Source organism: Oryza sativa, chromosome 6 (genome assembly GCF_034140825.1).
Source record: "Oryza sativa Japonica Group chromosome 6, ASM3414082v1".
NCBI classification, from domain to species: domain Eukaryota; kingdom Viridiplantae; phylum Streptophyta; class Magnoliopsida; order Poales; family Poaceae; genus Oryza; species Oryza sativa.
Window position 1 is genome coordinate 10155266 of NC_089040.1, and position 72089 is coordinate 10227354.

Here is a 72089-nt window from a genome sequence, read left to right on the forward strand (position 1 = left end):
TAGATTAGCTATAAGGTTGGCTACAATTTTCTTCTCCTCTCTCTATCTCTCACTTGGACATTATCTTGGAGTTTGTGTTAAGTTAGCTCTTGTATGAGAGCCAACACCCTTGACTTTTGATTACCTCTCTGCTCCACATAAGATTATAGTAGACTTATGACTCACTGTTATACTACCTCCGTATTTTAATGTATGACGCCGTTGACTTTTTGATAAACGTTTGACATTTCGTCTTATTAAAAAAATTATGTAATTATCATTTATTTTATTGTGACTTCATGTATCATCAAATATTCTTTAAGCATGACATAAGTATTTTTATATTTGCATAAAAAAATTGAATAAGACGAATGGTCAAACGTTGGTTAAAAATTTAATGGCGTTATACATTAAAATATGGAGGGAGTACTTGCTCTAACCCCAGCTACACAGTAAGCATCAACGCCTATAACGCAACGTGAGAACTGAGAATGCGATGGAGAGAGCAGGGGCCCGGACAGTGGACAAAGTGGCCGGATAAAGAAGATGGTGTTGTGCAATAAACTAATAAAGTAGTCAAATCGATGTGCACAACACAATGTAAGCAATTAGTGCAACATCGATGATGCTAGTACGTAGAACTGTTTTGCTCCAACTATTTTTAGTTCTGTCGACTAAAAATAGTTTATTTGGGTGATTCTTTTTTATGCAATGATGTGATTGGTATTTGGAGTTTGGTTAGGTTAGGCTAATATTGTTCTTTGTTGACAAATTCGCAGAGCTGCAAGACAGGTTCGAAATCTGTACTTCTCTTAGGCGTACAATTCTATTTATTAATTAGTTAAAATTGCTTTTAGTAGATGATCGGCATATGCATGTTTTATTTATTTTATAAATAATGGGAATATTTCACCAGTAAATAAAATTACACACAATAAATAAAATGATACACACAACCTAAAAAGAGAAAAAAAAGTTAAAATGTACAGTAAGAACAAATCGAGCTGCTTTGCAGAAGCTCATTGTAGTACAACAGGATAAGAAAAACACTACTACAAAAATCGTTTTTCTGTACGAGGGGGTCGGTAGGTTCCATGCGGGCCGCTTGTGGCGGCGCCTGCAAAAACCGCCCCCCCCCCCGGGGCGGGTTGATTAGCCGCATGCGAAGATCCATTATCGCATGCGGCTGGTTAAGACAGCCGCATGCGATAATAGGTCTATTTTCGCATGCGGCCGTCTTAAGGGGCCGCATGTATTAGGGCATGCGGCTCCTTAAGACGGCCGCATGCGAAAATAGGCCCATTATCGCATGCGGCTGTCCTAAGCAGCCGCATGCGATAATGGATCTTCGCATGCGGCTGGCTTAAGGGACCGCATGCGATGATCCGCCATATATGCTCCTCCAGGCCCGAGCTTGACCATTTGAAAACGAAGCTTTCTCTCTCCTAAAGCAAGCACCAATTAGGGGGGGAGGTTTTCAACTCGAAATTTTTACTTGAACTCTATACGAAAGGTGAAGAACTCTCTATCTTGCTTCATTTGGCTCCATTTTTGTTATATTTCGTTGGTGGAAAGTGGAGTTTTTTTAATATTTTGACAAGGTTTGTTCCAACTATTTTTTGCAAAATCTAGCTTCAAAATATATGTTTTGATGGGCAAATTTTGCATGTAATCAATTGTACATACTAGTTACATGTATTGTTGTATTTTTTTTGGGAGACAAATGCATTTAAACTTTTGTATGAAATACCTGCGGTCTATTTTTTTATCTGTAACTTTTTTGCCTTTATATAATTAGATGGATCGGTCGTCATGGATGTATGAGATGCGGAGAACGCAGCCGATATTTATTAAGGAAGCATCTAAATTTATTGATCAGGCTAAGGAGCATGCTTTGAGGGAGAATATGACAAAGATCTTTTGTCCGTGCCGTCATTGCAAGAATCAGAAATTGTTGGTAGATCCTGGTGAAATATTGGGTCACATAATGGAGTACGGATTCACCGCCAACTACAAGGTTTGGACCTATCACGGGGAATTCGCCAATCCGGAAGATGACGATGAAGAGTTAAGTTTCGAGATGAATGAGGCAGAGAATTTTATAATCGAAGACATGTCGCGTGAAAGAATGATTGTCGATGTTTCCACCGATAGTGATGATTTCGATGGTGGTTTTGATTTAGAGGATATGCTACGCCATGTTGAACCAGAGGTGCTAGCGGGCAGGTCACGAGGATTGGAGAATTGGCAAGCATTAGAGAAGGCATCGAAGGATCTTCTTTACGATGAAACGAAGGGATGTGATAAGGATTTCACAGTCTTGCGTTCAGTGCTTGAACTTCTGAGATTGAAGGCTAAACATGGATGGTCGGACACAAGTTTTAATGATCTGATGAGTTTGTTGCGTGTGTTGCTTCCTAAGCCTAACTTTGTACCATCGAACACGTATCAAGCGAAGAAACTCATATGTCCTTTATCTCTTGGTGTAGAAAAGATTCATGCTTGTAAGAATCACTGCATATTATACCGTAAAGAATATGCGGAATTGGAATGTTGCCCAACGTGTGGCACAAGTCGGTATAAAACGGGGAATGGGCCCGTAGATTCAGAGTGTACCGATCCAGATTCTGATAAGGGTAAGCGCGGGAAGATTCCTTCAATGGTGATGTGGTACCTACCAATTAAGGACCGCCTGAAGCGTCTGTACTCAAACCCGACTGATGCTGAGTTGATGAGATGGCATCAAGAGAGCCGGAAAATAGATGGTATGATTCGACATCCCGCCGACGCTCGCCAGTGGAAGACATTTGATGCAAAACACCCAGAATTTGCTAAGGATCTTAGGAATGTAAGGTTTGCGTTGAGCACTGATGGAATGAACCCGTTTGGTGACTTAAGCAGCTCGCACAGCACATGGCCAGTCCTTCTCACAATGTATAATCTTCCAACATGGATATGTCAGAAACGAAAGTACATTCTACTCACTATCCTCATACAAGGTCCAAACCAACCTGGAATCGACATAGATGTTTTCCTTGAGCCTTTGATGGAGGACATGGAGGAGCTTTGGAAAGAGGGGTTACGACTATGGGATGAGTTTAAGCGGGAGCACTTCAATCTACGTGCAATCATATTCGTTACCATCAATGACCTACCTGCAAACTTTTCATTATCTGGGCAGATTAAAGGGAAGACTGGATGTCTGATATGTCTGGAGAAAACTTCATACAAATACCTGACGTCGTCTTTGAAGACAGTGTACATGCGACATCGACGGTTCCTACCACAAAGACATAGGTACCGTAAGATGGCTAGATTGTTCGATAATACAGTGGAGAATGACACTGCCCCAGTAGCAAGAGGTGGTACATACGTGTATGAGATAACAAAGAAGATTAAGGTTGTATATGGAAAGGGAAAGAAGAAGACAGTAAAGAGGAAGAAAGCTGATGGTGACAACGGTACTGCGTCGCCTTTCAAGAAGCACTCAATTTTCTTTAAATACTTAGATTACTGGAAGGACCTAGAGATTCGACATGCAATTGATGTTATGCACCTCGAGAAGAACGTGTTTGATAGCACCGTTGGCACATTGCTGGACATCCCGAGTAAAACGAAGGATGGATTGAAGTCACGTAACGACCTTGTAGATTTGTCCATACGGCATGACCTTCACCCAGTACTGCTGCCAAATGGGAAGACCGAGATTCCTCCTGCTTGTTACTCGTTGACACTTGATGAGAAAAAAGCCTTCTGTAAATGTTTACAAGGGGTTAGAGTGCCTACTGGTTTCGCATCGAACATCAGGAAGCTAGTATCAATAAAGGATTTGTCCATTTCGGGATACAATGCGCATGACTGTCATAGGTTGCTAACAGTGTTCCTACCAATTGCTATAAGGGCAGTCAAACCAGTCCATACAAAGGTGGTTATAACAAAGTTGTGCTACTTTTTCAATCGAATTTCGCAAAAAGTATTTGATCCTTTGGAATTAGGTCCGCTTCAGACATTTGCCGTCGAGACTGTATGCCAGCTTGAGATGTATTTCCCACCATCATTTTTAGATATGATGGAGCATTTGATCGTTCACATCGTCCCTCAGATTATTGAACTTGGTCCATTATACTTACATCAGATGTGGGCCTATGAGCGTTACATGTCGATCCTCAAAGGCTATGTACGCAATCGCGCTCACCCGGAAGGATCAATGATAGAGGGATACACAACTGAAGAGGCAGTCGAGTGTTGTATGGACTACATAAAGGATGCTAATGCCATTGGCATTCCTGTTCATCGACATGAAGGTAGATTGTCTGGAAGGGGTACTGTTGGTAGGAAGCAGTTCTTCGATAATGATTACAAAAAGGTGTCCGCGGCACACAACAGCGTTCTTCAACAGCTCGCTATCGTTGAGCCATTCATTGAGCGACACCTAGAAGAAATCAAAGCCTGCTTCCCAGGGCGGTCCAATGATTGGATATCAAGAGAGCACAAGCGTCGCTTTCCTCTGTGGTTGAAAGATCTAAACCTGCCAGTTGGTGATTCTGTGGAGGAACTTACTTTACAAAGATTGGCATGTGGGCCTTCAAGTATTGTCAATTCATGGCAAGGTTACGACATCAATGGATTTACCTTGAGTACGACTACGAAGGACATGAAAAGCACATCACAAAACAGTGGGATCCGTGTCGAAGCGATTGACACGAGTGGAGAAAAGAGGTCGTATTATGGGACCATTCAAGAAATATGGGAACTGGACTATGGCCTAAACATCCAGATCCCTGTGCTCCGTTGTGAATGGGTTAAAGACACAATAGGGGTTTCCGTTGATGACTACGGGCTAACGATAGTCGATCACAGTAAAACAGGCCACAAGGATGATCCATGGGTTTTAGCAGAGCGTGTGGCTCAGGTGTTTTATGTGAAGGACCCTTCAGATGAAAGAAAAACTATTGTCATATCCGGAAAGCAACAGATCGTCGGCATCGACAACATCGAAGACCCCAATGATTACAACCAGTTCGACGATGTACCATTGTTTACTGATCTTCCTATGCGAATTAAGAAGGTTGAGAGAACAATCGATGAAGCAAATATGTCGTACGTTCGAGCAGATGGTGTTGCCAAGGTTATTAAGTCATAGTTATTTCGTAACCTTTAGTTCTCATTGTATTCCAAATGTACGTGCATGAATTTAGGTCCCCCTTATGTTGTAATCATTAGCAAATGTACGTGCATGAATTTAGGTCCCCCTTATGTTGTAATCATTAGCATGTAACATTTGATTACGAGTTTTGAGCAATTTTCATGAGTTTTCTTAGTGCCAAAAACATTTGGAATGTATAATTGTGGCGAAATATTGGGAAAAAAATATATATGGACAGTTTACTTATAGAGAAAAAAAAATATGAGTTTTTTTGGTAAAAAGATCTTTCTATGCGGCTGGCTTAACAGCCCGCATGGAAAGATCTTTTTCGCATGCGGCCGGCTTAACAGCCCGCATGGAAAGATCTTTTTCGCATGCGGCCGGCTTAACAGCCCGCATGGAAAGATCTTTTTCGCATGCGGCCGGCTTATGTCGACCGCATGGAAAGATATTTTTCCATGCGGTCCCTTAAGCCGCCCGCATGCGATGATCTGCGCCTATATATAGGGAGCGCGGGGAGCCAAAATTTTCTAAGTCCCGGCTCCCGCGAAACCCTAGCCGCCAGGCTGCCAAAATTTCCCAAGTCGCCATCGCCGTCGTCCCCGCCACCGCCGGCTCCTCCCCAAAGTCGCCCCGCCCCACGCCGCCGCCGCCGCCGCCGTCAGGACCTCTCCCCCCTCGCCGTTGCCGTCGCCGCCGCCAGGACCTCTCCCCCCTCGCCGTCGCCGTCGCTGCCGCCAGGACCTCTCCCCCCTCGCCGTCGCCGTCGCCGCCGGCAGGTCGCCGTCGCCACCGCACGGAACTCTCCCCCCTCGCCGTTGCCATCGCCGCCGCCAGGTCGTCCCCGCCGCCAAGTCGTCCCCGCTACCGCCGGCTCCTCCCCGAAGTCGCCCCGCCCCTCGCCGTCGCCGACGCCACTGCCAGGACCTCTCCCCCCTCGCCGTCGCCGTCGCCGCCGCCAGGTCGCCGTCGCCGCCGCACGGACCTCTCCCCCCTCGCCGTTGCCATCGCCGCCGCCAGGTCGTCGCCGCCGCCAGGTCGTCCCCGCCGTCGCTCGGTAACATTTACTTTTAAAAAAAGAAATGTGAAATGTGCAATTGTGGATTGTGGATTGTTTAATTGTGCATCGTGGATTGTGATATGTGCAATTGTGGATTGTATAATTTTGAGAATGTTTAATTGTGGATTGTTAAATGGAGATTTATGTTTAAATTGGGACTTATGTTTAAATTGGGACTTATGTTAAATTGGGATTTATGTATAATTGGGACTTTGTTAAATTGAGATTTATGTATAATTTGGACTTTTGTTAAATTGGCAGCTATGTTAAAATGTGACTTATGTTTAAGTTGAGACTTATGTTATATTGGGATTTATGTATAATTGTGATTTTTGTTAAACTGATATTTATGTATAATTGTGACTTATGTTAAATTGGCACCTATGTCAAATGGAGATTTCTGTTTAATTGTGACTTATGCTAAAATGGGACCTATGTTAATTTGAGATTTATGTATAATTGGGACTTATGTTAAATTGAGATTTATGTATAATTCGGACTTATGTTAAATTGGGACTTATGTCAAATTGAGACTTATGTGAAATTGCGTTAAATTGGGACTTACGTAAAATTGGGACTTATGTCAAATTTTTTTACGTCAAGTTGGAAGATGTCGAACGAAAAGGTTCCATCGAACGCACCAATAGCGCCTCAAGAAGGTAACGCTCCTCAAAATTCCGGTAGCAATAAGCATCCAGGCGCTTCTAGTGAAGAAACGTGGCGCACACCAAGTGACCCGTTTCCAATGGAAATAACACAAGTCGCCCCCCGCGATGATGATCCGGACTACATACCTATCGAACAGGCCGTAAGTGATGAAAATCGTTAGCCATGTATTATTCCCTAACTATGATGTGACATGAACCTAATGGTGTATAGAGTTACCTATTCTGTGCAGATGGTAGTCCGACGCCGCTCGAAACGTAAAGCCGGGAGGAACAGGACAGAGCAAGAAGTTGAGATGGACACCGCTACGTCTGCACCTGAACGTACGGAGACATCTACAAGTGCAGGCGGGAGTGGGAAAAAAAGACGTGGTGAGAGAAGCAAGAATAAATTACCCAAGGAAACTTACAACGTGATTGCTCTCGATCAGGATGGGAAGCCCATCGAGCCACCGATAGTGCGGTCCAAGTTCAGCAACGCCTGTGGCACTCTAGTCAGGACGCGTTGTCCCATTAATGTCAAGTTGTGGGAAACAGTGGACGACAACATCAAGACACTTCTCTGGAATGAGTTGCAGAAGTATTTTGTGTTCCCTCCTGGATCAGAGGTTAGGGGGAGAGATTACGCACTTAAAAAGATGGGAGATCGATGGCGACAGTGGAAGTCCGATCTAAATCGGGATTATGTTCAGAAGAATCTCCCACCGTTTACGGATTATGGACATATATCGCAGGCTGACTGGGACACGTTTGTTGCGGATCGTACAACAGCTGAAGCATTGGCTTTGAGGAAAAAAATGTCCGAGCTCGCGAAGAAGAACAAATATCCCCATAGATTGGGGTCGAGCGGATACGCTGGTCACGTCGATCAATGGCGGGAGATCGAGCAAAGATTTGCCGCGGCCGGTAAGCCCCTGCTGGTAGACCCCATGGTTGAACGTAGCAAGAACTGGGTTTGGGCGCGCAGCACAGGTCAAGTCTCGGATGAGGGAGACATACTATTCGAGACTCCAGACATAGAAGAAGTGACTACTAATTTGCAGCAGATAGTCGAGAAAGAAAGATCAGGACAGTTCGTCCCACGGAGGGAGAGAGATCAGCTTACTGCGGCGTTGGGGACGGCTGAACACTCTGGACGTGTAAGGGGTTTGTCCTCAAAGACAAGTTGGAAGGTCGGGTTTCCACAAGACGCACCAAGTTATAAGAAGAGAGACAAATACAAAGAACAACTATCGGACAAGATCTATGCGCAAGTGAAGGAACACTTCTACTCGTTGGCAGCTGAAAACCCGACAGCATTTCCAAGGTTATTCCCTGATAGCCAGCAACCCACACAATCCGCACAGCAAACAACTAATGTACCCAGCAGTGTAGGCTCAGTGCAGACAAGTACCTTCCCTGTGGATAGTATAACTGGACCAACTCCGTGCAGTCTCGTCGTACCAATCGGCCGCGCTGGAAAGACTAAGGAGGTTGCAACGGGTTTAGCGATACCCGGACGTCAATTCCACAACACGGCAATCCCTGAGGATTACGCAAGGGTACAGGTCGCCAAGGTCCATAGCGACCACGTTTCCTTGGAACTAGACATACCTGCACCTGAGGGGATTGAACTTCTCGGTGATGCAGTGAATCAGTTTATCTTGTGGCACCGCAGAGACATAATCCTGAGCGCGGCCGTTCTTGCAGCAGGATCTTCAACCCCATCCTCATCGCAGGCAATGACTGCTGCCGCTCCTGCACCACCGTCGCCTCCTGAACCACCGTCACCTCGACATCCGCCGTCACCACCACCGCTTAGGTCACCGCCTCGCCAACCTACACCACCACCCTCCCCTTCTCAACAACCGCCTCTCCCGACCCCGCAACCAGTTCAAGCCTCTCCCACCTCCCCAACTAAACAGCATGCTCCCCCGGCTCCGCCCCCAGTTCAAACCTCTCCACCTACACCCCAATCTGCTCTGGTAGAAGAAGTGCACATACCAGATGGTACTACATCCGAACCAAAGTCTAATACTTTGGAACCTCGTCGTATAATTCCAAAGTTGATATCGACATACGACCCAAAGGAGATTGACAAGGATAAGGAGAAGTTCATGTTTTCAGCTTTCAGGAATTCTGAGAAGAGAAAAGAACTTGCTCACGTCTTGTCAGACTCCCAGAAGTCAGTACTAGCGGCCCAAGATGAAGTGCAATCCTGGTTATCTGCCGATGTGCCTGAAACTTATGAGTATGGCAAGCCATTCTTGCCAACTTATCTTATGAACAAGCTACCATGGGAAATGAGGGTAATGCACGAATGGTATATGAAGGCATCTAGGAAAGGTCTCGGTTTCATAAGCGTCGCCGTCCCGGAAGGCGCTTTCATGAGTGGTCCTAATGGGATATTTTTTATCTCTTTCCAAGACCTTTACGCCCTCTACAAGCTAGATAAAATGGACGTTAATCTCGTTGCGGCTTTCTGTCTGTAAGTCTAAACTCTTTATTACATGTTGCACGTTTCATTCGAAACAACTAAACCAAATCTCATTTCTTCTTTATTCATTGTACAGTATGCAATTCCACGAAGCTGATAGAACTGGAGCAAAGGTTGGATACGTCGATCCAACAAGAATATGCAAAACACAACACACCATAGAGCTGAGACAGGACTGCGAGCAATTGGTTGGCAAGACCCCGGAAGAAAAGGAAGAATATGTGAAGACATTGCACAAGAGGAAGAAGCTAGAAGTAGCAACATACTTGGCAATAGCAATGTTGGCGCACGCCGACAAAGATGTCTTAATGGTCCCCTACCAGTTCACGTAAGCTCTCTCTTCTTTTTGTTTAATTAATTTATCTTCTTCGGAATTTTCTGTCTCCAATAAGCCTATCTTATATGTAGAGACCACTACATATTATTCCTTGTATATCCGAAAGACCAATTGATCATATCATTGGACCCCGCACACTATGACAAGGAGACATTTATGGAATTCCTCACTATTTTGAATTTGTAAGTGATAAACATTTCATTACTATAAATTGTTTAGGTCGATCACCAGTCTTCTAACTACTAATAAAACAATTGTTTCCTTCAAACAGAGCACACAGGTACTACCGCAAAAGAGGTGGACCAGTACATATTCCATCCCAGAAGAAGTTATCCGTCAGGACTGGCTGGCCGGTACTATCAAATTTATACCAATACAACTAATTATCGAATAGTACATATATACTAAATATATCTACTGAGATCGGTCCCCATAATTATATCGCAGTGCTACAAACAACCACCAGGAACCAACTTGTGTGGTTATTACGTGTGCGAGATGCTCAGAGTAAATGGGAGGTACAAAACAACCAGTAACCGAGTAGGTCATCGAACTCTTCTCTACAAAGAAACCCATCTCGCACACACTTCTCACTGAGTACCGTTTTATTTTCCTTTCTGTGTGCAGATCCCCGAAATCCCATATATTGCACAACGATTCAACCACACTACTATCTTGAACGTGGCCGCTGACCTCTGCCGATTCATCCGTCGCGATGTCTGCAACGCAAGAGGTCTCTTCTACGACAACCAGAGTGAACTCGCAATGGACGACAAATTTAAACCTCTCAGAGAGTGGGAGAAAGAACATATGCAATAACATGTACACTACTTATACATATGATGAAAAAACTGTGCCACTTGTATTATATATTTGTATGTAAATTACAATTGAATTAATGGTTATGTATTACATGTTTGTTACTGCGGCACTAGTCTTATCTTATATGCTTACTACTCCGAAATACGATAATAAATCCCTCAATAATTTAATATTAATTACGAATCACCAAAATGCTAGAATAAATATTATTTTAGCTATTCGGAAATTGAATTTCGCATGCGGTCTACTTAAGACGCCCGCATGCGAAAATAGATCTTCGCATGCGGTCTTCTTAGGTCGACCGCATGGGAAAATATATCTTCGCATGCGGCTTCTTATATGGACCGCATGCGAAGATCTATTTTCGCATGCGGCCGTCTTAAGTGACCGCATGCGAAGATCAATCTTCGCATGCGGCTGCGACGGCCGCATGCGCAAATGGTGATCTTTGCAGACCATTTCGCGCATGCGGGCCGGCCAACCGCATGTGAAGATCGATTCCGCCCGTATGCAAAAACGCTTTCTGTAGTAGTGAAAAGTCCACAACTAATCCAAAACAACATGTGTGCCATGTCTAAATTTTTATCCAAAACCTAAAACAACACCTTCAACAAAGAAAGACAAACAAACACCACTTTATCAAATCCAAATTATCCAGATTAGTAGTCCTATCATATGTCGCATTCCTCCAAAATCCCTAATATTATGGGAGGGAGGGAGTAGCATGTTTGAAGTGTTTGAGGTATTGTATGGTTGATATTCCATCCAAATGTAATTTTTTAAGCAAAACCTACAATACATTCCCACGTGAATACGAGGGCATACCCACGTGAATACGATTTCTATTCATTTATTAAAATTATTTACTATGTACTTTATTGAATATTAGATTTTTGTTTGTTAATCTGCTTATAAAACTCATATTGTAATTTTAAATCATTCAACATTTTCTTTCTACATGCAGGGCTAGATAGAGAAGATACTGCTATCTACTATTGATTGATTTGAGTCATATTCAATAAAGTACCAATCATATTCAGTTTTATGCTATATACTACCTCCGTCCCAAAATAAGTGCAGTCGTGGGAATCTGTGTCCAAAGTTTGACCGTCCGTCTTATTTGAAAAATTTATGAGAAAATTAAAAAAAGTTAGTCACACATAAAGTACTATTCATATTTTATCATCTAGTAACAATAAAAATATTAATCGTAAAAAAATTTCAAATAAGACGAACGGTCAAACGTTAAACATAAATAGTGTAAAACTACACTTATTTTGGGACGGAGGGAGTATTTGATACTTTTTTACTCGTTTTTGCAGACTGAAGGGTGGTGCTCGACCCTGAACGAGGAATGGATGCCCTGCTCAATGAGTACTGCTGTGATGTAGTTTTCGTTTCAGTTTTGGTGAGTTCGGTACTGCTATTTTTATGAGAGACTTTCCATTGTTTGTGATCAGTAAACATCATGTAGTAATCAGTTGGTGCTGTTTTTGCCTGTAGTTGGTGGCACTGAGCATGACTCTTTCTTTTTAGATCAGATATGGTGTTTTCTGCATGATCCAGAACATTGTCAACTTGTCATTGTGGCTAATCTTCAACTGTTAGATCTGTCTGTAGGACTATACATACACATCATTTGTTTGGCAATAGCTAACAGAATGAGCTCTGGCAAGAGATCATTATACTATAATTGTTCATTTCGGTCATGGAACTATATATTTCACCTTGAATTTCGCAGTAGTACTCATGATTATCATTTTTATTTGGCACTCATGCTGATCCAGATTTGGTACTTATCATTTTCATGTGGTACTCATGCTTCAGTAATTCTTGCTTGGATGAATTGTTTCTGATCCACAATTTTACATGATTTATGCACCCGAGTCTGTAGTAGATAGTTCAGCTCATTCAAACTGAATCAGTAGCTGCTTAAAATTAGAACCAAACGCATTCTCCATGGGATGACTGAAATGACTTATTGGTACAGGAACTAGGATTAAGTTACGGTCAAAATCAGTAATATTGTTAAGAGACGATGATTTCTGCATACTTTAATTAAGGCCACTATCACAGTTTGAACCATATAAAGCAAATAGGAAGCCATTTACTCTGAATTGTCATGTCTTATAAGCATGTATTGCTCTGAAAAAAGAATTCTTCAACCTTTCGGCACAATATATTTTTACTGAATAATTTACACCTTCATTATTTATGTCCTATAGGATCATGAAATTCAGTTTGTTTCTGTTCATTTATGAATATTCCAATTATTTTGCCAGATGAAAAGCAGCCTAAGCTTTTGAATCCACGCAAGTTTGTTTTTAAAGTTCTGATGGTACATATTATTTGAGGTACCTAATATTGTCTTGTTGTTCAGTAGTCCTTCCATTTGGTCAATAACCCTCTTAAAAGATTTATTTAAGATACCATGCCTATATAAAACTTTGCGTGCACCTTGGGCATGAGAACAACTAAATGGATTTGTTTGCATTATTTTATCAGTGTTTGGTCATTTTATCGTGATTGAGACAATAATGTGTCGGGCTACCATTGACCAGAAAGATAGACTGATATAGCAATTATTATTTTTTATAGCTTGTAATTAGAATTATCTGATTGTTGAACTCGAATTTCCTTGATGAAAATTATATTTGTTCAGAGATGCTCATTCTAGCTCTTTATGCAGATTTGGTGATTGAAGAAATGCATGATAATATTTTGGCATGGTTTGAAATTGTAACGAATCTGATTCATTTTGCCAAATTAATAATCAGATTCGTTGGCATAGATTGTAGGTTTAAAATGATGCATATTTTTTCCGTTGCAAGCGCACTGGCACCCCCAACTAGTTTATTAAAAAAAAAGAACAACCTGCGCCTACTCAGCTACCTACCTCGCCGGCTCGCTTCCGAGCTCGCGAAGCTCCCGCGCGAGCTCGTCCACCTCCACCCACGAGCTGCCACCTTCCCGCGTCGCCGCCGCCGCCTCCTCGGCCAGCTCCTTGACCCGCGCGGCCACATGGCTCCACTCGCCGCCGGCCTCTCCGCCATCGGCCGCCACGGTCGCCTCGAGCACGCGCGCCACCTCGTCAGCGCTCGGCGGCGTCGGGACGCCGCCCCAGCAGAGCGGCACGGCGGCGCGGAGCTCGTCGACGAGCAGGCGCGCGTTCACGAACTGCTCGCCCACCATCGGCCACGCCAGCATGGTCACCCCGGCGGCCAGCGCCTCCAGCGTGGAGTTCCACCCGCAGTGCGTGACGAACCACCCCACCGCCCGGTGCCGCAGCGCCGCCACCTGCGGCGCCCACCCGCGGATCACCGTGCCCCTGCCACCCGCCGCGCGCTCCTCGAACCCCTCCGGGAGCGGCGTGTGCGACCCGGCGGCCCAGACGAACGCCACGCGCGTCCGCTCCAGCGCGGCCGCCAGCGCCGCCGCGTGAGGCGGCTGCAGCTGCGCCATGCTCCCGAAGCTCACGTACACGACGGAGCGGTCGGCGAACTGGTCCAGCCACGCGCAGAGCTCCGTCGCGGCCACGGCGGTCTCGCCGCCGCGGTTGCCCGATGCGTCGTGCTGCGGCGCCAGCGGCCCAATCGCTCGCACGCGGCGGAAGCCCATGTCGGCGAGAGGCCGCTCGAGGTACCGCCGCTCGAGCTGCCCGAACGTGTTCGACACGAACGACGAGCTCTGGAGGTTCAAGAGGAAGTTGCTCATGACGGCGTCCGACACCTCGTCGCCTTCCTTGTACGCGCGGTACATCCGAGACATCTGCCGCCACGGGAATGCCGGGGATCCCGGGATGTCGGGGAAGCCGACCGGGCTCTCGTCGTCGTTCTCGTCCTCGCGCCTGGGCATCACGCGGAACAGGGAGTGCATCACGGCGGCGCCGTACACGCCGGACGGCGAGAACACGACGCGCGGGACGCCGAGCTCCGCCGCGAGGAGCTGCATCCACCCGCAGAAGAAGTCGGAGAGCACGGCGACGACGCGGTCGGGCGTGTCCGCCCGGGCGCGCGCCCACGACGCGAGCGGGGCGCGCAGCCCCGCGAACGCGACGACGAGCTTGCCGCAGAGCGAGGGAGGGAACCCCTTGGCGCTATCGACGCCGGCGGGGATGGCGGGGTGGGAAGGGAACGGCAGGATGAGCGCGGAGATGGCGCCGCCGCCGCCGCCGCCCGGGTGTACGGCGGCGGCGGTGGCGAGGATGAGCGGGGCCATGGCCGGCGTCGTGACGACGGTGAGGCGGAGGCCGCCACGGGACGCGAGGAGGCGGACAAGGTCGAGCATCGGGATGAGGTGGCCCTGCGCCGGGAACGGGATGACGAGGACGTGCGCGGCGGCGCTGCCACTGGTCGCCGGCGCCATTGCGGTAGATGGCTGCGGTGGTGCAGGTGCGATTAGCTCAAATGACACTTGTTTTAAGGATAGATCCAATAGCCCGTTTTTAATGCCACACGCTTTCCGCGAGAGCATCGATATCGCTGTCAAATGAAGCGTTAGTTCGACGCTCCGCCCCCACCCACGTTAAAAAACACTCCCTCCGTTTCATATTACAAATTGTTTGGTATTTTTTATAATCAAACTTCTACAAATTTAACTAAATTTGGAAAAAAAAAAGATATACTAACATTTTCAATGCAAAACAAACATATTCAATGTTAAATTTACTAAAACTAATTTGGTTTTGTAAACTTTGCTAGTTTTTTCTATAAACTTACTCAAATCTAAACAACTTTGACTAATAAACGCGGGGAGTAGCACAACACCACCCTAACTAACACCAAAACCAGTTAATTAACTACTCTTTCCATTTCCGAATATATGATACCATTGACTTTTCCTATAATATTTGGCCATTCGTTTTATCCAAAAATTTATTATAAATATGTAAAAGTATAAGTTAATGTTATATTTTATTTGATAATAAAACACATCACAACAAAATAAATGATATTTATGCAAACTTTTTTAAATAAAAACGAGCGGTCAAATATTGTGCAAAAAGTCAATAACGTTATACATTTTGAAACAGAGAGATTAGATGGTATCGTGCATGTTGCTGCGGAAATTCTAATTTGCTACGCGCGCCAGTTGGCGCACTGACCAAGTTGCTCGTACATATTATTTAGGTAATATTTGAAACGTAAAGTTTAAATGATTTTATTTAAATTTTATATACTACTTAGATTTATCATAAACTTAAAATGCCTCTTGACACGATAATTGAATTTAGGATTTAAATTCAAAATTATTTTGTATACAAAAATGAGTATTTTAATAGTATTGCACATGCCCTTTAAATCAACGCATGTCTAGCTCTACCATGCTATAGCTTCCTGCCTTCCTCGCTGCAATTCACTGACTTTCCGGAAAGGCTTGATGGTGAATTTTCATCTCTTTTTTTTGTATGTTTGCAATCTACCGGTATTGGTCCATATGGATATGCACTGATTCTAGGTAGTATATTTTTCGGTTTCTGATTTTTTTTTCTTCTTCAATACATTCTTAACTATGGCCTTTTTTTTTAATCTTGTAACCATTAATATTTTGCCACGTGCGGGAGCCAACTAAGTGGATGAGTAGGGGAGCCAATCGTGGATGCTTGGTTGCATGGCCCAGGCCCACAGCTTGGTCAAGGTCCTTTTTTTTTAACGTTTGATAAATCCATATTTATCTCAAACATTAGCCTGCCACATGGACGAATAGGAACTAGGAAGCCAGCAAAACTGCTGGGTTGAGAAGGATGGAATATATGATACATGTTGCTTGGTGAGATATGGTTTTGCAAGAATGAATAATGATATAGATATGTGATGAAATGGGGTTAATAAACTGTTGAATTTCAATCTTAGTATAATACAAAGGCGCCATAACACAATATAATATAAAAAGAAAATCAACTGACAGTATCATAGGCAAGACGCGCGTAAGTATTATATAGAACAATAAACGCAGACAATTGCAACTTAATGGTGGAAAAATATAGATGGAGACCCTCCAAAATCGTTACATAGATTTGGGTTTTCAGTGATGTTCTATCGAGTTATGCAGTGCAAACCGTATTTATAGTGCAAACATGAGAAATACTATATGATGAAAATGAAGGTCCGAGATTTGTCCACTTCACCCCGATTAAAACCTTTACTCCCAGTAAAACTTTTACTCTTCGTTAGACCCTGTAGTAATTAGTAAAATATTTACTTAGGGTGATGTAGACAAATCTCATACGTCTATTTTTACATCATACGGTAGTTTCCAATTTTGCACTAATTTACCACTCAGGGTTGTTATTTTAATTTCCGAGAACAAGCAGAGGAATAGGCAGGTGAAAATTCTGCTCCCAATGTTCCCAATGCTTACGATGAACCTCATGGTCATTAAAAAAACTCAGTTTCTATCTTCTAATTTATTTTTTGAATTATGTAATTTCAACTTCTCAGAATCTGGATAAAATGCTGGACTACTTGAGGTAGCTTTTATTATAAGAGAAATTACAACTATTAGAAGCTCCATAAAACAGGTCCTGGTGTCTTTCTTTCCTATATTCAATGAGGAGGAGAAGCCTTAAGATTGTTGTTACATTTTGATCCACAAGTATGAAATATATAGACAATATAGGCTTTATATGCTTAAGAAGGATTTTTCCTTGTTTTATATTCTTATCTTAAGGCCATGTTTAGTTCCCAAAACAAAAATTTTCACGCTGTCAAATAGAATGTTTAGACACATGCATGGAGTACTAAATGTAAGAAAAAAAAATCAATTACACAGATTGCGTGTAAATTGCGAGACGAATGTTTTAAGACTAAATTGCGATATGATTTGACAATTGCGCTATCATAAAGGACAACCATATAAATTCCCCCTGTAAAGCCTAAACCCTAAAGGAGGAATTTGTAATAGGGCCATGTAACATGGGGATCTGAAAAACTTTTAGTAAGCAAAACAATTGTCTTTTACTTCCAACCATTGTTGAAAGAAGCATGTTTTTTCGACATGACGCACTTGTCGAATCGACAACATTAGACATATAAAAGTAAATTCAATAAAGCCTAAAAGTAATTTGCATATATTATAGAAGTAACTTAAAACAAAAAGAAAGTAACTTGTCATGACATTACAAGTAAATCCATTGTGGGGGTAAAAACATGAGTCTATCTAGAAATTAAATTTAGTCAGCACAAATTATGGAATTGACTAAAACCAATAATAAAAATAAATAACTCAGATGTATAGGAAGTAATTTAACCAAATCTAAAGTAATATATATATATATATATATATGATAAAGTAACTTACATATATTATAAAAGTAATTTATAACATAGATATTTTTTATTAAAATATAATCATGTAAGATCTTGTTCTAAAAATTTAATTACAACGAACGCAATGGTATAATCGAATTATAGATCGAATAAGAATTTAAGAGAAAATTCTATAAGAAGAAACAGAATACGTGTACTCTTGGGTGTACTAGTAGCAACCAAAGTAAAGTCGCTGGATATGACTAACCAGCGACGATCTTGTCGTACTAACATCCTTTAAATAAATTTAATTAACGGTTTATAATATTGGACCAACCGATTTAAGTGAAATTTTACTTTTTCTCAGATTTTCTATGATTATCTCTACATAGTAGCTTGAGAGTGTTTTCAAGAAGTTTACTGATTTTTTTGGTATATAATAGTATGTCATCAAAATTATAGTTTCTTTGATAATAAGATATGTCATAACAAAATAAATGATATTTATATAAATTTTTAATAAGGTGAATAATCAAATGCCATATTATAAATTATATAACAGCGTCGTACATTTAAAAAATGTAGGCGATAATAATTTTAACTGATTACGAAAGTACTTTTCAACACAGATTTACTCGCAACATTTTTTATTTTCCAACCGAGAGGACCGTATTTTTCGACCAGAGCGGGAGACTGGTTATCGAACACGTCAGCTTCGACTTCCAAGATCCCACAGCTCGCGCACCATCCCGTCGAGGTCACGCCGCGAGCTGCCGTCCCCTCGCGCCGCCTCCGCCATCCTCGCGGCGAGCTCCTTGGCGCGCGCCCTCAGCTCGCCTCCCGCCTCGCCGACGACCTCACGCAGGACGCCGGCGAGCTCGCCCGCGTCGGGGACATGGCCGAAGCCGCCGAGGCTCACCGGCGCGCCCACGCGGGCCTCGTCCACGACGAGACGCGCGTTGAAGAACTGGTCGGCGGCCATCGGCCACGCCAGCATGGGCACCCCGGCCGCCGCGGCCTCCACCACCGAGTTCCACCCGCAGTGCGTCACGAAGCACCCCACCGCGCGGTGGCGCAGCACGGCCGTCTGCGGCGCCCACCCGCGGATCACCAGCCCCGCTGCCGACGCCGACGCCGACGCCGCCGCCGCGCGCTCCTCGAACCCCTCCGGGAGCGTCGCCGTGGACGCGGCCCAGACGAACGGCGTCTTGCTCCTCTCCAGCGCGGCGGCGAGGGACGCCGCGTGTGGCGGCGGGAGCGCCATCATGCTCCCGAAGCTCACGTACGCCACCGACGCGTCCGGGAACGCGTCCAGCCACCTGATGACCTCGCCGGCGGACTCGTCGGCGGTGAACTCCGGCGCCACCGGCCATACAGCCCAGACGCGTTTCCCCGCCAGGTCCTCGAGCGGCTGCGCGTCGAGGTAGCGCCCCTCGAGCGCGCGGCTGGTGTTGCACACTAACGCCGAGCTCTCGAGGTTCCAGAGGAAGTTGTTCTTGATCGCCTCGGCGTGCTCGCCGCCGTGCCCCTCGACGTAGCTCCTGTACATCCGCGAGAGCTGCCGCCACGGGAACGCCGGCGCGCCAGGCAGCCCCGGGAACTCGACGGCGTACTCGCGCCCCGCCGCGGCGGGCGGCGGCCTCGGCATGCGGCGGAAGAGGGAGTGCGTGGCGGCGGTGGCGAGAACACCTGACGGCACGAACACCAGCCGCGGGACGCCCGCCTCGGCGGCGAGCGGCTGCGTCCACCCGCAGAAGAAATCCGACAGCACTGCCACCACCCTGCCGCCTTCGCCGCCGGAGCGCGCCCGCGCCCGCACCCACTCGCCGAGCGGCTCGCGGAGCGCGGCGAGCGCGTGGAGGTCGACGCCGACGGAGGTCGGGCCAGAGGTATCGTGCTCGAAGGACGGGAAGGTGAGGGGGCTCACCGACGACGGGTGCTCGGCGAGGAGCGGCGAGAGGAGGTGGAGGGTGGAGGTCGTGGCGACGACGGTGAGGCGGAGGCCAGCGGCGGCGAGGCGGGAGGCGAGGTGGAGCAGCGGCTGCATGTGGCCTCGCGCTGGGTACGGGACGAGCAGGACGTGCGGCGCCGGCGCCGGCGCGGCGGCTGGGTCGGAGGTGGTGGTGGTGGTGGCCATGGCGCGCAATCGAAGCGAAGTTCTCGGGCTCTCGGCCAATCGGGCGATGGTCAGCTAGCTTGCTCTTACTTAGCTAGGAGAGATGGGATTAAATAGGTGATTAGTGATTAAACAGAAGCTTGATGGGAGATAAAGACTACACTGGATTACTGGAAGCACCCACGAGAGCTCTAATATAAAAGTTTTACCACCTAGTATTAAATGCTAAATTGGTACTCCCTCCGTTTTATAATATAAGACTTTCTATCATTGTCTATATTCGTATAGATGTGTCTAGATTCATTAACATCTATACGAATGTGGGCAATACTTGAAAATCTTACATTATGAAACATTATGAAAGATGAAATAGTAATGAAATTTGTCACATCTAATACTAAAATTAAGATGGTATTAGTATTTTTTTAATATATGATGTCGTTAATTTTTTCTCCCTACTTTTTACCATTGGTCTTATATTCATAATGTACTTATCATTTTTATTTTAATACGACTCGATTTCTTCCTTAAGCATGACTTAATATTTATTAGTTTGTACAAAAATATAATACGAATGATAGTACTAGCTAAGCAATGTTTACTACGGAGTAGTAGTACTACTAACCTATAGGAGCGTGGCAACAAAAAATCATGTAACTGCTCCGAAGCAGCCTGCACAATGATGACGTGGTAGTTGGACTATAACATGCAGGGTGGAGTACTCCCTCCGTCAATAATAATAATAATAATAAATCCTTAGTTTCCGTGTCCAATATTTGACCATCTATCTTATTTAAAAAAATATGAAAATAATTAAAAAGACAAGTCACACATAAAGTATTAATTAATCGTGTTTTATCATATAACAACAATGAAAATACTAATTATAAAAAAATTCATATAAGACGAACAGTCAAACGTTAGACACGGAAACCTAGGGTTTGCCTATTTTTAGGACGAGGGAGTAGGGGTTAGACTTGTGGGTCATCTTAATTTACAACTTACTCCGTTTCATATTATAAGACTTTCTAGCATTGTTCACATTTATATATATATTAATGAATGGACAATGCTAGAAAGTCTTATAACCCGAAACAGAGGTAGTATTTTCTTTATCCTATGATCGATCAGATTCCTGGTTGGTTCAATAGGTTGTCTCTCTTCACACCATAGTACAAAAAAAACCAGACCAGGGATCCACCCGCTCTAGCCGTTAGTTTAGCCGTTAGTTCACCGGTCGTTCGTCGGGTCACCAGTCGAATCGTCGGTTTTTTATTTATTAATATTATATTTAATTTGTATTATTTTAAATATAGAACCATCACAAATTGATAAAAATATGCATAAATAAATCATTATATCTATTATTATATAGCCACGGCATAAAAAATTTGTAGTGTGGTAACATAATACATTCATAATGCCATACTGCCCTAAACAAATTAAAAACCGGTTCGATTCTTAAAAAACTGCCACCGGTTCACTAGTTCCTATAAAAACCGTCCGGTTCATAGTTTTTTACCGGTTCGATTGTAAGGATGGTCTTTTTACTGAACCAAGCTACTAAGGTCGTTTGTTCCTTTTTTCCGGTTCAACCGGGGTCGGTTCGGTTTTTTTAAGTATGCTTCACACTAGGACTGAGGACCAACGGCAGCTATAGCTTATAATAATACTAAGGTCCTGTTTTTTTATTCAAACTTCACATTTCTCGTTTTCCATTACATATATTTTAAATTGTTAAATATTGTGTTTTCTAATCTATAAAAAGTTGTTTAAAACAATGTAAACAAATCTAATTTTCAAGTTGTAGTTGTTAATATATAATTGATCATGTGCTAATGAGACGGAAGTAGGATAACAGTTAAGTTTGCAAGGTATAAGTAATAGATTGATTCTGTCATTGAATTGGATGCCTCAATCGATGATGACCCCTTATACATGTAAAATATTAAGGCTCCTTTTAAAACGTAGGAATTCAAAAATATAGAAATAGGAAAAACATAGAAATCGAGATGGCATATCTGGTTAATCCTTAGGAATGATAAAATGCAAAAAAACGTGTGAATCTTGTTCGTAGTTTGCGGCATAGCTCCAATTGTAAGTAAAACCAATAACATTTATAACATGAATAAGTTACTCACATTAATTATGCTCTTTGATAAATTAAGAGTAAATTATAGTTTGGGCTAGTTTCTTATCAACCAAAGTTTTACTTTGAACTATCCGTAACTTAAAGTTTTCATTAAGTCTACCTCATTTGCACTTTGGACCACCTTCTCTATCTCTTTCTTCTCCACCTCCGGCTCCCACCACCACCACCACCATTATTTTTGCCACTACCTGGAGCTTGATTGATAAGGCACTGGCAAGCTCCTCTTCTCCCATACCGGAGGGGAGAACTTCTCCCCAGTCCCATTTCTTCCCCGCCTGCCCTAGTGCCTCAGCCACAAATGCCGCCAGATCATAATAAAGCAGGGCCATCAAGGTGGTGACGAGCTTCGCCGCCAGGTCAGAATGAAGCAAGGAGCAGTCCATTGGATTCAGATGAAGGTGGTGATGGTGGTGGGAGCTGGAGGTGGAAAAGAGAGAGACGAAGAAAGCGTTATACTCCTTCCGTCCCTAAATATTTGACAACGTTAATATTTTTTAAACATGTTTGACCGCTCGTCTTATTCAAAAATTTTGTGAAATATGTAAAACTATATGTATACATAAAAGTATATTTAACAATGAATCAAATGTATAGGAAAAAAATTAATAATTACTTAAATTTTTGAATAAGACAAACGGTCAAATATGTTTTAAAAAATCAACGGCGTCAAATTTTTAGAGATGGAGGGAGTATATCCACAGTGCAAAAGAAGTAAACATATACCAGCAGACGACGAAGGTGGCCACCTACAATAACGAGCCGCTCATGGGCGTTCTCGCTGGTGGAGTTTGTCAGTTACTTCATATGACAACATCTTACTCTGCCATAAGTTCCCTTAATTTGCTTTGCATGCAGAAATCACCATCTGATTTATGCACCGAACTTGTTTCAGATAATCTCTGAATTTCTTTTACATCCTCATTCACTACAATAGATAGTGAAACTCCCTCTACTAGCTACTTCACCAATACTTTTTGTGCGTCTAGAAGCAGGTCCCCGGCCGGTAAGACGGTGAAGGAGCTCCACATCGGCATCGGCAAGCCACACGGCCCGGTGTTGGGGCTCCAGAGGGCGAGGCACGGCTACGTGCTCGGCAAGAGCGCCGCCTTCGCCTACGTCGTCCGCGCCGCGCCGCCGGCCGACATGCATCTAGCTAGGTCATTGGCTACAAGCTCGTTTCAAATATGCTTGTCCGCGGCTCCACCCACCCAATCGTCGTCCACTGCCACCGCAGCAACAATCCTCACCATCCACGAATTCTAATTGGCGCGTACGCGCCGGCCCACACGGCCCAATAAACGGCAAGACACGGTTAGTTTTTTTTTCCGAATTTTTTTCTATATATGTGTAAACTTTTAACTCATATTTGAAAACTTTCAACTCCGATTTGAAAACTTTCAACTTCGACTTGAAAACTTTCAACTCATATTTGAAATCTTTCAACTCAGATTTAAAAATTTTCTACTCGAGATTCAAAAACATTCAATTCAGATTCGAAAACTTTCAACTCGAGATTCGAAAACTTTCGACTCGAGATTTGAAAACTTTCAACTTGAGATTTGAATACTTTCAAATCAGATTTAAAAATTTTCAAGTTAAGATTTAAAAACTTTCAACTCAAAACATTTTTTAAAAAATAAGTGTGCTAAAGATTAAAAAAAGTAATCAGAAAAAAACGAAAAAAAAACCGAAAAAAATCGCAAAAGAAAAGGAAAAAACAAATCGCAAAAAAAGACTGATGGGCCTTGGGTCGGGAGCAGCCAACTAGCAACCCTCCTCATCATCACCGGCATCCTGCTCGGCTAGGCCAGCCCCATCTAGTAGCTCAGACGCAACAAGTTGTAGTAGCAAGGACAAGGCCGCGGCGAGCGTGATCATGCCAGTAGCACCGACCACCGATTGGTAGAACAATGTGTCGTGGGCCCCACATGTTTTTTTTCTTATCACACAAAACCAGCCCTCCATAGTCCATACTGCCATGGGACCTGATTTAGATGGTTCTCTCAAGATCAGGGGTGAAGATTTCTGGTATTACGGTTTAGAGATGTTAATTGAACGGAGGCTGAGGGAATTACCGATCGGGCGTCCGATCCATACATGCAAAAATCGCGCCACGCGCGTGCAAAACCACTTTAAACTGATTTTTTCTCTTAAATTATTTATCCAAATCATAATCCGATTGCACCATTAAATTCGTTGCAATTAAATCTTTAAAACAAGACCACACATGGATATATTCCGACGAAAAAAATTTAGCTTATTATTGAATTTTTTTAAAAAATGTTTCACGATGTTCCACCAAGTATATCGGAATTGTTTCACTAAGTAGATCGAAAATGTTTCAATCGTTTAAATCGGACGTTGTTTCACCTATATAAAAACAATGTTTCAGCAAATAACGAAAGAATGTTTCAGTTCACTACAACATTAGATCTATACATAGTGAAAAATTGTGAGTACACTAGGTGAAACATTTTTGGTGGAAAAAAAATAAAACGAATTCCCTTAATAGAGGGTTTCTAAAATATGTGGGTGATTTGTTGCAAAAGAATGTTTCGTTCAATGCAACATTAGATCTACATATAGTGAAACATTGTGAGTACACTAGGTGAAAAAAAAATAAAACGAATTCTCTTAATACAGGATTTCCAAAATATGTGGATGATTTGTTGCAATGGAGTATGTGGTGGAGACACGTGGCAGGTGGGCCAGAGAACGTGGTGGGGCCCAGGCACCTGCATGCATGCGCGTGGGGCCGGGGCCGTGGGGGGAGCCTCCGATCTGCTCCACCCCCGCTGGTCGCCCGAGAGCGAGCATTTTCGTAATTGAACTCAATACAAATATGAGGGATGGAAAGTGGACTTATCCCTGAACAGAAATTAGTCGTGGAACTTGGTAGTACCCAACAAATCAGGCTTAAGGAAACCAAGCCCAACGGGCCAGAGCACCCACCACACCTCCGACACGGACTCGGGGGCCCATAATTCCGCTACGACATATTGCGCGACTCGACCCAACCCCGACCCAGCCCGACGCACGGACGAGCCAGACCGATCCCCATCCGTTTCGGGCCGCCTCATCCCCGACCTCGCGGAGCAGCGGCCGCGACGCGCCCCCCATGGCCTCGCCGCCCGCCGGCGACGCCCCGCCGCCGGCGGCGGCGGCACGGGAGGAGGAGGAGGAGGAGGGCGTGAGCTGCGGCATCTGCCTGACGGACGCGCGGCGGGCGGTGCGCGGGGAGCTCGACTGCTGCGCCCACCACTTCTGCTTCGTCTGCATCATGGCGTGGGCGCGCGTCGAGTCGCGCTGCCCCTTCTGCAAGGCCCGCTTCCGCACCATCACCCGCCCGCCCGTCCCCGGCCGCTTCCCTTCCCAGCGCGTCGTCGCCGTCCCCGAGCGCAACCAGGTCGAGTGCCCTAATCTCTAAACAGAACACCCCCCGCGAGTTCTTGTCTCTGAATTTTGCAAGCTACTGTTAGAATCCAGATATACAACTGTTAGATTTATTTCTAGTCTGTACTCTGATTGTTGTTAGTGTAGTCATATTATAAGTGCTTTGATTTTTTTTCCTACTCAAAACTTCTTTAGATTTGATTAAGTTTGTAGAAAAATTTAGCAATATCTATAACACCAAATTAGTTTAATTAAATGTAGCATTGAATATATTTTGATAATATGTTTGTTTTGTGTTGGAAATACTGTTATATTTTTTTATAAACTTGTTCAAACATAAAGAAGTTTTGGGCTGATAAGTAGCGGTGTGGATCATGATAAGACATAGTCACATAGATACAAAACGTTACTGCAATTAAATTTTGCAATATACCGTCGAAACCCAAACATTTATTATGATCACTTGCCTATTATGCTGTAATTCGGCAATTTTGGTTCTTTGCTAAGCTCTGTTTGGCACTGTGGTGTATCGAATATCTTAAAAACTTTACTCTTGTTGTACAGAGTAATTAATTGGAACACTTTTGCTATGCCGTTGCAACAAAAACTCACTATAATTGATAAATATTCTATATTCATGTAATCCTCTAGATTTCTCGTTGCATCACATTAACTGCAATCTAGTCATTGAAGGCCTTAATTCTTGTACTACAATGCCAACAAGTTGTCATTACCTCTGCTATTATGTTATTATACTTTTCCTCTATTGTTTGCGAATTCTTGCAAGACTGACATGTTGTTTCCGCTCACAGGCTTGCAACCCTTCGGGCAATGGCAGCAGCACTGTAGACGCTGATCTCTATGCAAACACCAGCTGTAGCGTATGTAACCTCTCCAATGATGATGAACTGCTGATGTTGTGCGAGCTCTGCGATTCTGCTGTGCACACTTACTGTGCCGGTCTAGGCACTGAAATTCCTGAGGGTGACTGGTTCTGTACGGACTGCATGACAGCCAAGGAGGAGCATTCGAGGTGTGAGATTGACGATGACAATTCTAGTGATCATGGTGAATTTAAAATCACCATTGAAGTTCCAATAGCTGATCCAGTTGCTGCTCCTTCCATTTCGGATATTGTGGATGAGGGTCACTCTCCAAATTTAGTACAAAGGTCAAGTGTGCAGAGCAACAGGCCTTCCATTTCTGATCCAGTTCCTTCCATTTATGATATTGTGGATGACGATTACACCACAATTCCAATAGGCAGGGTCAATGCAAGGAGCACTAGGCTGGACAGTAGGGCTGAGCGTTTGCCATCACAGGGTATTTCCGTTGGACCACAATGCCCTGAATCTCCTCAGGAGCGAGAAAATAGTCGGGTGTGTTCGCATGCCCGTTCTCGCATTGAGTCTGAGAGAGCTAGAACACTGCGTAACTCTCGCAATCTTGGTAGCCGTATAAGGGAACTGCGTGAGAACTGGTCTGCTCTCCGTTCAGGTTCGATTGGGTTTGCAACACAATTACACAATAGGAGAAGGGGAAATGGTGCTGGTACTTGTGATATTGAAGAACGCCATCGGTCCACAACAACCTTCATGGAGGTGGCTGCTTCCTCATCTGGTCATGCTAAAAAAATTTCACCTAAGAATAGTTCTGATGTGCACAAGGCATGGAAAATGCTAGAAATGGCAAAATCATCTGGTGGGAAGAAGAAACCTGACAACCCTTCCTCCCTCAATTGCAGTGTTCCATTCTCCATGGGGAATAGATCGACTTCATACAGCCCAATTGATGCAATTTTAGGACATAAGAATAACAAGCTGTATGATGGAATAACTCAGAAAAACAACGCGGAACAACACCGTAGTACAAACATGGAAAATAAACCTCCAACAATGAATTTTGGAGAATGCCGTAAACTGCAGGAGAAATTCCATGGGTCAGCTCATGGAAGAACACCTTCTACAATTATGAGGCAGGAAAGTTTGACTGGTAAAGTTTCCTCATCAAGCAATAATGAGAAGCATAATCGTAGTATAAACATGGAAAATAGGCCTCCAACAGTGAATTTTGGAGAACACCGTAAACTGCAAGAGAGTGCATCAGTTCATGGAAGAATACCTTCTACAGTTATGATGCAGGAAAATTTGAATGGTAAAGTTGCCTCATCAAGCAATAATGAGGATGCAGGTCAAATATTTGAATCTTCACGTGACGTAAGCAGACCAGAGAAATCCAAACCAGTTGTATCCTGTCCGCTTACGTTCAGTTTACTATCTGGCCAGTCCATGGTGACCTCATCACAACAATTAAGACCTGGATGGAGCCAATCTACCGAAATGGTAAGCTCTCAGGAACCATCAGCCACTGCGGCATCTATTGACATCGGTACAGCTGGAGCAAACGACAAAGTTAAAGGTTCTAGACCAGATCGTCTTGAGCGCAAGAGAAAACTTGGTTCTGAAACACATGATGACAAGGGATCCAAGAGATCTATGTCAAGTTGTAAAATAAGAAAAAGTGATATTTCATTTTTGGCCATACGTGAGTTGAAGCTGCTCAATATAGACAAAACTTATGGTATGTACTCTCCTTTTGATTCTTTGTTCACTAACAGGACTTTTAAATTGTTGCCTATTTGTTAATAAAAACTTTCTGGTGATTCAGGTTCTGACACCTTCAAGGAAGTTGCTCGAGCAGCAACGCATACTGTTTTGGCCTCCTGTGGATTGGAACATTCACCATCGGTAGCTCTTGCACTCCCAAGACCGGTTTGCAAGCACACCTGCAAAACTGAACCTCTCCCATCTCCAGATGTACTGACCGATTTTTGCAGAGAATGCTTGTGTAATTTTGTAAAAGAAGTCATCAGCTCATTGTTGTCTGGCAGGAAGATGGAGTGAACTGCTTCATCATGTTAGAATAGTTTAGAAACCTACATACAGTTGTGGTTTTCTTTCCTGTAGTTACTTAAGGTGAAACATCCTGCAACAGATAGTGTAGACAGTGTAGACATGTTGTACATTCTGTACCATGTTAAGGTTAGTGTAGACATGTACATTCTATACCGTGTTAAGGTTATCATTACAGAGCAGTTTTTTTCTCTCTCTTTCTCTCTTCGTTGTGAATTACAGTGCAGCTGTGCAAGTGCAGTTGCTAGGCCTAATCCATACTGTCATACTGACACTCTCTTTAATTTGCCATAATTTTGGTGCTGGCAGTCTAGCACCAAACACCTGCTGCTTCATATGAGGTATGGTTGGTGCACCTGGAGCACGGAATCAATCTCACATGGCTGGATTTGTAAAGTTCAGGACAAAAGTCCCCCAAAGAAAGAAAATTCATCTCTTTGACATGATTTCTGATGTCGAATGGTTGCATTTGAGCATGAATAGCTTTTATTGCTTGGTTGAACAAATGTCTTGAATGCAAGAAAGCTGTGTCCTTGCGACATTGCATGTGTACGTCACACCTATACTTTATCCTAATTTTGTATACTAGTTTTAATGCAACATGCGAAGTTGATATGTTCAGGAAGTCATTAGAATGTGAGCTAAGCTGCTCCAGTTTGGCTTGTTTTGTAATTAAAAAAAAATGTGTTTGCCGACTCGCCGTCAGCATTAACCAGCTCGACCAAGATCTTGACAAAAATGAAATGGTTTCAACGAGCTGTACAGATTTTGTCAATGATTCATGTGATTGGAGTGTCCAATCTAGCCGAATTTGTAAATCAGCCATGCTTCTTCAGACAATCATTTGTTGATCACTGTTCAACAACGTGCTTGCCTGTTGTAGCACCATGCAATTGATCGATTAAAATTTTTAAAAGCAAATAAATGCAGCTAACCCACGGAATTCAACCATGAATTCTCATTTACTTGCTAATAACAAGTCAAAGCTTGTTAACTACTGAAGTTTACTTTAAAATTTTATAATTTGAAACAAGAGGTTGAACTTAAATAGGATATTGTTAGCTCTGTAGGCTCAGCTCGTCAGTACAGAACATTCTTTTTTTTTAAAAAAAAAAAACAGGGTGTTTGTACTGTCAAGTCATGAATGCCCTTATAACACAGAAAATACCAGAGAAAGAAGTGTTCACTACTCTTAGCTCGTTAACATCATCAGCTCATTGATTCAATCAAAAAACATTTCTGCATCCACTAGCAACCCTAATTGCTACTACCAAGTAAATTACGACCGGCGTCAGGTTGTTAAACAAAGATCAACAAGGGAAGAACAACAGAGAGCCGAATAAACAACAAAATGCAGGCGTTAAGTTCAAGAGAAAGACTTAAGCAGAGAAAGCAACTGGATTTGGAAGACAAATTTATTTATTTAAGAGCTTCCTAATGTTAGATCTGTCCATATTAACTTCTTGGCGGTAGCATCCAGCAAAGAGAAAAGCAGGACACGCGTGCATGACGTTACTGTGCCTCTTCTGCAATTGCTCCTGAGTTCTTTGCCTCCCTGACCACCAAACCACTGAATTTCTGTGGAGAAACAAATTTGTTCTCTTTTCTTTCTTGGTTTCAAAGAAAAAAAGAACAGCACAGTTGCTGTGAATGTAGTCTAATGAGTCACAGACAGGTGGACCCTGTGAAATCTTTACATGATAGGGACATAGGGTTGACATGGCCTCATTTGCACATGTCAGGTCAATGCGAAAAAAAGAAAAAGAGTGAATTGCATTATGGGCTAGCTATGTTTACCATTGTCTCACAATGGACCAGGTATATCTTTGAAAAAGAGATTAGCGGCGCTGGTGAAGTTAGTAGAGGAGGCGGTGCATGGCCAGGACAGCACAGCTTGTTTGCTCGGTTAGAGCCACATACATTTGGGAGGAGTTAAGTGATTGATGCATGCTTGCTTGGTTACAGACTCCAGTGGCCGACTGGCCATTTGGCACCGTTGCCAGCCAAACCGGGATAGCTTACGAGATTTTCATTTGGGTAGAAGCAGCGGGTGCTAGGAACAGGATGTTAATTCCCAGCGTAGCCTCCGGTTCATGATGCAACTCACACTAGCATTACCGGAAGTTCGACGCAATTGCCAGTATGCCTGCGGAGTGGATGGTTGCGTCCGGCAGCGCGTCGGCGAGGGTGTGGCTGGATAATGGGATTGGCTGACATGGGATAGGTCTCACGCTGGCGTACGGCACCATCTCCTCCGGCGTTGTCGATGCCGGCCTTGAACGCGCCGACGAGAGTCGCTACGAGAACGATGTTGGCAGGGACAAGTCTAAATTGCTATACCCTGGTCCAAACTACAAACAAGTGTAATCTTATATGGTGTTAAGTGAAAAGTTTGGTATAGATATGGTATTAAAAACTAGCCCATAGTGCAATTTACTCAAAGAAAAACTAGTCATCATCACCTGCTTCCATGCTAGACAAACATGAGCAAAAACTGAGATTTAGAAAAGGACAGACAGAGACAGAGATATAGAGAAAGCGAGAGATAAACTGGCTTCATAAACTGGAGTTGACAAACTGCTTGGTATACCGGTTAAATTCAATCAAGTTCCAAACTCAAACTATAAATTTCTTTTTATTGGATAAATTTGTCTGAATTTCATGGTTTTCAACCGTTTGCGAACGGTTTTCATGGCCTGGAGTGGAGACGGTTTTGTGGACCCTGAAACTCAGTGGCAGATATTAACTACTCCTGGGCTTGTGAAATACTCATAAAAAATATATATATTTTTTATTATTATCAAGTTGGGGGTTGGACCGCGTCTACTCCACAGAGCTCTTCTTCTTCCACGCGCCAGTCTCCTCCAAACTCGTCGACGTCTCCCTCCTCCTCCTCCTACCCCCACAGGGAAGGATCGACGCAACCAAGCAAGAATTGAGAACTTGTGTTGTTCTATGTCTCGTTCTTGCTGCGATTTGAAGTAATCGGGGATCAAAAATCGTTGTCAAGACTGAAGAATCTTGATTTTTTTTTTCAGTGCATAGGTATGTATATGTTCTTGCTGATGCCTGTGTTTTGGGATGAGATTTTTTTTTTTTTGTCGAATTCTGACGAAAGATTTGGTTCTTGGCGCGTGGCGCCGCGGCGGAATTCTAGTTGTAAGATTGTGTTTTGTTTTGGCGGAATTCTTGGTGCGTTTCGCGGCGGAGTTTGCCCGCCACGGGGGAGATCGGTTCTTGACGCGTGTTGCTGCTGCTCATCCATGGCAGGAGGAAGAAGAGGAGAAGCTGGGACGTTGCTCCTCACGCGGGTGATCTCGCACCGGCATGGTCTTTGCCTCGCCGGGAGGAAGAAGGCGTCGTCGCGGCGGGGATGGTCGATAGGGCGGCGGACGTGGTCATCGGGGTCACCGCCGGCGTCGCCGCGGCGGTGGCCGCGGCGGCGCTCGTGCTCCTCGCCATCTGCCTCTACCGGAGGCGGCGCGCCAGCGCCAGCGTCGCCGCCCCGGCGCGGTCGCCGGAGTCGTCCACCGCGACGCTGCGCGCCAACGGCAGCCTCAACTCCAGCGTGTCCCTCTCCGTCGCCTCCGACTGGGACCACCACCCGCCGCCGGCGAAGCGCGCCGCCGCGTTCTGGGCGTGGAGGGGCGGCGCCAACAACGGCAGCCACTCGCCGCCGCCGGTCTCCGTCTCCGGGATCCCAAAATACCATTACAAGTAATGCCACCTACTTACTCCCACATTAATCAACAACTCTTGTCATAATCAAAGTGGCCACTCACATGGTGATAAATATTATCCTCATCTGAAATTCTTGGTTCGATGTGATCATAATTCATACTCCATTTTGTCTGAATGTTTCGATGTCATGAATGTATTGTTGGTTTGGTTTGTTTCAGAGATCTGCAGAAGGCGACCAACAACTTCACCACGATTCTGGGGCAAGGATCGTTTGGTCCTGTGTACAAGGCTGTAATGGCCACCGGAGAAGTGGTTGCTGTAAAGGTGCTCGCGAGTGATTCAAGGCAAGGTGAAAGAGAGTTTCAGACAGAGGTATGAATGTTTGGTGGTTTTTCTTCTTTTCTTTGGAAAGGAAGTTTGGTGATTTTTCTGGCTCCAAAGTTCTGACGTTTTCTTTCATTTGTTAGAAGCAACTCTTTTATGTGGAAATTAGCTCTGAAGATTAGTTTACTAAGAAGGATACAATTAAGCATTGGCTGTGTTTGTTTGTTGTCACAGAATGACAGCTACTGTGTTTGTTCCAAATTAGATGTTGTGGTGAGACCCTCTCTTTGTAGTGTATGGACCATTGTTTTGGGGGTAATAGAGAAGTAAACTAAGGGACAAACCTTAGGCGGAGAAAATTTAGTGTACGAATATATAAATGTAATTGTTCACTTTTAGCTAATCCCTAGTATTGGCTATTATGGATATTACCTTCCCTAACAGAAAAAATGCTTGTGTTCTGTTAGGATTGTGTTGCTTGAGTGGTGATGATACATGATATGGGTAGACCAAGTGCAACTTACAATATCTTTAAACTTTGGAACTTAGTTGGTTATGAAGAATTTGACTTTGATAAACTGCAGCACAACCATGACTAATTGACTATATCTTCTTTGCAGGTAGCATTGCTTAGTAGGCTGCATCACAGAAATCTTGTTAATTTGGTTGGATATTGCGTGGATAAAGGCCAGCGCATTTTGATTTATGAGTTCATGAGCAACGGGAATTTAGCAAGCCTTTTGTATGGTAAGTCTACTTTTGGAAAATGAAATATAAACGAGAGAAGCCAAAGAAAATGACTTTTTTTTTAGATAATGCAAAGAAAATGACTATATAGTACTTCTACACAAAACGGATATAGTATGTGGTACATTACTAGGAATAACATTGGTCCTTGAATTCCAAATATAGGTTGGTCCTTGAATTCCAATTTTTCCTCCTAATAATGACCATGTCCTTTCAGATGATAATAAGCGGAGTTTGAGCTGGCAAGAAAGGCTACAAATTGCTCACGATGTAGCTCATGGCATTGAGTATTTACATGAAGGGGTACGGTTGATGGCTATTAAAAATGTACCTTTCTTGTTAATGACCTATTCATGCCAATTAATAATAAGCTATGACTATTTGTGCAGGCTGTTCCACCTGTTATTCACAGAGATCTAAAGTCTGCTAATATACTCTTGGATCATTCAATGAGGGCCAAGGTTAGAAAATTTAAGATGCACTTCATGTTAATCATTGCAAAAGCCTTTGTACTTCATAGGCACTTTTCAGTATGATTTCTGCCAGTTGTTTAACCAAACTCAAAATGAGTCTATAGTTCAGAGATCAACTGCACCAACTCAAAATGTTTTCTATGATGAGTCTATAGTTCAGAGATCAACTGCACCAACTCAAAATGTTTTCTGTAAAGATGCATCCATGCAACTGAAACAAAAAAGTTCATTCCTGAAAATGCCTGAAGTGAATATTTAAGTGTGGATTTGGTGGGTGCAGGTTGCTGACTTTGGTCTATCAAAGGAGGAAGTATATGATGGAAGGAAGTCAGGCCTCAAGGGCACCTATGGATACATGGATCCTGACTACATGTCCACCAGCAAGTTCACAAAGAAGAGCGATGTTTATAGTTTCGGCATAATACTTTTCGAACTCATTACCGCCATAAATCCACAACAAGGTCTCATGGAGTACATTGATCTAGTAAGTGAATTTTAACATGTTTTACAGTAACTCCAGACAAAATTGTAGAAGTCCTTCCAAATGGAAACTTTTTCAATGTAAAGTACTTCAAATTAAATGAATTGCTCACTTCTTATGTATGATGTATCCCTTTTTATGTGTGGTATAATTCCAGTCATGCACAGCATACAGTGTACAAAGGAGAAACCCAATGATCTTAAGAATGCACTAGCTGAAACACCAAATTTTTAATTTTCACCTGTTCAACTACTACCAAAGAGACATTTCCCCACTATTGCCATGTGCACCATGACATCAGATTATTATGTAATAAACAACATGGTTATTCAGAAACTATTATTCCTGTAAGATGACTTTACCTTTGCAGTGATAACAACTTGTGCACAAGCACCAATGTCATTGGTAAGTGTACTTATTATACATATACGGATATACCTCTTTCCAGGCAGCCATTGGAGGGGAAGGAAAGGCTGATTGGGATGAGATACTGGACAAGAACCTCATAGTGGGGAACATTGCTGAAGAGGTAAGGATCCTTGCTGATGTCGCCTACCGATGCGTTAACAAGAACCCGAAAAAGAGGCCCTGGATATCAGAGGTAACTCAGGCCATATCAAGAATAAGGCAGCTCCAGCTGATGAAACTCGACACACTGAATCTGCCGAGGAGCGAGACCAGGACTGTTCTGAGGAGGATTGAGCACCAGCATGTTGAGCTGACTGATCTTACCAGTATGAAAGAACTGACACCTATAACAGCTTGAACGAACTCTTATTCCCTCTAGGCTCTAATAACATGACCAGGTGAAATGTAAACAGAAATGAACTTCCACCTAGGTTTGAGGAGCCCTTGTCGTGTAAAACATCAATTAATTTTGCCCTTCTGAAGGTCTATTAGATGCCAATATTATAGGTCTTGCTAATTTGGATGATTTCTAACTTGGGCTTAAATAGTTGTAAATAGCATCAATTGGTAATGTGGACTCTGTAGCAGCAAATGGAAAGCAAGTCATAGATGATCTATCCAGATTGCTGTATTTTCCTCAATACTGTTCTGCATTTCAGATGCATTTATGCTGGTGACCAGTAGTTCTGACAGAATTGAACTCTAGTAGGATCTAAAGGCTGCACAGTACGCAGGCTGACAGGAAGACATTAGGCTGCAGTTAATTAGCCATATTTTCAGATGCAATTCATGAGAGCATCAAACTTGTATAGTACCATATGAAAAGGAAGTTGATTCCAAGAATCCCAGCAGCATGAACAGCAGACTGAGAGTAAAACTGCATCAGTAAACCACTGATACATCTGTGTGACCACAAGGGGGTTTATTCAGTATACACAACATGACATGGAGAACACAACAAAAAACCCTGCAAGTCGAGCTTTAACAGTAGAGTACTCTGAAGACTGAACAAATGTTCAATGATCACATCAGGAAACCCTTTTTTTTTAATGTTTTATTTGAATGACATCTTTGAATGCATATCATGAGTGGAAGAACTGGGCGGCCAATGACTGGGCAGGCTGATCATCCCAACTTCCTTCAAGCAACTCATGTCTAACTAGAAAAGAAAAAAAAGAAGAAAATAAAAAGATTATGTACAGAAAAAAGGCCATCATCACAACATGGACCTCTGGCACAGGCGATAGCAGTTGTTGCTCAAACCCTATTGCAAGCCTGTAAAAGGATGGCTTTTATTCTACAGCTGCATAGCTCGAACACCTGCAAGAAAGCCACAACCAAACAGCAGCAGCCAAACCACAAGTATTCTTCACCTCCCCTACTCCTGCGCTAACTCAAAACTGGCAAGAAGTGCCAAGCCTCTGCCTTGCCCTTTGCCCCGCAGCGCCGCACTTGCGCGAGCGGAATGCCTCGGGAAGGAGCTCCTGGAACTTCTCGAGGAATAGCGCCCATGTCTCCGATCCCATGTCGGCCAGCTTGACGAAGCTCGCACTTGTCGGAAGTTGCTCATTTGCACTCCTCCAGTTGCCAACCTGGGAGCCACTGTGGTTGCTGTTGCCCTCGAAAATTTTCACAGGATCCATTATCTTTGGAGCAGCGGGGAGCTGACACTGGATTTTGTCGCCGAGACGCACTCCATTCAGTGAGGTTGATAGCTTGGAAATGTTAGGAAGCCACTTGTTGATAGCTTTAGGGTAACCTAACTTTTCTGCATTGCTTTCTTCCTCCTCAATGTCATCTTCCTCTTCTTCAATGGCTTCATCCAGTTTAGACAGTGGGTTTCTTGAGCTTCCCCCCTTAAGTTCAAAATGATAGGCTGGTTGTGCTTTCAGCATTTCATGATCATCTTCACAATCAAGTTCAAATTGAATTGCATCCTCATCACCAGAATCAATTTCAGTGGAGCTCTCTTCACGTTCAATTGCCAGCCTCCTTGCTTCCATACAGACAACCTCTAACTCACTTGGCTGATCTTCCATCCCGGTAAATTCCCTGCTCATCATCTCACCAATCTCTGCAAGGCAAAGACCAAATGATGTGGCTTCTTTCAGAAATATGGTGGAGAGTATTAGCACTCTAAGGCATGCTTCATGGATCATAGGAAGCTCCATACGAAGCATGTCAGCATCTTTCATCGGATCAAGATTAGCTATGTAATCAAGTTCATCATCAGAGAATGGAATGGACGCCTGTGGCCAATGGATCCATTCAAAATAAGGATCCTCCAAGCACTCTGGGAGGCAGAGACCATGATCAATAGGGATCAGTTCAGTCTGATTCCCAAATTTTCCTGGTCCAGTAAGCTTCCTGACCAGAAGATTTCCAGCATGCCTATCGGTGTTGAAAATTCTAATGTCAAGAATACCAATCCTATGAACAGCAGAGACAGGAAAGCTTGAAGTCCCATGGTCACTGGCATCAAAATCATGAGGAATGAACTGCTGAAATGATGCAATCTTGCTTACAGCCCCTGGATAGTCCTTAGAAGCCTTCATGTTGGCTGAACTGACGCATTCATTCACATTAAATACAGGATGAGAGATCTTAACAAGAACCGTTGGGGGAACATTAGCAGAGTTATCATAATCCAGAAGGTAGGCAGCAACCTCTCTAAAACCAGTCTCACCAACTCGAACCGATCTTTTAAGGCCAGGCTGCCCAAGGGCTTTCCCTGTAAAACCTTTTGGATTGTTGGGTGCAAATGGCTCCTCGTCATTTGGCTTCACAATGGCAGCATTCTCACCTTTGCTGTTTCTGAAATAGTAGGCACCACCAAGCCCACTATTGACAGGTATTGGATCCACACCATTTCTTATAGCCCTAGCAACATCCTTCACAAGCTGCTTAGTCCGAGAACAACGGCTTGGGCATACTAACAACTCAATTGGACCACCCCTATCCCTTTGCTGCTGGATATCCTTGCCAGTAGGAGACAAGCATGGGGTGGAGGAGCTTCGATGCATGAAAGTCTTGGTCAGAAGCAATGGAGAATCATTCCGGATAGTGCTGAGATCATTCTTAAGCACACGATCACCAAATGTCAGAGAACTCTCTTCTGTTGGAACATTCAGGGCAAGCTGCAGCTTTCTTTTGACTGTGTGTGCATTGTCACCTCGATCTAATTGAACAGCCAGTACACAGCCGGTGTCAGTTTGGACAAAAATACGCTTCCACCCACTAGCTCTGCCCTCACTTCTACTTTTCGAAGGGTACTCGCTGCTCAGAGCACGGTTCAAGGCTGAAACTGCCATCTGGGTCTGAACTGGGCTCTCCAAGTTGCGAGACATGGCTAACAATGACAAAGGAATGGAGGTCAATGCACTAGAGGCAGCTGCAACAATGAGGCCCTTCTTACGCCTCTCTTCGCTCCTGCGCCCGTCAAACTTGGCAGATGACGCGGTGCTAGGGTGCGAGAGAGATGTCACAGCAGCAATCATCAGGCGACAAAGGACATCTTGAACACTAGCTCGAGGGCACCAGAAAGCAACAACAAATCAGAGAGTTGAAGACTGCAGTAACCTCCCCTACAAAGGGGAGCTGCTACAAAACCCAACAAGCTCAATTTCGGTAGATAACCGGATCCTGCAAAAACAGACAGAACAAACGGAGGTTACCATGATGTTTTTATCAAGTCAGAAACCAGCTACATGCCTACATATAAGCATCAAAACATAGAAGTGCTTCTCCACATGACCTCAAACAACTCTTGCTTCCATCCTCAGTATAAAATATGAAATGCAAGATGAGGAAGTTTCCTCAAGATACCATCCACTTACAAAATTAAATAAATCCCAACACTTCACACGACTAAGTGAGCATTTATATTTCTTAAGAGAAAGTTTACCACACGTAAGGGGAGTGGAATACCACTTTCCATATGATTGTTGACTATTACTAGTAGGTAGCAGCAGTAGTATACTACTACTAGTGCAAGCTTTTTAAGGGTGCACACCGAAGCCATTATATGTTCGTTGAACTTGAACACACGGATGCATTCTTTCGCCGGCTTCATCATTCGGATTCATATGCTGTCCCCCATCCACTCTACCATCAGCATCAGCTGTCCTTTGGCTTACCCTGAATCTCGGGCAACTGATGAGATGAGATCTAGACATGTCTCCAAACATTCCATGTAGTAAACACCGATCCAGTCCGGTATAGCTCCACTGCAGCAGCTTGATTGCCTCCCGATTCAACCACCATATCATGCCTAACTCACGGCCATCTCACTCTCATCTCCTCACCACGGTTACTCTTCTCAAAGAAAAAGAAAAGCGTGTATCTTTTACTACAGAAATCTAGTACACCTTGAAATGAAACTACACTACAGTGGATTTGCAAGTACTACAGATTTTGCCTCACAGCAAGAAACAGATCAGCTGCGGAAGAAAAAGAAAAAGCAAAGTTTAATCCTACCCACCGACATTAATTTCACCAGGCTGATGAAAATCGTGCGTCCAGCTAATCCCAGAGAATCTTTAGCAGATGGAAATTAGTGCTTCAGAAACTACTACTAGATGCATTTCTTAGCAAGAAAGCACGAGTTTTTCTGACCAAAAATGCACAGCGTTTTGCTCAAACAACTAAAGATAACTTGGATTTGGGGGATAAAAAGAAAAATCGGAGAAGGCATAAACCCAAGCTTCATCAACGGAGATGCTGCTGAAGCGGAAACCAAAGCGAGAGGAGAGACCCACCCCCCGAGAAATCCGGGAGGGAGGGAGCTCGTGTTCCCACCTGATCCAATGCTGAGCGACGGGAATGGCGGCCCGCCGCCGGCGGGTCCGCAGATCTGGCGAGCGCGCCGCCGCCGCACCACACTTCCCTTCCCCCGCTCCGGCAGCAGGCAGCGAACGCCCCCGGCACGCTTCGCCGACGGCAGGCCGCCGCCGCCGCCGCCCTCCGCCTAAGCTAGCGAGCTCGCTCCCACCTCCCCGCCTCCTCCTCGCCGCTCGCCGCCGTCCTCTCGCGCTCCGGGTGGGTGCGTGCGTGCGTGCGTGAGCGAGAGCGAGCGTGCGCTGTGGGTGGTGGCTGTCTACTCAAGTAGAAGAAGAAGAAGAAGAGAAGGTTGGGTTAACCTAAGGTGGAGAGTTTAACCATGGTTAAGTTAACTAGGGGGGTGGTGCGTGGGGCGTGTGCTCTGGTCCCTGTAGTAGTTTGTTTTATAAACTTGTAATTATCTTGTTTATTGTACTTTATTCCAAAATATACTAACTTTAGGTAGGAATATGTACGTAGACAAATAGTTGTCCAGATGCATAGCTAAAGGTTAGCATGGTGTGGGAGCACGTTTTACTTTTTGGTGTATATGGTTTTAAGGTGCATAATCTTTCCACGTCATATTTAGATGGTATGTAGATAACTCTTAAAATAGGAATGGGGTGTGCTTCTCCTAGTTTGTTGTAATTATCTTGTTTGTTGTACTTTTTTTTTCTAAAAGGTACTATCTTTAGTTATGCATCGAGACAAATACTCGTCCAAATACGTAGCTAAAGGTTACGATGGCCGAAATATGTTTTACTTATTGGTGTATATGGTTGTCATATGCATAATCTTTCCACGTCATATTTAGATGACGTGTACAAAACTCTTATATAAGCGGAGTGTGCCTCCTTTAGTATGTTGTAATTATCTTCTTTTATTGTTGAGTATGTTTTAGCTCAAAGTGCTATAGATATTTATCATATGTATAATATTTTTATATCATATTTCGATGACGTGCAGACAACTCATACAATAGAATTGGAGTGTGCTCCCTCTTGTTTGTTGTAATTATCTTCTCTGTTCTCTGTTGTTGAGTTTTTTCAGGTATTTCTAAAATAAGGAGGGTACATTTTAGTTCCAGAAAAATCGGTAACAAAAATTGTGCCCTTTTAAGTTATAGAAGATAGATTATCCATATTTTAAGATGTCTCGTTTTCAAAAATTGCGGCCATAAAGATGTAACTTAAGATGTAACTTAGTTAGACTAATTTTATGTGTGGACTAATTAAAGTAAATTCTTATATGTAACCATTGAATGAATAACAACACTTACTATCAGCAAGAGCTGCAAGCATGTCATATTTCTCATATGGTTTTCTTTATTTTCTATTAATGTACCTATTACTCATCCAACGAGTGTTCTAATGCTCCCCCATTTCATACATTAGTATGCTTACTATCATTTTCTTTACCTCCACACTGCTTCCCATGGTCTCAGCACATGCTAAGGTCAGCCAAGTTTATGTTATGATGAATCTAAGATACATGGGAAAATCTATATAAAACTTATCAATGTATAGAGGGGGCGACTTCGTATAGGCATTATTCATCTTTTCTCATTTTAATAAATATAGTTGTCACCTTTTGAATTTTCTATAGTTTAAAAACATGTCCAACTATACACAATACATCGTTGTGAAAGATGTTAGTTTACCTTAGAAAGTAGTAAGAGGAATTTTACTTTTACAAATATAGACTCTACCTTTAGTAAAGATTGTTTAAACACTAATTTCCTAGGATAATTAAACTAGAAAATCATACAATCTTACTTTCTCAATCTCTTTAACAAAGTCTAGTGAATGTATCCCTTTTTGTTTTTTTAGCTTCATCATCAACCCGCACACACGAAAAAAACACAATCGATCGTGCATTGCATATTGCACAAGCTAGTGACATGAAACCAATCTTAGGTTGTCTCCATTTTATCATCATCATAATCCTTTTCAGTGACCCTCTCTAACTTTTTAAACCTCACACTTCATGTAAATTCAAGGCTACGAACTTGAAGATGAATAACCAGCCATATGACACCAAGGCCAGGAGCTAGCTAGCAGAAAGGAAGTTTCGGCTAAACGCCGCTCTCCCAATCGTTGGCTTATTGCGTGCAAGAATCCATAGGTGGATCCATCCATCGATGCGTGCCATGTGTGTGTGGTCATAGCGGTGACAGCCAACGGCATGCAGAGATGCAGGCGACGAGGTCCCTCTATGCTTTGGCACTTTGGGCCCCTGGCTTTGGTTAGCTTCTTGTTGTTCAGTGCTAGCTGCTGCTGCTGTTGCCGTTTGCCCAAACCGGGCTCCGGGCACACAGGAACGTGCCAACGGTGGCGTCTCGATGCATGTAGATGGGAACATGGCGCAGTCCATCCAACCCATGCCTTGGCTCATTCCCAAGAGATAAGAAGAGATAAGGCTCATGACAGGGGTTAACGTTTTTTCCTCTCTTTTGTGACTGCTAGCTATAGCCTATAGTATAGAGGTTTACTCTATAGAGTATAGAGTATAGACGTGCATGCAATGTTCTTGGCATTGGCTTAGATTGATGTTTTGTTCCCAATGATAACTTTCTGTTTCATTTTACTTTTGTTTCCTTGTTTGGCATGGAGAGCTCTAGCCTAGCTATGTTTAGATATACTCCCTCCATCCCTAAATGTTTGACGCCGTTGACTTTTTTTAAACATGTTTGACCGTTCGTCTTATTCAAAAAATTTAAGTAATTATTAATTGTTTTCCTATCATTTGATTCATTGTTAAATATACTTCTATGTATACATATAGTTTTACATATTTCACAAAAGTTTTTGAATAAGACGAACGGTCAAACATATTTAAAAAAGTCAACCGCGTCAAACATTTAGGGAATGAGAGAGTATATACTTGCTCAAAGAGAGAATGAAAATATGTGTGGTTCTTGAGACCATATGTTTGCGTGGCACGTCTCCGATATTTATGGAGAAAACGTGTGTAGTTTCTCTTATGCTTCTAGGTATATTAATTCTTATTAATCTACCTACGGCTAACAAGTTGTGAAAAAATAGACTACACAAAAAATTTATAAATAAAACGTTTATATATGTATTATTAGTGACTTAAATGTGAATTTTAAAATATGAACTAGTTAGTTAAAGATCAAAATCAACTTTAAAATTAAATATAAAATTTATTTTCTTTTTGTTGCGGCTCATAAGTCAACAAGCAAACGAGCTAACGATGAAGCTGATTGCTTTATCATGTATATGGAGTATGTACATGCTTACTAGTTATATGGAGTATGTACATGCTTAGTACTAGGTACTATATGGGTACATGATTGCAGTGAAGATATGATAGATATGTCTGGTTTTTTCTACTTGCTCATATGCACTACAATAATTGATTTGGCTTTAAGATGAATTAGTTCGTGTCAAAAGTGTAATTTTTAGGTTGAGTGTTATGAGTTAACCTACAATGCAAAACATTTGTTGGATTGAGTTTGTAATGAGTTAAATGACGATAAATACCTAACTTCAGTTATAAATCTTTCTCCTATGTAGTTGTCATACTCTAATTTTGAATGCCACTGCCGCCTACTATGGTTCTATTTGATTTCCGCTATATATTTTTTTCATGATCTTTTGTGTTCGGATATTAATGGACGTGCGTTGTTTATAACACTTTAAAAGAATATTCTGTATACATATGTATATTTGGTTGGATTTTTTTCGATTACATAGCAGACACGTACCACTATATATTTAACATCACACCCACACCTCCGTGAATATAACCCTAACACATGTTCTAAGAGACAGAAACCAAGCGGCACATCACTGATCTCACTAAATTCCTATTAAAGTTCATTTGTATGTGCGTAATATTTATTCCTAATCTCACTATGTGCGCAATATTTATTCCTGATCTCCCTATATATATGCATACTATCTGTCCCTGATCTTACTAAATTTCTGTTAAAAGTCTACCTACATATACGTAATATTCGTGGACATAAGGATTAACCCTAGATGGTGGAGTCCTAAACCACCATACCATTGATTTTTTTTTTCATTTTCTAGCTTTCAATTCTCTATGTTGCATTTACTTATTTTATTTGATTTTCTGGCCAAGATCTAAACACCTGGTCCAAAATAGAAAAGATTATCGCGCCTGCGTGGTGTCAGTGATGGTAAGGGTCGGTAGACCCACGATTTGAGAGCATCGGGATGGGAATCCCAACACAGAAGCGTGGATCCCACTTGGAATGGACCCTGCTGCCCCCCTGCATTCCTGCCCTGGCCTGCCCTGCCCAGCCATCGCACTTTTCACCTTTTCTTTTGCTCTTTTCCGTTTCTGCAAAAGGACCCCATCAAACAAACCACTATCTTAATACTCCCTCCGTATTTTAATATATGACGCCCTTAACTTTTCGACCAACGTTTAAAGATACGATTTATTCAAAATTTTTCACAATCAAGTCGATCAACGTATACCGATCAAATGCAGAGATGAAAGAATCCTTCACGCAGGTCGCAATTATCTTCCCTCCTTTTCTACCTACGTTCCGCAGAGTGTTGACTCCTAAATTTAATTTTATGACCTGTGTTTGTAGTGAAGTTATAGAACATTCTAAATTCAGCTTTACTAGTTTTTTATGAAGCTAAAATTATTTGACTGACGCTCCCAAGCAGTGCTAAGTATCATAATTTACATACGTGTAACTCTAAACTTCAAATTATTTACATTTAGCTGAAAAATATTTTTAACTGTTTTAATAGTATGACTTTTTTAGAGAGTAGCTATAAAACATTTGATAATTTTATTTAAAAAATATCAAACATAGCTATAGTATAATTGAGATGTAATTATATTATAACTACTGTGTAACTTATATATTTTTTATACAAAACCTGTATTTGGTTAGATGGCTAGCACCTCAAGCTAATAACGTGCAGGTCTTCTACATAGGTTATCTGATTTTTATTTTTTTTATTTGGACAAATCTTAAAGCTATCAAATGATTATAAATTTGAAAGTGTTGGGAAGAAAAACTTTCGATTCTAGCCGTTCCGTTTGTTAATTAGATTTTTCCCTTTTTTTTCTACGATGAATTTAAAGATGAGAATTTAAACATTAGTATATGATCATAAAAGCATATGTGGTTAGAATTTTCGAGGATATTTGTTAGACATTTGTTAATTCATATGTACATTAAGTAGTTGAAACTTGTGTGCCTGTGATGCATTCTCATCAAAGAACCATTAATATTAGCTAGATATTCGTATCTAAAAGTGAAATTCTTATAAGACGGAGGTAGGGATTAACCTTGTCATAACTAAGCTTAGGTAAATTGTAGTATAGTGACACGAGTGTAGGTAAAAAATAGTTGGTCATAAGTGTAATATGGTTAATTACAAATTTAAGAGTATGATATGTAGATCCCAGAAGTAAAATAATGTGGTATGACACAGTTGTTACAGTGAAACAAAATATGCCTAAAAAATCATGACATGACTAAAGTATAACATGGTAAAATGAGGCAACTAACTAAATACCTCTTAAGACCCTGTTCGTTCTCTCTAGTTAGATGGATTTTTTCAGCGCAAGCGAAACGGGAAAACTCATTAGCACGTGATTAATTAAGTATTAACTATAATAAAATTGAAAATGATTTATTTGATCTTTTTAAACAATTTATACGGAAAGACTTTTTTTTGCCAAAAACACATCATCTAACAATTTGAAAAGCGAGCTAACAGAAAACGAGAAAGTTAAAGTTTAGAGTTGAGAAAAAAAACTGAGCCTAATGGCATGTACAATGGAGGTCACTACTATCAGTGGTCTCTAAGTTGTCACATAGGCTATAGTCGCTAATAGATCACGCCACCCTTCAATGGAGACTACTGCTAAATATATTTTTACAGTTGTAAAACTTTTATATTTTGGACCGTATAACAACAAAAAGAACACATATATACTCTAACCTCCTAACAGTCCCACAGTCAACCTCTCACATTCATTTTCCATCCCCATCCCCTTCCCACCACCATCACTCTTCTTGCCTCTTCCCCTTCTCCTTCGCCGGCGGAGGTGCTCCCCTTCTCCTTTGCCGCCGGCGTGCCCCTCTTCCCCTTCTCCGTCTCTCCCTCCTCACTGCCCGCTCGAGCTCGCCGTCGCCTCCCCTTCTTCCATCGCTATTGTTGACGAGGCATGGCCCGCCTAGCTCGTGGTAGTGAAAAGATCTCCGGCGTCGAGCTCCCTGTGGCAAAGGGCGACAAGATTGGCGGCGCTTGAGCTCAAGCTCTCCGGCGATAAGAGAGGGCACTCTGGCGCGGATCGCGTCATGCTCGCAGGATCTGGCTGAGCCGCCGCTGTCGTCAGCGTCTTCTCGGAGGTGGCATTGATATGTTCAAAGCCGCCGCTGTCGGCGTAGATCGAGCCGGCTTTCCCCATAGCCGCCACCGTCGAGCTCCCTCTCCTCCCTCCCCTAGCGGCACGGGCCACGATGAAGCATGGGCTCGTGGCGAAGACCTCCAGCTCGCCGTCTCATCAGCGGCCTCCAGTTCCCTCTTTTTCTCCTGCAACTTATCGGACCACACAAATCGTCTTCTCTCCTAGGACCACAGTTCAATCACCGTTTCCTTTGCAGGCTCCTCTGCAACCCCTGCAAGACCACTCCAAACCTCCAGCATGGCATCCGAACCTAGTTGAAACTTGCGACCGCAGGTCTGAGTCACCATATTTTACATGGCCTAAGGTATCTCAACGAAGTCGATAAACACGTGTGGCAGTGGCCTACGTACCGATCAAATGCAGTAGAGAGAATCCTGCACGCATGCAGGTAGATCGCTGCATTTAGTTCGGATGCAAAGTATATAGTATTTTGTTGCATTTCTTTATGTCCCTTTTTCTACCTACCTATCACAAAAAGCACACCACTTCCAGTGCAGCTGCCAGCCCGGCTGAGATGCCTGCAACAACTTGGAGCAGTCTCCCGCCCGTCCGGCGGCGGATGCACCCGGTTTTTGGGCAGCACGCGTCACGCGAATCCGGGACCTGATCGCCGTCGCAATCGAGCCTGGAATATGTGCACAACTCGACGAACGGTCGATGGATCGACTGGGCGACTGGGCAGGAAGCACGCAAAGCCACACGCGCGGAGAAAGCAACGTGGTGTGGCACGCGCCGGCCGGGCCGCCCGCCGGAGTGAGTAGCACTACTACAAAACCCCTGTGGCACTATGATCCTGTTCGATTCTACATACACAGAACGAGATAAATCATTAGCACATATGATTAATTAAATTTTAATTATTAAAATCTTAAAAAATAGATTTTATTTGATTTTTTAAGCAAATTCTATATAGAAAGTTTTCAGATAAACATATCGATATCGTTTAGCAGTTTGAAAAGCGAATCCTAGAAAAAATATGTATTTTGTTGGAGTTTAGAATGGGACCTACAATTCACATCCTCTGAAGTATAGTATGGTACATGTACTACTGTTCATTGTATGTGAGCTTGAGCCCAAGAATTGGTAGGGTCTAATCAATGAGTAATACTACTATGGTTGTGTTTAGTTTCACGTTAAAATTAAAAGTTTTTATAGAAATTGGAACGATGCGATAGAAAAGTTGAAAGTTTACGTGGGTAGGAAAATTTGATGTGACGGAAAAGTTAAAAGTTTGAAGAAAAAAGTTGAAATCTAAACATGGCCTAAATGTGCAGTACTCCTAGCTAGCTGCGGTGACGGAGTACTTCGACGTTCGCTGCTCGTGCTGAGTACCCGTGGTAATTTGGAAGGAAGGAGCACAGAATTTTCCAGGTCGGATTGAGAACGATAGATTGATCGATTCGGATGGAATTTAATTACACTTCGCTGTCGTGATGATGAATATGGCAATTATGTCGAATGACACCGTCGATCGCTGTGGTTTACCATGCATTCGATCGTCATCCTTGCGGTTGTCTAACATGTCATTTGGATCGATCAGGAGGATGGCCCATAGGTACGAGGAATTATCTTTCTTAAGTAAATTATATTGGTGATACGTAAACTTGTTAGGTGGGTGTAATTTTGTACATAAACTTAGAAAATATTTATTTTGGTGCTAAGTCTTATCTAATTAATTCGTATGAACCAGATCAAAATAATTTGGCAAGGTTAATTTTTGTCAAGCTGATGTTGATTAGAATGTAACGTGCATACGTGCAGTGAGTTTGCATAAAACAAATTTATAAAATTGATCTCTATTTTATCATTCATCATCGAAATAATGAATTTCATATATTCTAGCTCTTGTATGATTGCCCAGTTCCTCATATTTTTCTCTACAATCATTACGTTACATTCTATCTTTTTGTTGAACAAATATACGTCTAAATATCAACCTTCTCATATTATATGTTTACGTGGTATTCTAATCAGTACCTAAATCTACAAGATTATTAACCATGTGGTATCCTTTTGGCCTTAGTTTGTATGTATCAAACAACTTCATACATCAAAATAAGTATATCTAACAAATTCAAGTGTCGTCGATACAATTTACTCAATTTTCCTTTTACCGAGTTCGTGGATATAAACAAGACACCTTTGTTATCCATTCATGTGTTCGCAAGAGCCGTTCTACACTTTAATAGTACGCACGGAAAACGGAGCGGTCCATTAGCATGTGATTAATTAAGTATTTACTAATTTTTTTTTTCAAAAATGGATCAATATGATCTTATTAAGCAACTTTCGTATAGAAACTTTTTGCAAAAAACTTTGTGTTTAGTAGTTTGAAAAGCGTGCGCGTGAAAAACGAGAGAGGTGTGTTAGGAACTTACTCTTGCAAACACACAACTTCTTGTTTTCCACGTGCACGCTTTTCAAACTACTAAACGATGTGTTTTTTCAAAAATTTTCTATACAAAAGTTGCTTAATAAAATCATATTGATCCATTTTTTTTAAAAAATAGCTAATACTTAATTAATCGCGTGCTAATGGACTACTCTGTGTTTCCGTCCGCACTGTGCAGCTTTCCATCCTCCTCTAGCGAACACAACCTTAGCCTTAGTCTAGACTCTAGAATGGAATCAGATCTGATTAGTACTACTCCTTCCGACCATAAAAACATACTACTACCTCCATGTGAATTCAATTAGGCTGTAATATGAAAAATATTCGTGAAAAAACTGAATATGGACTGTTGATCAAACTATTGCAAAACAACATATTTAAAATTTTGTATCACAAAACTATAAATTTAACACCAAACATATCATAAAATTATAGGTTCCAAGCTAAGTATCATAAAATTGCAGATTAAATAGTAAAGATATTACAAAGGTACATATTTTAGAGTAAAATCCCTAGCACGAATGTTATGTTATATGTAATTTTATGATAAATTTAGTGTTGCATCTGTTTAGTGAAATATTATCTAGGTTCTGTGATAGTTCACGCCAATAATATATCTTTAGTTTTGTGAAATTTACTCATAGAAATATATTCCTAATATTTCATATAAACAACCACTTTTGCATTAAAATAGTTTTCTTTTTCAAATGGAGCAGGCAACAAAAATATGTTGGTAAAGTATTGGTGCATGAATTTCGGACCAAATGGAGCACTAACTTAAAGAATTATATGAGCGTTACAGATATGTTTGTCGTCAATCTCCGGCCAAATATCAGCGTTACAGATATTTCAATCTCCAATCTTTATTTCCATTCTGAGTTCATCAATCGTGCCCACATAAACACACTCCCATAAATTAACCTGTTGTTTGTTTGATATATACTATATCCGTTTTGCAACGGTGATGGCGAGGTAGGTGAAGTCGTTGATCCCGTACGTCGTGGCAATCCAAGCCAAGCTGATGATATTCAACTTCATTTCTGTGGGTGTTGGGGGTGGAAATCCTGGGGGCTTCGCCGACAAGGACACGCCTGATTGGCTGATTTAGGAAACATCGCCGTCACCTGGCAGGCTGGCACCGGAGCAATGCAAACGCAGCAGGATTCTGGATTTTTCAATTGTTTTTAATTTAATCCTTTTAAAAAACTTATTCTACGAATACACCCCTGAAAGCTTATTTTAGAAATGATTCTTTTCACGGCGTCAACATAATTAGCGCCATGGTCGATATCAATATCGTTGACAACGAGGACCAATTTATATAAAAAAGACCTATCTATAATAAAAATATTTCCAAATAGGTCCTTGATGCTGTCAATGAGGACCTATTTATAAATAATTTTTATTACAAGTAGATTTTTTTAGAAAAAAATATAAATTGATCCTCAGTGCCAATGATATTAGTGACTTAAGGGCTGTTTGGTCGCTAGCCAAAATTTGCCTCAATTCAACACAGGTATGGCAAGTAGGTTTGACCAAGTTAGTATATTGTTTGGTTCTAGCCACAAGTTAGTCATGCCAAACTTTCCTTTAACTTGACCACACATTTCATAAATACAATAATGTGCGGTAAAGAGGCTAAGATGTGGGTTCATTTTTCTTGGCCACAACTTTAGCAACTTAGCCACGAATGTTTGGCTGGCTTAGGTAGTGTTAGACAACCAACCAAACAGCCCCTTAGCTTCTATCGGAGGGTTAGGGGGACGGCATCAATGTCATTGACACCGTTATATTGGACCATGAACGTTGGCGTCGCGAAAAAGATTATTTCTCGAATAAGTTATTTTTTAAGTTTTATTTGTGAATAAGTTTTTTTTTTAAAAAAGATCAAAATATGAAAAATCCAGGAGCAGTATTTATTAGCTAGGCTAGCCAGCCGCAAATGGTTGCGACTGTGCTGTCGCGGAGGGTGAGCCGGCGCCGCCACTACACTAGACACAGGTGGGTTAAGCGGGTGGCGGGGTTATCCGCTCCACGTCAGCGTGGAAAAGCGCAGCGAGAGAGGAAAAAAGTGCAGGAGGAGAAAAAGGGGAGGCAACTGGAGCCGGTCGTTGTTTTGGCTGGCGGGCGTGTCACAGACTCACAGTTGCATACTGGGGACGAGATGAGATGAGCAGTGAAAAGTGCAGGATATGAAACGCGGCGGCATATGTCCTGTCTGCCTGCAGCGTCGCTCTCCCTGAGACTGAGAGAGATGTTTCGCATCTTGTTGGGCTCCATCGTTCGTGTCAGTTCAATCGACCAGTTTGGTCCCTCCTATACCTTCCCGTGCAAAATTGCCCCCCTCAAAAAGACTGGATTTTCATAATTTGGTTCTTTTAAAAAACTTATTTCGCAAATAAACCCCTGAAAAAATTTATCCTAAAAATAATTCTTTTTGGGACGCCAGAGTCAATGGCGCCGTCCTCCTACCGACGTGGCGGGGCGGTGCTGAGGTGGCTGGGGAGCGCGCCAGTGTAGCTAGCGCCCCCCCAACACACAATTTTTTATTTTTATTTTATTTTTTGATATTTTTTTCACGCTTAGGAGCACACAAGAATCAATCATAGAAAAAATAAATTCAAATGAAAGAAATATGTGGCCTGTGGAATTTTCTAAAACTCTACCGAAAAGCTTCTCACCTCGAAAACACAATCTTACAAGCGGAATTTGGAGGTTTTAATTTCGCCGAACCCGGCAGAGTAGGGGAGAATCGGATGTAACTTTTTTCTGTAGATGTTCGTGGATATATTATTTGCCTGATTCCGAGTTCGTATGAGAAAGTTACGCCTATTTTAAGAAATGACATCCGAATGACACCTATTTTCGATAGAGATTTAGAAAATTCTACAAGTCACATATTTCGTTCATTTGAGTTTATTTTTTCCATGATTCCTTCTTATGTTCTCATAAGTGTGAGAGAAGGGGAGGGAGCCGAAGGAAGAGGGAGGGGCTGCGCGCGGTGTGCTTCCTCCGCCTCCGCCCCTCCCATCCACCGGATCTGGGATGGGAGGGAAGGAAGAGGAGGGAACCGGAGGGAGAGGGAGGGGCCTCCTCCACTGATAGTGTGTGTGTCGCCTCCTCCGCGCCCGCCTCCTCCTCCGCTTGGTTGTGGCCGCACTGGTGTCCAATAGAGGGAGAGGAAAAAAAGAGGGAGAGGGAAATAAGTGGAGGAAAAAGTGAGGGAGAGGGAGAGGCACGAGCTGTGGAAATCGAATTTTAAAGTATTCTCACATATTGCAGACGGACCACTTAAGGTTCCATCTGCTAAAATTATGTTTTTCTAGGCGGATCTTTTAAGGAGTCTGCCTATGAAAATAAAGGTATTTTTCCAGGCGGATCACTTAAGGGGTCCGCCTGAAAAAATTGATTTTCGCAGGCGAACGACGGAAATCATCTCCAGTTGTCATTTTCGTTGGCGGCCGTTTGGCTCCGGGGGGCCTACCCGCCTGGAAAAAAAAGACCCACATCTGGAAAATGGTTTTTCTTATAGTGTTTGATCACTAGTATGTGAAAACTAAAGAATGTTGATTAACAAAGTAAAATACTAGAGTAAATTTGGTAAAATTATGCTTCTGAGTTATGATATTTTAAAAAGGAAAAATATCAAATAAATCCGTTGCTATGAAGAAATTATACACACCGCTCTAGAAACCACCGCCGCCACTCCTCGCCACTCCATCACCGGCGTCGCTCCCAAGGGCACGGGTGGATTCGCACCCCCTGAGGCCTCCATCGTCATCATTGTCACTGTAGCTGCGTAGTAGTTGTCGCTATCCCTTCCCACCACTTTGCCGGTGGAGGTGGATCTGCCTCTCCCAAGGATGGTACGGGTGGATCTGCGCCCCCTGAGGCCTCCATTGTCATCATGGTCGTTGTAGCTATGTAGTAGTTGTCTCTGTTCCTTCCCACCACTTCGCTGGTGGATGCAGATCCGCCCCTCCCAAGGACGGCACGGGTGGATCCGCGCCTCCTGAGGCCTTCATCATCAACATGTTCGTTGTAGCTGCATAGTAGTTGTCGCTATCCCTTCCTACCACTTCACCGGTGGAGGTGGATTCGCCCCTCTCGAGGGCGGCACCACCAGATCCACCGTCCTTGAGGCTGTCACCCTAGTCGCCGTCGCCTCTCCCCGTCATTCTCGAGGCAGCGGCAGCTGTAGCTCCCATTGGCGCACTCCTATCGCTGACAAAGAGGAGAAGAGTCGAACAGGGTAGGGAGAGAAGAGGGCAACGGAGAAGACTGATATGGGGAGGAGTAGGGAGGAGAGGAGACGAACGGAGCAGGAAAACTTAAAGGATAGATGAACTGGCTGGGTGTGAAAACTCACAGGCGCCCTATTAAGAGATCTGCTTGTGAAAATGGATTTTCGCATACGGGTTTATAGAGGGTGTGTTTCAAATCTTTTTACATATGGGTTTGTTTGGAAAGATCATGTTTTAAGTAGTGTACTCCCTCCGGTTCTATAATAATTGACGTTTTGGACAAGGTTGAGGTCAAACCTTATATAACTTTGACCATTAATAACTTCAAAAGTATTTAGTTTAAAGAAACTAGAACAACATATATAGATTTGTCTTTCAAAACACTATAATAAAAGTTAACGTGCATTTATTTATTGTGTATATTATAATAGAAAAATAAGGTCAAAGGTATATTTTGTAGACCGTGTCATTGTCCAAAACGTCAATTAAAATGAAACTGGAGGGAGTAAAAGAACGCATATAAAAGTGAAGCTTTGTGAACAATTTTCAATTGAGCTGTTTAAACTATACGAGAATATGATGATTTTATAGGATTCAAATTGCAAACTGGTTACACGTAGTTTATTATCCTTAAATCTAGTTTTTTGTGATGGTTCATTACTACGAATTTAATTAATTGAAATTTAATTTTATTTTCTATCAAGATATGAGTACTTTTGTGAATTTAATTACTCTCAAATATGTCATGTAATTTGTAATGTAAATATTGTCTTAACATATACTCTCTCAGATGTAAAACGTATTTGATATTTGACTTTCTTCTGGTCGTTAACATGTGACCTCAACCATAATATTTTTTTATTAAAATAAATTTACAAAATTATTTAATAATTTTACGAGATGAAAATACTTTTAAAGGTAAATCTAACACATACCACTTTTTTATATTTTTCAAACTAAGTAATTTAAAAATCATTAAAACTTAAAGTTTTCAAGTTTAACCTGATCTTATCTAAAATGTCAAACATTTATGATCAATTATGATAAAAGGAAATATGGTTTTAACTTTTTTGGCCAAGAGTACTATTATACTACCTTAAATATAAGAGATTTTGGTTGGATGTGACACATACTGTTACAATGAATCTGGACAAGCTTTCTATCCAGATTCGTTATACTTAGAATGTGTCATATCCAACCAAAATCCCTCATATTTAGAGACAGGGAGAGTAGATTTGCAGACAGTGAACGGTATATTACGACTTGAATTGATGGAGAAGGGAAGTCGTAGTAGTAGGATATATACAGAAGATTCTGATTCTGTAGCTAGCATACATAATTTAACATAAAATTAAAGTAATCTGATCGAGCTATTGGACAGTACTGTAACCGAAAGAGACACAAGATACTGAAACTAGGAGTTTGTCAACTACTGCTTAACAAGAATCTCCAAATTAAGTATGGATATACTAGCGGAAGCTAGCAACGAAGCTACGTGCAAGAAATAATCTAGTTTATGTCTCGTTACTTTAATTTATATCTGGTTAATTTAAATAATTAGAACCCCGCTGCGTTTGGACGATACACGTAATAGTGGTGGCACTACAGGGCAAAAGCAATATGGACGAGCGGAGAGCTTGTCGCATCATTTGAATACCATAATTTCACATGGCAGTACAGGGCAAAGGCAATATGAGATACCCCATAGTGCAGATTGCGACGTGCAGATAAAGTGAGAAATGTTCAAATTACGTAAATAAAATACAGTGTCGCATGCAGAGACTAGCTACTTCCTCCGATACATAATAAGTTAATTTGATATAGGATATGATATATTTTAGTATTATGAATCTGAACATGCATCTGACCAGATTCGTAGTAATAATATAGAGAGAATCCCTTGTATGCCACTCTAAATTAACCGGTTTTTTATATGCCACTATAAATTGGCTCATCCCTTCTATGCTACTGGTTCAAGTTTATCCTCCTTTTAAGGCCATTGCCGTTACTCCACCGCCATTTGACTGTTAACTTCATTGTAAAAAAGATGCATTTCCCTTGACAGTTGGTAGACAATATTTTTAATACAAAGAGCATTTTTCACTGGTTTTGACAAAATTTTGTTCACTCAAAAAGGATTTAAATAAATTAGTTATGAATTTTGAAGTTTACACATTTTTTAGTTGAGAGGGCATATTGGTCATTTATGAAAAACTAACATCTAACTAACCGTCAACAAAAGCTATAGTGCTAGGAATGACATGAAAGGGTGGGAAAACTTGAACCAATGGCATAAAAGTGAGAAGTCAATTTTGAGTGGCATATAAGAGAATTGGCTAATTTCGAGTGGTGTATAAGAGATTCCCTCAATAATATATGCCACATATCGTACTAAATTAATTTATTCTGGGACAAATGTACATAGTAAATATTTATGTGCCTCGTATGTTTACATTATTCTCCAGCCATATCAAATCGACATTATATCTAACATACAACTTAGACAACATTTTCCAATATGTCAGGGATAGATTACAGATTCCCTTTGTTCATGGAAAAACTAGCTAGTAATTATTCTCATATGTTGGGCCACAAGGAATGTTCCTTTGGAACTCATGAATTTTAACGGGTCTTTTTTATTTGCAGGATCAGATTTAGTTTAGTTCTTCCAACATTTATTTGAAATTCGCCCATTTCAAAGAAAGCTGAAATGTAAATAATCATTAGCTCTTTACACAAATTCCACTGACACCACATATGAAAAGAGAAATTCAAGATAGAGTTTACACTGGTTTACTCATTGTGCAAAAGCAAAATACTAGCTCACCCCAAATCAACAATGGCTAGATATGTAAATGGACAATATGGGTTGGCCTGGCCCAACCCCTGCTCATCCCCTAATAGGTACACCGTACACACACTCAATCGGGTGTACAGCCATGCATGGTAGATATAACGATTAAGATGGCTGTACTTAGATGCTAAAATATATAATTTCTCTCTTCCAAAATATAGCTATTTTAAATTATTTTATAGATATTAAGAAATAACGGTGAAAAGATCACAATGCACTTTATTAATGTATAAAGGACTTAGTAGGGGTTCGGTTGTTGGTGGATCCGTGGGTGTGAGCTACTCCCTCCGTTAAAAAAATAATTATGGGTTTGATCCTAGACAACAATTGGTTTTTTTAACAGATGGAGTAGTTGTTAGGGGTATAATAGACATAATAGCATCAAAAGTGCTAGAAATAACTTATCTTGGGATAAATTAATTTGAATATTAGAAATAGCTATATATATTTTGAAACTAAGGGAATAGTAACACAAGATAATGTATAGACATTGTAAAAAATTTTGGTGGATATAATTTAGTAACCCCTCCATTTCATACTAACATTTCTAACATAAAAAAAAGCATACTATCAAAATATATTCAATCTTACAACTAATAAAACTAATTCGATGTGGTAGATGTTGCTAATTTTTTTATAAACTCAGTTAAACTAAGAGGAAGTTTGACCAGGAAAAGTTAAAACAATTTATGATACAAAATGAATGGTGTACTCTATCCGTCGTCCTAAATTATAAGTAATTTTAGATGGACGAAACATTTCATAGTACTGTCTAAATTCGTAGTATTAGAAAATATTTTATCCATTAAAAATTATTAATATTTTGAGACGGAGGGAGTATTATCTTACCAGAATGTTTAGAGTAAACCATCGAAGCTGACTAGACAATGTCGTCAGATTTTGTAAGAAAAACACGAGATTCCGAGTGAGATATGAACAGGGAAGAAGGGACACACCGACCCGTCCCGTGACCGTTCGTTCCGTGCATGAACATGAGCCCAACAGCGACCGGTCGGCCACACCGCACGCAAGCTGACTCGACGCAACACCCCCCCCCCCCACCCCCCCAAGCCACACAAGGAATAAGTTTCACTTAGTTAAACTTAAAAGTGATCGAAATCTAATCCGTGACCCTGAACCACAAAACCGGATATCTCGACCCCAAACTCTTAAAACCGGTGCAATTTGACTCCCTTAGCGGTTTTGGAGGGTGGTTTTGCTGACGTGGCGCCTACGTGGCGGTATTGACCGGGTCTCCTTCACACGTAGCGTTGAGGTGACATTTAGAATTTAAAAATATGTGTGGGACCCATTTGTCATTGGCAGAAAAGAAATTGTGGGACCCACGTGTCCCATCTCTCTCCCCTCCCTCCAGTTTCCTCTCCCTCCTCGCCGCTCCCTCTCTATCCCGCGGCGGGCGGAGACGGCAACGAGCGGCGGATGCGCGGGCGTGGCGCGGCGGCCTGCGAGCGGCGGAGACGTGGGAGTGACGGCGCCAGGCACTGGAATGGCAACGGCGGCGCCCGGGCTGAGCTCCACCGCCTCCTCACCGACGGCGACCAGGCGTTCGAGCAGGAGAACGGGCGAGCGGCGGCGGCGGGAAGCACACGCGGAGGGGCGATGACGTACTCGCCGACCGTCTTCCTCGCATCGGCGCCGCCGGCATGCGCGGAGGCCACCACCACCACCAGGCACAGGAGCACGAGAGATAACCGAGCTCCATCCATTGTGGGCAAAGCAACTCATTCTTGATTCGTCTCGGGCAACTCACAGGATGAGAGGAGAGAGCCGCATGCAACTCATTCTCAATGGTCTCCTGATATAGATGTAGATAGAGGTGCTAGCTGCACCAGCGAGGCGGCGACCGGCCGCGATCTCGGACGAGTTTGTTCGAGGCGGACCGGACCAGCTGGTTAGAGACACCTGCGCTGCGTGCGTGCTGGCGTGTGATCTTTTTGATCGATCTGATCCCTTGTGTCTCAAGTCGCAGCGAAACGGAGCCAGGTACACGGTCGCTTGCATTGGTCCCCTCTCCTCCATATCCATCGCGTCTTCTGCGAGGGCTGGCCCCCGATCCAGCTGTAAGCCGCCGCACGCGGATCGGCGGTGATGCGCGATCGGGTTGGGTGGGTGACGGTGGAGGACGTCGTCGTCGTCGACCTCGCCGCGTGTGCCTCTCGCCGCCGCCGCCCGCCGTACTCCGGCTCGAACGCCTAGTCGCCGTCGGCGAGGAGGCGGTGGAGCTCAGCCCGGGCGCCGCCGCCGTTGCCGTTCCAGTGCCTGGCGACGCCACTCCCGCGTCTCCGCCGCTCGCAGGCCGCCGCGCCACGCCCGCGCATCCGCCGCTCGTTGCCGTCTCCGCCCGCCGCGGGAGAGAGAGGGAGCGGTGAGGAGGGAGAGGAAACTGGAGGGAGGGGAGAGAGAGATGGGACACGTGGGTCCCACAATTTCTTTTCTATCAATGACAAATGGGTCCCACACATATTTTTTAATTCTAAATGCCACTCAACGCCACGTGTAAAGGAGACCCGGTCAATACCGCCACGTAGGTGCCACGTCAGCAAAACCACCCTCCAAAACCGTTAAGGGAGTCAAATTACACCGGTTTTAAGAGTTTGGGGGTCGAGATATTCGGTTTTGTGGTTCAGGGTCACGGATTAGATTTCGATCCCTTTTAAGGGTCACTAAGTGAACTTATTCCACCACACAACCAGCAAAGGAAAAGCAAGCAGGCCAAAAGAACGGCCGGATCCATCACGCGGGAGGCCGCCTTTCGGGCCACGTACGATGTATCTGCACGGCCCAAAAGGGACTCAACCTGCAACCTCCTCCGCCCTCGTGGCCCATCCGTACGACCCGCCCACGCATCCACGCGTCGATCCGGACCGTCCATTTGTCCACCCTGACAGTGGGCCCCGCCGGCTCACGTGCTGTCAGCGGGGGACATCGACCGCAACCGCAGCACGTGGGGAGGCGCTGACAGCAATCATTTCGTGGGGCCCACCTTGAGTCATCCAACAGGAACTCGACGCGTGTCCACGCTGCCCCCTGCTAATTCCTTTCTTTTTTTTCTTTTCTTGATTAGTGGCGGTAATCACTGATTAGTGGGAGCACGAGGGGGAGCAGGCCGGTGATTAGCGATCTTGTTTGATACTATAATTAAGCCATGCAAAGCTACACTACAGTCTACAGATACATATTTACTCCCTCCGTTTCATAAAAAATCAACTTAGTATTCGATGTGACACATACTAGTATTATACTACTAGAAAAATATATTTTCAGGCGGAAAAAAGTGATTTTGGTGACAAAAAAAAGTGATTTTCGTTAGATCACCTGTAGGTCAACGACTGTGAAAATCATCAATTTTCACAGTCAGAGCAACAGCCCGCTTGTGAAAATACATTCAAAAAACAAAAAAAAAATCACGGGCGGCGTCCTCCTCCAGTGTCGCCGCGCCGGGCAAGAGGGGGGGAGGGGAGCCGTGCCGGGCGTCGTTGTCGCCGCCGCCCCGCGCCGTAGTCGCCGCCGCCGGCCTCCCCTCTCCCTCCTCCGGCCAGATCTGGGAGGGAGGGGGGAGGGGAGTCGCCACCGCGGCCCCCCCCGCGCGTCATCGTCACCGCGGCCCCGCGCCGTCGTCGCTGCCGCCGCCCCGTGCCATAGCCGCCGCCGCCGGCCTCCCCCCTCCCTCCTCCGGCCAGATCTGGGAGGGAGGGGGGAGGGGAGCCGCCGCCGCGGCCCCCGCGCGTCGTCGTCGCCGCGGCCCCGCGCCGTCATCGCCGCCGCCGCCGCCGGCCTCCCCCCTCCCTCCTCCCAGATCTGGGAGGGAGGGGGGAGGGGAGCCGCTGCCACCGCCGCCGCCCCGCGCCGCGGGACGCCGCGTGCCGCCCCGCTGCCGGACGCCGTGCCGCCCCGCGCTGTAGCCGCCGTGGGAGAGGCCGGCCGAGGGGAGGAGAGGGGAGGGGAGGAGAGGTGAGAGCGAGGGGTGCGTTTTGAGACTTAGAAAAATCTAAGTCTATCCAAAGTCTATTTATAGTCAAGTCTATTTTCGCAGGCGGACCCCACTGGTGGAGAAACCCTTTGTAGTCCCGGTTCGTAACCCCCCTTTAGTCCCGGTTTCCAAACCGGGAGTACCAATCCGGGACTAAAGATCGCTATCTTTAGTCCCGGGTGAAATAACCGGGAGTAAAGATCGATCTTTAGTTCCGGTTGGTAACACCAACCGGGACTAAAGATGGCTCAGCCCCGTGGCCGGCTGAGCCCTCTTTAGTCCCGGTTGGTAACACCAACCGGGACTAAAGATCAAGCTGACCTTTTTTTTTTGCATGCCCCTGTTGCTGCATGGTTTATATATATATATATATATATATATATATATATATATATATATATATATATATATATATATATATATATATATATAAACCATGCATATATATGTTTCAATACATATATATGCATACATATATATATATATATGTATATATATATATATATTATATTATATTATATGTATATACATGCATAATATATATGTATTTATACATATATATGTTATGCAAATGCATATGTATATAGATATATATATGAACAAAATATATTTACATTATAGAAAATGTGTACACATGCATATAGAAACATATGTAGTCATGTATTAATTACAATCCATTATATGTCCTAGCTAGCTACGATTTCGACGTAGTAGTACTCGCTGCTAGCTCAGAAGCTAAGGACCGGTGAATTGTGTTTCCGTCGTAGTAGAATTCACCCTTGGGATCAAGGATTTCTTCGTTGATGAATCCCATGAGTTGTTCTTGAACCGCCGCGATAAATTCCTTGTGTGTGGTCAGGTTATCCCTCATGCGAATAAACTATATGAATGTATGAAATTGATTAGTAATTAAACAAGAAATCGCTACGTAATGAAATTTTGAATTTATTTGTACGTACATCGAGCTCTCTTGTGGTGATGATTTGGTCTGCAAGGCAGTGGCAATACTCGCACACGTAATAGCCGCACAAGTTAGTTCCCTGCTTTTGCTTTGCGCACTACAAATAAATGACAAACAACGAGAGATCTAATTAATATACACTTGTATGTATTTGAATCGGAGAAATATAAATGTAGAGCATGTGTACTCACAGGAAATTTGAACTTCCGCCTAAGTCTTTCTCTCCATTTGCCGCGGACCAAATGACGGAATCGATACCAAGCCCTACATGGAGTTTAAAGCTATGATTCGTAGTAGCAATTAACATAACAAGATTTTCTTAATTAACAAAGGAACTTATGACGGTACCTGTCTATAAGTTCGAAAACCTTGTCAAACCTAGACTCTTTTTTATCCATTGAGTCATATACGTTGACGGTGCAGGCCTCCAGGTCGATGAGTAAAAGCACCCAGTGGAATCTGCAATGTGCGTGGGATGCATTACATATGAAACACTTAGCAAGTTCGTACGGGAATGAAATTTGGTATGTAGGAAGACAGTAAAATTAAACTAACTCTGTGTTGTATGGCAACAGTATGAACGTCTTGTAATGCTGCGCCTTCAGGAGATGGACGAGATTGTCCTCTGTTTCTTGTGGATATTGGTCGAGCATTGCGACGTTTACTTTCCGAGGGTCGATGAATCCAGTATCGAAAACCCTCCGCCGTCGGGCCCTTTGAATCTCCATTCTACAACGATAAAAGGGAGTATATTATTTTATATGGTCTACTTATATACAAGGACCTAATTAATTAAAGGAGACGTATAGTAAGAAATCTAACTGAACGATATACTTACAAAATCCAGCAACTCATAATAGAGACGTCGAGGGCGTCCAGCTGGTATAGTTCGTAGATTCCCCTGAAATTGATTCAGAGAATGTCATCTCCTTGCAAGAAGTCCGTGTCCCTGATCCTCGCTCCGATCATCTCTCTACCGGTGGCGCTCATCTCCATGTACAGCTGATGGAACTTGTACATTTGTGTGGGTAGGGACTGCAGCAGCTCAGGCTTGACAAGCGGTTTACCGAGTTCGTACATGTATTTCACTTCCGCCTTTTCGATTGGTGCGACTCCTAGCAATTGATCCGTAGTTAGACCGGTGTCAGTAATAAATTGTTCTATCGTCATTTCTTTACCGGTCACCAACGGCTCGATCTCCTGGTTTGGTTGCTCTCCAAGCTGAGGGACTGGTTTGGACTTTCCAGAAGATGCTTTCTTCAGCGTTCGCTCATAGTCCGATAGATTGATGGCCTCCTTGACAGATGTAGACATACCCCTGAAGAAGTTCCTGACACTGGGGTCTATAGGAATCTTCTTTTCTGGACTTCGAGGCTTGAATTGTCTCTTGACTTCTGATGCAACGTAAGCGTCAAGCTCCTCTTGCGTGCAATCGTACCCCGGGTCCTTGTTCTTGGCGGCGTCAACTTTCGCCTTCTTTGTTGCCCTTGTGTGGGCAAGCGGTGGAGCTGGGGGGGCCCTTGACTTTGAAGGTGCCGGAAGAGGAGCTTGCGGGGGAGTAGGTGTAGGAGCACGAGGAGGAGTCGGTGCAGGATCCTGAGGAGGAGTCGATGCTGGAGCCTGCGGTGGAGACGGTGCTGGCGGAGCATGAGGAGGAGACGGTGCAGGATCCTGAGGAGGAGATGGCGGAGCCGGAGGAGATGGTGCACGAGACGCCGCTTGTCGCCCAGGGAGGATGATGTGCCGCCTGCGCCATAGAATAATAGCATGGCATGTGTCTCGTAGATGCGTCTCACCGTCTCCTCCAGGGTAATCCAGCTCGAGGTCCTCGTACGCGCCTTCGACCAACTCAACTTCGACCTTGGAGTATCCTGCTGGAATCGGCCTGCAGTGGTAAGTACCTGAAGGGTCCGTTGGGATGGCCATGCCCGACGCCACCTTCATGTTGTGAGAGATTATTTATTAGTAATCAACATATATAAGCAGCAACTAGCGGAATGGCTAAATCTTACCTTTATTGATAAGTTCTTGAAAGGAATATGCAGCTCACATGGTGTCCGCTGAGTGATGTCATCAACGGGACAGGTCGATTCGTCCTGTGTTTGCTTGGCGTCCATGCTCTGTGATCCTACCTGCCCCGTTGAGGCGCAGCTGCTACGGTTTCCTGACGGGCTCACCATTGCAGGAGGAATGGTCGGCTGGGGATCATGGGACCGATGTGCGGCCATGCGTTCATCAACCTTCCTTGCCACCTCCTCTTTCATGTTGAGTTCGTAGCTCGATACCCGGAACTCTAGGTCTGCAATCTTCGCCTCGGTATCTCTCTTGCTCCTCATCCGACTCCTGTACGTGTGGATGTCCTCCTTGAAACCAATCTTCCAAGGAATCACCCCTTTCCCTCGAGTTCGTCCTGGATGCTCTGGAGTCTGCAGGGCGAGTGTCAGCTCGTCCCTATCTCTGTCTGGTCGGAACGTGCCCTGAGAGGAGGCTTCCACTGCATCTGTTAGTCGTCGCGCAGCCTCTTGTATCTGATAGCCGAAGACCAGTGAGCCATCAGCTGGGTTGAGCGTTCCACCGTGAGCATAGTACCAGAACTTCGATCGTTCCGGCCAATTGGCTGTTGCCGGTTCGATACCCCTCTCAATCAAGCTAGCCTCCATCTGCTCCCACTTCGGCATCGCGACGCTATAGCCTCCTGACCCCAAGTGGTGATGGTACTTCTTCTTGGCGGCATTTTCTTTGTTTCTTTCCATCATCGCCTGCCCTTGTTCACCTGTCTTATATGCAACGAACTCGTCCCAGTGATCCCTTAGCTTTGGGAATGTGTCGAAGTTCGGTGTCTGCCCCTTCAGTATATACTTCTGGTACAGATCTCCCTTGAAGCTCTGAAACTGTTCTGCCATTTTCTTCAGAGTCCACCTTTTCACTTTGTCCTCTGTACCCGCAGGAAGGGTGAATGTCTCGAGCATTGTGGTCCACAACATCTCTTTCTCCGAATCTGGGACAAAGCTCTCATGATCTCCGCGTGCCCTTGTTCTTCGCCAGTACACCGTACTGACAGGCACGTTATCCCGTACAACCCAACCGCTGTGACGTACATAGTTCTTGGCGGCTTCGGCCGGGGCACTAGGACGTCCATCTTCTTCCACTTCCGTTATGATGTGCCGACCCTCAAGCTTCTTCGCTGCACCTCGTTGCCCGCGTGCCCTCTTCTGTCCAACGGAGGGTTGACTACCACTAGCCTCCTCCTCCTGGTTCCCCTCCACATCCCTTTCCACGTGCCCCTGCTGGTTCCCCTCCGCATCCCTCTCCACGTTCCCTTCCTCGTTCAAGTACTGGTTTGGATCCTCGTTCCCCTCTTCTTCATTCCAGTACTGGCTGCTTCCCTCCGCGATTGTATCGTACAATATCTGTTCCTCATCGCGGTCAGCCATCTGTTGATACAAGAAACATCTGCTAAGTCACGAGACATTTATGTTTTAACAATCTAAGTCATGTATGCTAAGTGTAAATGTCGTACATTAGAACCCTACACAACCTTACGTGCTAAGTCTAATTACAAATCGTGATATAAGCTAAGTCTAGGTGACGTATATTATACAACCCTAGCTAGTAAATAATTATATACTAAATCTAATTACAAATAAAATAATCTTATATTAAAACTCAAATAATATTACATGCTAAGACTAAAATAGTAATGTATGCTAAGTGTTTCGTGCGTATATGCTAAGTCTAATTAAGACTACAATAGTCAATTGCTAGGAGTCGCACCAATTCCGTAGTCAATAATGTCATACTAAGTCTAATTTGCAATAAAATAATCTTATATTAAAACTCAAATAATATTAGAACACTACACAATCTTATATGATAAGTCTAATTACAGGTCTAATAATCTTAATTAATTGCATTACAAATATAACAATCATTTATATTATTACGTCACTTGCCTGCTCCAATTCCTTCTAGGGCTAGCTCTTCCACTCAGGCTTGACGGACGACTCCGACAACACGTCTTTTCTGCAAGATACAAAAAAATGTATTAGGATAAATGCGAAGTAACATATATATATATATATATATATATATATATATATATATATATATATACATATATACATATATATACATATATATACATATATATACATATATATATATACATATATATATATATATATACATATATATACATATATATACATATATATACATATATATATATATACATATATATATATATATATATACATATATATATATATACATATATATATACATATATATATATATATATATATATATATATATATATTGCATTTCACGTTAACGTTCGTCCTCGTTCGTTCGCTCGTTCACGTTCCCTAGCTCGTTCACGTTCGTTCGCTCGTTCTCATTCACGTTCGTTCGCTTGTTCTCATTCACGTTCGTTCCCTCGTTCTCGCTTGTCTTCGTTCGATCGTTCTCGTTCTCGCTCTCGTTCGTTCGATCGTTCTCGTTCTCGTTCACGTTGTCGCGGCAACGTACGTTGACGTGTTCGTTCTCGCTCTCGTTCGTTCGATCGTTCTCGTTCTCGTTCGTTAACGGCGGTGTGGCGGCATCGGGGCGGCGGTTGGCGCGGCGGCGTGGCGACGGCGGCGGCGGCGTGGCGTTGTGGGGCCGTGGCGGCGGCGGCGTGGCGTGGCGGCGGTGGCGTGGCGTGGCGTGGCGGCGGCGGCGTGGCGTGGCGGCGGCGGCATTGCGCGCGTGGCGGCGTTGGGGGCGGGGGCGTGGCGTCGGCGGCGGCGGCGTGGCGTTGGCATGCGGCGGCGGCGTTGCGCGGCGTCGAAGGCGGCGGCGTGGCGCGTCGTCGTCGTGGCACGGCGTCTCGTGGCGGGCGGCGCGACGGAGAGAGATCGAGATCGGAGAGATCGAGATGCATGAAGGGAGATCTGGCGGCGGCGGCTCTCACCCCAGAGATGCGGCGGCAGCGGAGGAGGCGGAGGCGGCGGCGAGGACGACGAGCTCGAGACGACGGCGAGATACGGCGGCGTCGGCGCGGGGATTTGCCCTAGGCAGTGGCGGCGAAGGAGAGAGGCCGAGAGAGATCGATCGGCCGAAAACGTTTAAGTGTTGGTGAAGAAGACGAGGGCGCACCGGGAATATATATACCCCTGGATCTTTACTCCCGGTTGTTCTCAACAACCGGGACTAAAGATATCTTTAGTCCCGGTTGTTGAGAACAACCGGGAGTAAAGAAAAGATCTTTACTCCCGGTTGTTGAGATATCTTTAGTCCCGGTTGTTGAGAACAACCGGGAGTAAAGAAAAGATATTTACTTCTGGTTGTTCTCAACAACCGGGACTAAAGATATCTTTAGTCCCGGTTGTTCTCAACAACCGGGAGTAAATATCTTTTCCCGCTATTTCGAAATTCTTTTTAAACCCGGTTAGGGTTAAGAACCGGGACTAAAGATTATAGCACTGCATATGATTTTCGCTTACATATGGGTTTATAAAATAGAAGTTAATGCATTAACATTATTTAAAGTACAAAGATTAATGAAAATTACTTCGAAAATTTTTTTTTGGCTGTAATAAATTAAGTGGATAAATCGTAATAAGCAAATATAATTAATAAAAATTCCAATAATCATATATACTTAGCATATATATGAATGATATTATTATATTGGTAAAAACTCTAATTAAGATATGTATGTACATACTGCATGATATAAAATTAATAAAAATTGTAATCATCATATGTACTTAGCGTAGGAATTATATTAAATTAAATGCTAAAAACTCTAATTAACATATGTAAATGCCACATGCATGATTTTAACCTTTTAAAAATTTGAATAGTCATATATAAGTAGCATATGAAAGATAGTAAATTAAATTGTGAAAAACTCTAATATATGAATGATAGTTTTAAAAATATATTAAATTTAATACTTTTAAAAATTCTCCAGTCAATTTTTATTAGCATATGAATGATAGTAAATTAAATGTTAAAAACTCTAATTAACATATGAAATTGCCACTTGCGTGATTTAAAACTTTTAAAAATCCTCTAGTCAATTATAATTAGCATATGAATGCTAGTAAATTAAATGTTAAAAACTCTAATTAACATACATATGAAATTGCCACCTGTGTGATTTAAAACTTTTAAAAATTGTAAGTATCACATATAACTAGCATATACATGATTTAAACTTGTTGAAACCTCTAATAATCGTGCGTAATTAACATATGCCATACATCAATTGATTTATATGGATAATCAATACATCCAAAATAGTTTACATCGTGTACAAAATAATTACGGCACGTACTTTCTCCTTACTATTGTTCCCTCCTTGTGATCGCTGCGTGAGTAAGGGGTGTCTTCATTTGATAGGAGGATGCTAGGGTCAATCGTCACCGTGAAAGGGGGTTGCCCATCCAACTGATCGTAATCCTCGTCAGTCTTGTCCTCAACTCCGACGATTTTTCTTTTGCCTGGGAGAACCACTTGACGCTTAGGCTCATCAGGCCCTCTGCCCTTCTTTCCTTTGCTAGACATGTCCTTCACGAAAAAGACTTGCGTTACATCATTGGCAAGGACAAAAGGTTCGTCCGAGTATCCAACCTTGTTAAGGTCAACAGTTGTCATCCCACTGTCATCAATCATTACGCCTCCACCAGTCAACCTAACCCATTGGCACCGGAACAGAGGAACCTTGAGAGGACCATAGTCAAGTTCCCATATGTCCTCGATGGCACCGTAATACGTGGCAGTTGTTCCATCGTGTCCCATGGCATCGACACGAACAACGCTGTTTTGGTTCGTGCTCTTCATGTCTTGGGCTCTCGTGTAGAATGTGTACCCATTGATCTCATATCCCTGGAATGTCGCGATCGACCCAGACGGTCCCCTCGCCAGGAAGGCAAGTTGTTGGTTGATCGACTCGTTACCCATGAGATGTTGTCGTAGCCACGCGGGGAAAGTATCAATGTGATGCCGTGTAATCCATGCATCGGACTTACCGATGTTCCTGGCGCGAACTAGAGCCAAGTGCTCCTCGATGTAAGGAGCTACCAATGAAGAGTGTTGCAGAACAGTGAAATGGGCTTTACGGAATAAATTGTTGTCTACCGTCGTTATTGCTTTCCTTCCGAGAGTTCCCTTTCCCCGTAGTCTCCCTTCATGGCGTGATTCAGGTACCCCGATTGGGCGAAGGTCTTCGATAAATTCTACGCAAAATTCGATGACCTCCTCTGTTCCATAACCCTTGGCGATGCTTGCCTCTGGACAAGCACGGTTACGAACATACTTCTTCAGAACGCCCATGTACCTCTCGAAAGGAAACATGTTGTGTAGGTACATAGGCCCGAGAATACGGATCTCTTTCACAAGGTGACAAAGCAGATGCGTCATTATATTGAAAAATGAAGGTGGAAATATCAACTCAAAACTGACGAGACATTGCACCACTTCATTCTGAAGGGCTTCTAATCTATCCGGATCGATGACCTTCTGCGAAATTGCGTACATGAATGCACATAGCTTTGTTATTGTTGCCCGGACATTGTCTGGAAGGATACCCCTTATTACAACTGGTAGCAGTTGTGTCATCAACACGTGACAGTCATGAGACTTTAGGTTTGTGAACTTCTTCTCCTTCGTGCTTATTATTCGCTTGATATTCGTGGAGTATCCAGACGGTACCTTTATGCTCTCCAAGCATTCAAACATACTTTCCTTCTCTGCCTTGCTAAGAGTGTAGCTGGCTGGACTCAAGTAATGGCTTCCTTTCTCCTTTGGTTCCGGGTGAAGGTCGCCGCGTTGTTCCATATGCTTCAGATCATTACGTGCTTCCAGTGTATCTTTCGACTTTCCGTATACACCTAGGAAGCCAAGAAGGTTTACGCAAAGGTTCTTAGTGAGGTGCATCACGTCGATTGCGTGGCGTACGTCCAAGAATTCCCAATATGGTAACTCCCAAAATATAGAGTTCTTTTTCCACATCGCCGCGTGACCATCTTCGCTCTCTATATGCTGGCTTCCAGGCCCCTTTCCAAACACTACTTTAAGATCTTTAACCATAGCAAACATTGTTTTCCCGCTGCGATGTTTAGGCTTCGTACGGTGGTCGGCCTTATGTTCGAAGTGCTTGCCTTTCTTCCGTACCGGGTGGTTTGCTGCAAGGAATCGACGATGACCCATGTATACAACCTTCCTACAGTGCTTAAGGTACGTACTTTCTGTTTCATCCATACAGTGAGTGCAAGCCTTGTACCCCTTGTTGGACTGTCCGGATAGGTTGCTAAGTGCAGGCCAATCGTTGATGGTTACGAACAGCAGCGCTCGTAGGTTAAACTCCTCCTGTTTGTCCTCGTCCCACACGGGGACACCTTCCTTCTTCCACAACTGTTTAAGATCTTCGACCAGTGGTCTTAGGTACACGTCGATGTCGTTACCAGGTTGCTTGGGGCCTTGAATAATAATCGGCATCATTATGTACTTCCTCTTCATGCATAGCCAGGGGGGGAGGTTGTAGATACACATCGTAACGGGCCAAGTGCTATGGCCGCTGCTCATCTCTCCAAAAGGATTCATGCCATCCGTACTCAAACCAAACCGTATGTTTCGTGCGTCCTTTCCAAATTCTTTAAATTTTCTGTCGATGTTTCGCCACTGCGAACCATCGGCGGGGTGTCTCAGCATCCCGTCCTGTTGACGCTCTTCAGCGTGCCATCGCAACATTCTAGCATTCCCCTTGTTCCTGAACAAACGCCTTAGCCGTGGTATTATAGGGAAATACCACATCACCTTAGCAGGAATTCTCTTCTTTGTTAGCTGCCCGTCAACTTCTCCTGGATCGTCCCGTCTAATCTTGTATCGTAGTGCTTTGCAAACAGGGCATGCTTCTAAGTTCTCATACTCCTCACCGCGATATAGGATACAATCGTTCGGACATGCGTGAATCTTATGAACTTCCAGTCCTAACGGGCAGACTATCTTCTTAGCCTCGTACGTTGTCTCGGGCAATTTGTTTCCCCCCGGAAGAATGTTCTTGACGAGTTTCAATAAATCGCCAAATGCCTTGTCACTAACCCCATTTTTTGCCTTCCATTGCAACAACTCCAGAGTGGTATCCAACTTTTTGTGCCCCTGCTCGCAACCTGGGTACAACGAAGTTCTGTGGTCCTCCAACATCTTGTCCAATTTATGGGCCTCCTTTTCACTTTCGCAGTCCTCCCTGGCGTCCTGCAACATCTGACCAAGATCATCCGCAACGTCGTTACCATCAGCAGCTATTTCCTCCTCGCCCGTTTGATTTCCTTCAAATCCAACATACTGAGCAAAGTCCGGAATATTGTCATCTTCCACTTCATCTTCTTCCATTTCAACACCTTGCTCTCCGTGGGATGTCCAACAATTATAGCTTGGCATGAACCCCGACTCAAACAAGTGGAAATGAATAGTCCTGGATGCAGAATACTCCTTCTGATTCTTACACTTATTGCATGGACAACAAATAAAACCCCTTTGCCTGTTAGCTTCGGCCACTCTCAAAAAATAGTGCACGCCGTCAATAAACTCTTTGGACCGCCGGTCAGTGTACATCCATTGCCGATCCATCTACATGAGTCAAAAAAACCGCACACAAATAATTATTCTTACAATAATGACAGTCATACAATAATTATAAGATATCTTTATTCATACAAAAATCATAAAATATTACACCAAATAATTCTTAAAAACTATTTGTAAAGTTTTAAACTAATTTTAATGTGTTTTACTTCTTTTAATTTTCATTTTAGTTTGTTTTCTATTATTTAAGATTAACTTTCACTAGAGTTTTCCTTCTCAACTATTTTATAAAACCTTGTTTAGCAAATGAACTAAATTTCTATATATTCTTTCTTCCCCACACACATTTTCTCTCTCATCAACTTACAACTAAATTTTGGAGACAAAAAAAGTGTGCAAAACATAGGTGCAAATGTAGTATGACAAAAAAAACATTGGAGGATGAAGTTGCAAACCTTTTAGGCACCTCCGATTTGTATGTAATCACCAAAATAAATTCAATAGAAATTTTGGCATGACCTCCCCTCTTTTTTGAAGTAATTTTGAAGCTTGCTCGGGCAGCTGGAGGAGGAAGAAGACATATATATAGGGGTGGGACTTTAGTCCCGGTTGGTAGCACCAACCGGGGCTAAAGATCACCGGGATCATTAGTCCCGGTTGGTATTACCAACCGGGACTAAAGTTAAGATCTTTAGTCCCGGTTGGTAGCACCAACCGGGGCTAAAGATCACCGGGATCTTTAGTCCCGGTTGGTAGCACCAACCGGGACTAAAGTTAAGATCTTTAGTCCCGGTTGGTGTTACCAACCGGGACTAAAGATCCCGGGGGGGCCTGACAGGTCCTGACAGCATTCGAACCGGGACTAAAGATGATCTTTAGTCCCGGTTGGTAACACAAACCGGGACTAAAGATCAAATATGCCCGTTTCCCTTTTGAACCGGGACTAAAGATCATCTTTAGCCCCGGTTTTTATTGCATCCGGGACTATTGTGGAAATCGGCCGACCGACGAAAGATGGTTTCTCCACCAGTGCCCGCTTAAGAGGTCCATCTGCGAAAATAGATTTACGCAGGCGGACCGGCACATTCACCCCGATTTATATTTTTGTAGGCGGTCATTTGGCTCTAAGGGTTATTACCGCCTGCGAAAATGAGACCCCTACGTCTGGAAAAATACTTTTTCTAGTAGTGTTATGAATATGAATAAATTTTTATTCAAATTTATTGTTCTATAGTAAATTATATCCAATTTTAGATTTTTTTTTAGGGAGGGAGTACTCGTGTGAATGATGGTGGTGACGGTGATGATGACTAACTCCTTTGTTCGTGTCTGAGATTAATTAATCGTAACTTTGTTATTCTTTTCATGATACTGCCTGCTGTTTAGTGTGTAATCTCTCCCGTCAAAGCTGCCTGATTCACGCATGATTATAATGTCGGGAAGCGAACATGGTGAGATATATAAAAAGAAAAAAAAAAGAAAGGACGAAAAAACAAGTACACACTGGCTCGATCGTATCACGTATTCACGTGGAACCCAAATTCAGCTAGCAGCAATGGTTATGCGTTAATCAGAATTTCTAGTTCCTGACGTTCCTTTTCTTTTTCATGCAAAAAGTGCAAACGGCCAGCTAGGCGTTCATCAGTGTATAAATATGTTGTTGAATCCATTTCTACGAAGAATCACCACTCCCGTGCATGCCATAATTGAGCTCCATATGGGTGATTATTTGATTTACATCAAATTTGCTATAGGACAAGAACAAAAAATAATCTTTGCTGAGGGACATTGTAAGAAGCTCGGGGACATTGAAAACGTGATAATTTATTAATAGATACCATACGCATTATTTTATGATTTCATGCTATTTTGAAGAGAGAATTTCGCAAAATGTCATATTTTGGATAGGTCGGGTCGGCAGGCGATGATCGAGGCCAGGTGGTCGTCCACGGAACGGATGCTTAACCCACATCAACTAGGATTCAGATTAGGTGACATAGGGCAGTCATGTCACGCGGTGACATAGGGTGGATCTCGGCCCTCCAAAACAAATCCAATGGCTGAGATTCGTCCACATCATCACGAGTTAAAATTTAACTCCAGTAAAATTTTAACTCCTGAAATTTTACTCCCAGTAAAATTTTTACTCCTGCGAGTTAAATTTTAACTCGTGATGACGCGGACGAATCTCAGCCGTTGGATTTATTTTGGAGGGCCAAGATTAACTCTATGTCACCGCGTGACATGCCTACCCTATGTCACCCAATCTGAATCCCATCAACCACCATGTGAACGAACACCTACGAGGATGTAGGTCTGGTCGAGCGGGTGTTGGTATTTCTTAACATCACAGGTAAAATCCGCAAGCGCATGAAAGATACTGATGTAGCACTTTACCTGGGAGT

General features: G+C 43.3%; 5 protein-coding genes across 5 annotated transcripts; 2 read left to right on the forward strand and 3 right to left on the reverse strand.

The window, feature by feature from the left end:
* Window positions 1-11920: 11920 nt before the first annotated feature.
* LOC107281224 (UDP-glycosyltransferase 89B2) lies at window positions 11921-15056 on the reverse strand. Its single transcript, XM_015786688.3, has one exon. The coding sequence runs from the start codon at window positions 14956-14958 to the stop codon at window positions 13378-13380; it is 1581 nt and encodes a 526-aa protein (XP_015642174.2). The 5' UTR covers window positions 14959-15056; the 3' UTR covers window positions 11921-13377.
* A 3182-nt stretch (window positions 15057-18238) lies between these two features.
* On the reverse strand, window positions 18239-19983 carry LOC107276011 (UDP-glycosyltransferase 89B2). Its single transcript, XM_015787121.3, has one exon. It carries the CDS (start codon window positions 19867-19869, stop codon window positions 18442-18444), a length of 1428 nt encoding a protein of 475 aa, XP_015642607.1. The 5' UTR covers window positions 19870-19983; the 3' UTR covers window positions 18239-18441.
* Window positions 19984-25026: 5043 nt separating this feature from the next.
* Window positions 25027-28498, forward strand: LOC4340764 (uncharacterized). The gene is made up of 3 exons (XM_015785855.3): window positions 25027-25406; window positions 26206-27973; window positions 28061-28498. The coding sequence occupies exons 1-3, from the start codon at window positions 25119-25121 to the stop codon at window positions 28294-28296; spliced, it is 2292 nt and encodes a 763-aa protein (XP_015641341.1). The 5' UTR covers window positions 25027-25118; the 3' UTR covers window positions 28297-28498.
* Window positions 28499-31137: 2639 nt separating this feature from the next.
* On the forward strand, window positions 31138-35060 carry LOC4340765 (calcium/calmodulin-regulated receptor-like kinase 2). Its single transcript, XM_015787874.3, has 8 exons — window positions 31138-31350; window positions 31576-32022; window positions 32205-32358; window positions 32931-33057; window positions 33275-33360; window positions 33447-33518; window positions 33811-34014; window positions 34460-35060. Exons 2-8 carry the CDS (start codon window positions 31679-31681, stop codon window positions 34775-34777), a joined length of 1305 nt encoding a protein of 434 aa, XP_015643360.1. The 5' UTR covers window positions 31138-31350; window positions 31576-31678; the 3' UTR covers window positions 34778-35060.
* Window positions 35061-35439: 379 nt separating this feature from the next.
* Window positions 35440-39616, reverse strand: LOC4340766 (phosphatidylinositol 4-kinase gamma 5). The gene is made up of 2 exons (XM_015787872.2): window positions 39217-39616; window positions 35440-38061 (listed from the first exon to the last, which is right to left on the reverse strand). The coding sequence occupies exon 2, from the start codon at window positions 37914-37916 to the stop codon at window positions 35814-35816; it is 2103 nt and encodes a 700-aa protein (XP_015643358.1). The 5' UTR covers window positions 37917-38061; window positions 39217-39616; the 3' UTR covers window positions 35440-35813.
* Between the last annotated feature and the right edge of the window lie 32473 nt (window positions 39617-72089).

Excerpts from the sequence above, each read along its gene's own strand:
- LOC107281224 (XM_015786688.3), bottom strand. The coding sequence starts at position 14,958 with ATGCTCTCGCGGAAAGCGTGTGGCATTAAAAACGGGCTATTGGATCTA.
- LOC107276011 (XM_015787121.3), bottom strand. The coding sequence starts at position 19,869 with ATGGCCACCACCACCACCACCTCCGACCCAGCCGCCGCGCCGGCGCCG.
- LOC4340764 (XM_015785855.3), top strand. The coding sequence starts at position 25,119 with ATGGCCTCGCCGCCCGCCGGCGACGCCCCGCCGCCGGCGGCGGCGGCA. Across the intron at positions 25,407-26,205 it reads CCGTCCCCGAGCGCAACCAG|GCTTGCAACCCTTCGGGCAA; the intron begins GTCGAGTGCCCT and ends TTCCGCTCACAG. Across the intron at positions 27,974-28,060 it reads CAATATAGACAAAACTTATG|GTTCTGACACCTTCAAGGAA; the intron begins GTATGTACTCTC and ends CTGGTGATTCAG.
- LOC4340765 (XM_015787874.3), top strand. The coding sequence starts at position 31,679 with ATGGTCGATAGGGCGGCGGACGTGGTCATCGGGGTCACCGCCGGCGTC. Across the intron at positions 32,359-32,930 it reads AAAGAGAGTTTCAGACAGAG|GTAGCATTGCTTAGTAGGCT; the intron begins GTATGAATGTTT and ends TCTTCTTTGCAG. Across the intron at positions 33,058-33,274 it reads TTTAGCAAGCCTTTTGTATG|ATGATAATAAGCGGAGTTTG; the intron begins GTAAGTCTACTT and ends ATGTCCTTTCAG.
- LOC4340766 (XM_015787872.2), bottom strand. The coding sequence starts at position 37,916 with ATGATTGCTGCTGTGACATCTCTCTCGCACCCTAGCACCGCGTCATCT.